A 72,089-nucleotide genomic window follows, 5' to 3' on the forward strand; every position below is an offset into this window, starting at 1 on the left:
CTCGTTCACTACTCCCTATCTAGGGAATTACTCTATAGAGGACTATATAGTGAGCTCATTGGTAAAATGAAAAACGTTTTCAGACACTAGTCCATCGCGCTGGTATTTACGTCATTACTGTCGCACAATTAAAACGTGCCAGATCAGTCAGCTGGTGGGTTTTCAAAATAATAAATACATGCATGTATTTGTGTGATAAATCCATATCATACTGAGCGCATTTCCCACATTAATCAATACAAAGTACCTGCATCTTTCAGTTCTTTTAAATCAAGGCTGAATCCTTTCTTCTTTGCCGCTGCCTTTTATTAAATCAAATTTCAGACTTTTAATTTGATTTCTTTCAGCGCAACCGCAATGCATGATGGGATATATTGCTTTGGTTAGTGACCATCGGTTGTACACTACTTTTCGTGATGCATTGTGGGATACTTTGAGTGCACTATATAGGGTGTAAATAATCCTCACTATCGTTTCGGATAGCACTACAAAATGGCGTCCCCACTATATAGTGAGTAGGGAGTGATTTCAGACACAGGGATGGCATAGCTAAAAGAACGCTTAAAGCAGTGGAAAAACAAAGAGAGGAGCTGCACACGCCTGACTGTTTTGTATGTAATGTCGCTTGACCCCGCATTTATATATCCACCAACATGGCCGACATCCGGGTTTCTATTTTGCTTTGACATCACTTGCAAGTCGAGGATATTCTCATGCCCTCGTTCTATGGAAGGAGTCTCCAGTACCAGTGAGTTTACGCTTCTTTGCAGTTTCGCTGTAGCTGCAGGTTTTTGCCTTATTCACTTCAAGAGAGAGAATGAAGAGCAGCTGGTGAGGGAATGAATGTTTACAGCTGCTATAACCGAAGTAAGAACAGGAACAGTAAATGTAACTATAAAAGGATAAAAAGTACGACAGGGTTTTGTGCTGGTGTAAGAAGAATAAAACATCAGAGTGTGCCGTTATTAGAAAATAGTCAACTTATGGGCTGGAACATTAACTCTGCTTTGTAAACCCTGTAATTTTTTTATGCTGTACCTCATTAACGCATTGATCTGTGAGTTTATCAAGAGATGCTGCAGCAAGAAAACTCTAAAACATCAAATCAAATTGTGATTAACACTTTAATCATCATCATCACCTCAGGTTCGATAACAATCAATCAAGACGTGTGCTGTTTTCCCCCTTTGTTCTTGACCACAGAACCACTGTGCCCCTGTTCCCATTTCCGAGTGTTCATATATCTTCAGGTTCCTCCAGAATTATTGGCACCCCTTCATGAAAAAGAGCAAAAATGACTACATTAAGAATAAAACATGCAACGATATCTTCAGCTCAAATATAAAGACAGTGACGTTGTTTAGTCGTAGTTAAACGTCATCTTTTCAAACACTTTGTAATTCATGATTAACCCTGTTTCTGGGCGTTCTTTCCGAAATGAAAGATCGACCACATTTTACTTCTTTTCTTTTCCAAATAAACGCATAAATTATAAAGAAATGCAAAATTATATCAACAGAACGAGACAAAATGAGTAAAAATGCTCTATGCGCTATCATTTTTTTTCTTTTCCAAACACAAAACATTTTAAATATTATTTTTCAAAAAAATCGAAGCACCATTACCATCAATATTTTGACCTTGGAGAGGAATTTCAAATATTCCTTAAGATTATCAATAATTTAATTTGAGCATCACCAAAAAAGTTAAAAAAAAAAAAAGATTATTGATTATTTTGAAAGTGATTATTGTGTGTAATTATTTCACACACTATACAATTTTCATTTATAATCATTTGTATTTGTTCATTTTTATGACCTGTAATTCTGGAGAGCAGTGTGTACCATCATACTTCTACTAAAGGTCAGGAGATGTGACACAAAGTCACGTGGCGTGTCGAGCAGTAGGACTGCGTGAAATCGGATAAGCAGAGATGTTTTGTGGAAATTGTATTTGATGAAACGTGAATAAAGTTTGCAATACTGCACTGTAAATCGAAGACGAATTCTGCTTTCGTTTCTTCTTCCTCTTCTTCTCCTTCTTCTTCCAAGGCATCAGAGCTGTGTGAGGAGAGACGGCGGCTTTTATTAAGCCCTCAGCTCACTGGAGCAGGACGACAGAAGCTTATCTGTTCTGCAGGAGTCAGCATTTTTTTCCAGGGCACAGCAAAGGTTTAAGAAGAGAAGGATTCACTGAGACAGCGCCTTCTAGTGCATGATGTAGAACTGAAATAGATCGAAATCAAAAGCATTCTAGCCTACAAAATGATTGAATGAATCAATAAATAAACAAAATCATGGCAGATAAAAGTTAGATAATCCATTCTCTTAAACAATATGTTTAAATATTAAATTTAATTATAAAAAGTATTTAAATTATCATTAATAATACCATTAAAATGAATGATTAATAAGCTGAATGGTTATCATACACTGTTTTTTAAACCTCGCCGCAGTGTTCAGTGTAAAGCCGGAAGTCTTTATAAACCTGGTGACCTCTGGGTTCAGGATTCTGATTGGTCAGAAGGTGTTGAGTGATTTTCCTGACAGTAGTTGGTGACATATTAAAGACAAACCCCGAGCGAGGTCACACAGACCCAACACTGTGGCACAATGACCCTGAACCCGCTTTAGTCTCAGTCACCAGGTAAACAGCAGATAACAGCCTGTGGAACAGCAGGACCCTGACCCGAACCCAAGGGCACTCCATAAAGTTCTGCTTCCACAAACAGTGTGTTTTCAGACACCCAGTGTGTACAGATCAGAGAGACAAAACCAGAAAATTAGAGAAAGCAGCAGAGAGAGTGAGTGAGACAGAACGAGAGATAGAGAGAAAAGGACAATGAAAGAGAAGGAAAGAGAGACAGAATGAGAGAGAGATGGAGAGAAAAAAAGAGATGGAGAGAATGAAAGAGTGAAACAGAAAGAGATAGAGAGAAGAGAGAAAGACAATGAGAGAGAGGGAGAGAAAAAGAAGAAAAAGAGAAACAATGAGAGAGTGAGACAGAGAGAAATGGAGAGAAAAAGAGAAACAGCTAGAGAGAAAGAGCGAGAGAGAAAAGAGATATCGAGAGAGAAAAGAGAAAGAGACAGAGAGAGAATGAAAGAGTGAAACAGTGAGAGAAAAGAGAGAGAGACAGAGAGAGTGAGTGAGACAGAACAAGAGATAGAGAGAAAAGGACAATGAAAGAGAAGGAAAGAGAGACAGAATGAGAGAGAGATGGAGAGAAAAAGAGAGAGAGAGAATGAAAAAGAGTGAAACAGAGAGATAGAAAGACAATGAGAGAGAGGGAGAGAAAAAGAAGAAAAAGAGAAACAATGAGAGAGTGAGACAGAGAGAGAGAGAAAAAGAGGAACAGAGCTAGAGAGAAAGAAAGAGTGAGAGAGAAAAGAGATATCGAGAGAGAAAAGAGAGACAGAGAGAGAATGAAAGAGTGAAACAGTGAGAGAAAAGAGATATCGAGAGAGAAAAGAGAGACAGAGAGAGAATGAAAGAGTGAAACAGTGAGAGAAAAGAGAGAGAGACAGAGAGAGTGAGTGAGACAGAACAAGAGATAGAGAGAAAAGGACAATGAAAGAGAAGGAAAGAGAGACAGAATGAGAGAGAGATGGAGAGAAAAAGAGAGATAGAGAGAATGAAAAAGAGTGAAACAGAAAGAGAGATAGAAAGACAATGAGAGAGAGGGAGAGAAAAAGAAGAAAAAGAGAAACAATGAGAGAGAGTGAGACAGAGAGAGAGAAAAAGAAGAACAGAGCTAGAGAGAAAGAAAGAGTGAGAGAGAAAAGAGATATCGAGAGAGAAAAGAGAGACAGAGAGAGAATGAAAGAGTGAAACAGTGAGAGAAAAGAGAGAGAGACAGAGAGAGTGAGTGAGACAGAACGAGAGATAGAGAGAAAAGGACAATGAAAGAGAAGGAAAGAGAGATAGAATGAGAGAGAGATGGAGAGAATGAAAGAGTGAAACAGAGAGATAGAAAGACAATGAGAGAGAGGGAGAGAAAAAGAAGAAAAAGAGAAACAATGAGAGAAAGAGTGAGACAGAGAGAGAGATAAATGGAGAGAAAAAGAGAAACAGAGAGAATGAAAGAGTGAAACAGAGCTAGAGAGAAAAAGAGCAAGAGAGAGAAAAGAGAGATATCGAGAGAGAGAAAAGAGAAAGAGACAGAGACAGAATGAAAGAGTGAAACAGAGTGTGAGAGAAAAGAGAGAGAGTGAGAAACGGGGAGAAAAAGAGAGACAGAGAATGAAAGAGTGACAGAGACAGATAAATAATAATAATAATAATAATAATAATAATAATAATAATAATATTTATTTATAAAGCACTAAAACTATGATACATATTCTAAAGCGCTGATACATTCACAAAACAATCAAAAGTAAATAAAAATGAATAAATACATAAAACAAGTTCTATATAAAAAATTATCCAAGTTACAACTGGTATGCAAGACGAAAGAAATGTGTTTTTAGGGCCTGCTTGAAGTCATTTAATCCCTTTATCCCTCGGATGAGGGGTGGTAAAGTGTTCCACAGTTCTGGGCCTGCATGAGCAAATGCCTTGTCGCCAAAGGTCTTACAGTTTGTCTTCGGAACAGCGAACACCATAGTTTTACTTGATCGTAGGTTGTTCGACGATTGACTATGAGAGAGCAAAGACTTCAAATAGACAAGAGAAAAAAGAAAAAGAGAAAAAGACAGAACGAGAGCAAGAGAAAAAAAGAGAGCGAGACAGAGAGAGAAAAGAGAAAGACAGGAAGAGAGTGAATGAATGAAAGTAAGACAGAGACAGAGTGAGAGAAAAAAGAGAGAATGAAAGTGAAAAAGAGAGATAGAGAAGAGAGAAAGACAGAGAAAAAAGAGAGAGAGAGAGACCATCAACTAGTCTTTATGAACACAACAACTTTAGGTGACACATAGTTTCAATTCATCTGACAAACAAACAAACAAACAAACAAACCAGCCACAGTTTGGTAAACTTCAAATTAACAGTATGTACACTACTGTTCAAAAGTTTGGGGTCACTTTGAAATGTGCTTATTTTTGAAAGAAAAGCACTGTTCTTTTCAATGAAGATCACTTTAAACTAATCAGAAATCCACTCTATACATTGCTAATGTGCTAAATGACTATTCTAGCTGCAAATGTGTGGTTTTTGGTGCAATATCTCCATAGGTGTATAGAGGCCCATTTCCAGCAACTCTCACTCCAGTGTTCTAATGGTACAGTGTGTTTGCTCATTGCCTCAGAAGGCTAATGGATGATTAGAAAACCCTTGTACAATCATGTTAGCACAGCTGAAAACAGTTGAGCTCTTTAGAGAAGCTATAAAACTGACCTTCCTTTGAGCAGATTGAGTTTCTGGAGCATCACGTTTGTGGGGTCGATTAAATGCTCAAAATGGCCAGAAAAATGTCTCGACTATATTTTCTATTCATTTTACAACTTATGGTGGGAAATAAAAGTGTGACTTTTCATGGAAAACACAAAATTATCTGGGTGACCCCAAACTTTTGAACGGTAGTGTGTATATAAACACACACACACACACACACACACACACACACACACACACACACACACACACACACACACACACATTCTTGCTCCACAGATGATCAAAGGAAACTACAAAAACAACCCATCCACCCACCTCAGTGGGTATGAAAGGTCTCAAACTCGCATGGAATATCAGAACCATGCTTGACACCAAAGATGGTGGTCTCCCAGAACAACGATCTGCTCTTATAGCACAAGAACTCTCTAGACTAAGCATTGACAGTGCTGCTCTTAGTGAAGTCTGCCTCCCAGAGGAAGGCAGCCTCACAGAACACAGAGCCAGATATACCTTGTACTGGTTGGGCAAGCAACAGAGAGACGCCTTGCAAGTGTCGGCTTCATGATCAGGGACTCCATCGCAGCCAAGCTTGAAACCCTATGTACAGGTCACTCAGACAGCATCATATCCATCCGTATTCCCCTCCTAAACGAGTAGTATGCCACGCTGGTCAGTGCATATGCTCTGACTCTTCAAGCAGAACCTGCTGAGAAGGACAAGTTCTACTCTGACATACGTAAGCTCATGGCGCACTGTAACTATACGGCTGGGGAAGAATTTTGTCGCAACCTTCATGCATATGGACTTTGTGAGGAGTAAACAAAGAAACAGCTGGGGACTTTAGCGCTTCATGACTAAAAAAAGGACTGTTAAATAAGGACACATAACAAGAAAAGTACTTGGAAAACACTAAGGACAGAGCCGAGAGGGAAATACAAACCTTTCACCAAGTGACCACTGCAAACTCGAGCACGCTTCGACTCGGCTCCCTTCGATTTCACTGAGAGGTTCAAAAGCCACCTTTCTCCACGTCTTTTTGTGAAATCCTGCGTTCGTTCACCCTTTTTTATTAGTTCACGGGGAACCCTGAAGAAACTTTTATCAGTTTCACGGTTTGAGCGATTCGAACAACCTAAAACAACGCAAGCGTAAGACATTTTTCATGCGAGCAATGAACCTTCTCCGTACAAACGCTTTGTCAACTATGCTTTGGTAGACCACCAGCTAAAGTTTTGAATAACTAATGAGGCGGATGTGACATCACGTGAAACCCAGCAATAGTCCCCAAAAATGTTTGTAGAATTCTGATGGGAAGCCATCAAAAGCGGAGGAGCGTCCATATAACACTGCCTTTGACATTTCCTCCATTGTAATGCAGATTTCAAGAGCAGCTGCTTGGTCTGACCTCAGTCTAGGTAGTCCTTCATGCAGCTCTTCTACTGAGGAAGGGTCACAAGTTCCAGCACTAAAGAGATCCTCATAAAAGTCTATGGCCAGTTTTCTCATTTCCACAGGGTCTTCTGTAATGTCCCCTATTGGGCCGCTTAAGGTGGAGCATGAAATTTTATTTTTACACTTTCTTTTCTAGTTTGAAGAAGAATGACGTCGGGGCATCCATGTCTTTGAGTGTGGAGATCTGTACCTTTACCAGGGCTCCTTTTGCTTTCTCCTGCAGAAAAGAGCCTAGAGATCTCCTCTTATCTTCTAGCTTTAAAGCACAACTTTATTCATCACACACTTGTGAAATTTCCTCTCTGCATTTAACCCATCTGAAGCAGTGAACACACACATGCGCACACACACACATACATACCCAGAGCAGTGGGCAGCCATGCTAACAGCGCCCGGGGAGCAGTTGGGAGTTAGGTACCTTGCTCAAGGGCACCTCAGCCCAAGGCCGTCCCATATTAACCTAACCTGCATGTCTTTGGACTGTGGGGGAAACCGGAGCACCCGGAGGAAACCCACGTGGACACGGGGAGAACATGCAAACTCCACACAGAAAGGCCCTCGCCGGCCACTGGGCTCGAACCCGGACCTTCTTGCTGTGAGGCGACAGCGCTAACCGCTACACCACCGTGCATAATAATTATTATATTATTATGGTCATTTCTGCCAATCATTTCCTCCTCAACCAGTTTAATTTCCTCTTTTTATTTTTCTATTGTGTTTCTCTCTGCAGTTGATGAATGTGTTAAGTCTTGTTGACCCTGATTTGTACTTTCCCCACCTCCCACCATGAAATTAAATCTTCAAATTTGTTCTTTTTTTGATCTCCAGTGTTCCCAAAAAGCTGAAAAGTACAACCCCGATTCCAAAAAAGTTGGGACAAAGAACAAATTGTAAATAAAAACTGAATGCAATAATTTACAAATCTCAAAAACTGATATTGTATTCACAATAGAACATAGACAACATATCAAATGTCGAAAGTGAGACATTGTGAAATTTCATGCCAAATATTGGCTCATTTGAAATTTCATGACAGCAACACATCTCAAAAAAGTTGGGACAGGGGCAATAAGAGGCTGGAAAAGTTAAAGGTACAAAAAAGGAACAGCTGGAGGACCAAATTGCAACTCATTAGGTCAATTGGCAATAGGTCATTAACATGACTGGGTATAAAAAGAGCATCTTGGAGTGGCAGCGGCTCTCAGAAGTAAAGATGGGAAGAGGATCACCAATCCCCCTAATTCTGTGCCGACAAATAGTGGAGCAATATCAGAAAGGAGTTCGACAGTGTAAAATTGCAAAGAGTTTGAACATATCATCATCTACAGTGCATAATATCATCAAAAGATTCAGAGAATCTGGAAGAATCTCTGTGCGTAAGGGTCAAGGCCGGAAAACCATACTGGGTGCCCGTGATCTTCGGGCCCTTAGACGGCACTGCATCACATACAGGCATGCTTCTGTATTGGAAATCACAAAATGGGCTCAGGAATATTTCCAGAGAACATTATCTGTGAACACAATTCACCGTGCCATCCGCCGTTGCCAGCTAAAACTCTATAGTTCAAAGAAGAAGCCGTATCTAAACATGATCCAGAAGCGCAGACGTCTTCTCTGTGCCAAGCCTCATTTAAAATGGACTGTGGCAAAGTGGAAAACTGTTCTGTGGTCAAACGAATCAAAATTTGAAGTTCTTTATGGAAATCAGGGATGCCGTGTCATTCGGACTAAAGAGGAGAAGGACGACCCAAGTTGTTATCAGCACTCAGTTCAGAAGCCTGCATCTCTGATGGTATGGGGTTGCATTAGTGCGTGTGGCATGGGCAGCTTACACATCTGGAAAGACACCATCAATGCTGAAAGGTATATCCAGGTTCTAGAGCAACATATGCTCCTATCCAGACGACGTCTCTTTCAGGGAAGACCTTGCATTTTCCAACATGACAATGCCAAACCACATACTGCATCAATTATAGCATCATGGCTGCGTAGAAGAAGGGTCCAGGTACTGAACTGGCCAGCCTGCAATCCAGATCTTTCACCCATAGAAAACATTTGGCGCATCATAAAACGGAAGATACGACAAAAAAGACCTAAGACAGTTGAGCAACTAGAATCCTACATTAGACAAGAATGGGTTAACATTCCTATCCCTAAACTTGAGCAACTTGTCTCCTCAGTCCCCAGACGTTTACAGACTGTTGTAAAGAGAAAAGGGGATGTCTCACAGTGGTAAACATGGCCTTGTCCCAACTTTTTTGAGATGTGTTGTTGTCATGAAATTTAAAATCACCTAATTTTTCTCTTTAAATGATACATTTTCTCAGTTTAAACATTTGATATGTCATCTATGTTCTATTCTGAATAAAATATGGAATTTTGGAACTTCCACATCCATTGCATTCCGTTTTTATTTACGATTTGTACTTTGTCCCAACTTTTTTGGAATTGGGGTTGTATTCACAGAAAGAATTGTCCTGGATTAGTCTAATATTGAACTGCCAGCACGGGCTTTGTGTTGGATAACCAGATAGTGATAGATCTACTGTTATCATCTGATGATCTGAGAAGCCAGTGGGTGATATTGTTGCTGTTTTTGTATGATTTTATAGCACTTGCTAAGATAAATCCTGTCCAGTCTGGCTGCACTTATTCGACCGTCTGCCTCTTTGACCCGTGTATATTGCCATCCTGTTGGGTGAAAATCTCTCCATACATCGGTCAACCCATGTTCCTTCAATAAAGCAGATAGCGATGAAGTTGACTGTAGGTGTGGTTCCTCTCCGTTTCTGTTTACTGTAAAGTGTGTTGTGCAATTCCAGTCCCCTCCTAGCACCATCACTGAGTTGCTGTTATACTGTTTGAGAGTATTGCTAATTGTTTGGAATAGGTTGACCCGGTTTACACCACCACTGAAAGCATAAACCACTCCAGTTCATCTTCCAGTCCACCTCATCATCACTAGAGCTGTGTGTTTCCTGCAGAAACAGAACATTCATGTTTTTTGTCCTGCTAGGCTCAGTGACCATAGCTCTCTTATTCTTATCTCTACCTCCATTTATATTTAAAGCTAGACGCCCTTTCAAGTTCATAAGATCAGTGAAATTTAGTTCCCTCTGAAATTTGGTCATTGTGATATGTTTATTTCTGTAATATCTTAAGAAAACTACGCCATTTTGTGGCTGGGAAGTTATTTAATTTGAGGGGATTAAAGCAAATAATGCGCATGAAATGACTCGCTTTGCCCATTCTGTCGCTAAACGAACAGCCGATCACACCGAGGTGCTTGCTGACTGGCGATATTTATTAGTTTGGTCCTGCGTTTCCTTTCCTTCATATATAACATAATGTCTTTTCTTCTCACTTTACGTTACTGTAGTCGCTCTTTCACGTTTCATTTGCACACTCACGTCCTCCAGTTTTCTCCCCTGTTTCAAATTTGTATCCCACAATGCCTTGCGCGAACAGGGAAAGCCCACCACGTCATGCATGACGTAGTATCTTGAATTAGGTCACAGTGAGGCAAGGAAAAAATGGTGGAGAATTTAGGACCATGGGGCTCTAAATTCATCTCATCTCATTATCTCTAGCCGCTTTATCCTGTTCTGCAGGGTCGCAGGCAAGCTGGAGCCTATCCCAGCTGACTACGGGCGAAAGGCGGGGTACACCCTGGACAAGTCGCCAGGTCATCACAGGGCTGACACATAGACACAGACAACCATTCACACTCGCATTCACACCTACGGTCAATTTAGAGTCACCAGTTAACCTAACCTGCATGTCTTTGGACTGTGGAGGAAACTGGAGCACCCGGAGGAAACCCACGCGGACACGGGGAGAACATGCAAACTCCACATAGAAAGGCCCTCGCAGGCCACGGGGCTCGAACCCGGACCTTCTTGCTGTGAGGCGACAGCGCTAACCACTACACCACCGTGCCGCCCTGGGCTCTAAATTAATTAATTAATTGTTCTATTTGGGGAAAAAAATGAATAAAATCGGAAGTCTGTAATTCGAATTCAGTAGCTTTCGGTCCACTAAAAAATAATGAAATATATAATTGGGTGTCAGGGAAAATTCTTTTTATAGCCTAAATTTGAGAAATCTGAAAGGTAGTCTACCTGTAAGGAGCTAATCCTTAAACTTCCCATGAGGAGAAGAGAAGAGAAAGAATGAAACACAGAGAGGCACACCAGTAGAAAAGAGGACACCCTCAGTGCTTTACCTGTTTTATTTCCGCCTAGAGAGAGAAGACTTTCCTCTTTTTTCCTTTCTCAGTTTAGTCAGTATCTTTTTTTAATCAAAACCTCTTTTGCCTGCTCAGTCGCTCTTCACTGGCTTCCTTTTTCATTTTTACAATCGACCTTATCAGCTTATCAGCATCAGTATTCACCTCCACAGTATGTTTTCCAAAAGTTTCATCCAAAAAATCGTTTAGTTCGTGCACTGTGTAAAGCTGCTGGTCATCCTGTGATACACAGTCAGAAAAATCAGAAAAGGAATCATCTAACATTTCTTCATCCTGATCCATCTCACCTTCTGAACCTGCTGCTTCTGTCTCCTTGACCTGCTCGGTTTGTTGGGGCGTTTACCCCTGACTGGGCTGGGGAGTGTTTGGGACAGTGTTTACCTCCCGCTGATCCTCTCTCTTGGCTTCATTCCCGGGCGTTTCTACCGCAGGTATCCCCTCAGTGCATGGCTGAGCCACGCCCCCTCCAGTGTCTCCGCCGCAGGTGTCCCCTCAGTGTACGGCTGAGCCACGCCTCCTGGTGTCTCCGCCGCAGCTGTCCCGTCAGTGTGAGCCTGAGACTCGGTCCCGGCCCGAGAGGAGTTGCCCTCCCCAGCCTCGGCGTCTAAACTCTAGTTTCTGTCCGCAGTTTCACTCTCTGCTTGTGCTTACGTCCAACATCTCCACACTCAAAACATTTCATATTTCCTGAACTAGCATAAACCATGGAATACCCTTCCTCATATTTCACCCTGAATGAGATCTCTAGTGATGGAGAGTTGAGAAACATGTACACCTGTCTCCACAGAGACTAGACATGCTGCAGCTTCAGGTCTTTGCATCTGAAATCCACTTGCGAGCTTCCCAAAGCGCTGCATTTCTCTCTCTCTTCCGCGCTTCATTTGGGATGAAAGGAGGCACTCCCTCCCGATACGGTTACTCTGGTGGACGGTACAGCTAACGGGGAAACAATCCTGCACACCACCAAACCCCGACCAGCTACTCCTCAGTCACTTTCTAATAATCAAAATTAAAGTAATATTTTCTTACCTTGTCCTGCAAGAAAGGGAAAAAAGAAAGCGAAGAAAAGCAACGAAATATTTCAAAAAGAACAAAAACTCATTCAGTGCTTTTGCTCACTCTTGCACACCCAAACTCCCAGCATGCAGCGCAGACAGAGAGACAGAAAACTAGAAAGGCAAAAACAGACAGAAGATTCGAGAAAGCAACAGAGAGAGTGAGACAGAACAAGAGAGAGAAAGGACAATGAAAGAGAAGGAGAGAAAAAGAGAAAGAGAAAAAAGTGAGAGAGATGGAGAGAAAAAGAGAAAGATAATGGTGAGAAACAAAGAGAGAAAAGAGACAGAGAGATGGAGAGAAGAAGAGAAAGCACGAGACAGAGAAAGAATGAAAGCGACAGAGAGAGAAAAAGAGACAGAGAGAGTGTTAACATTTTAAGTGACGTTTTGAAAAGAGCAGGACAATGTTAAATAGAAAAATGTCTTAAGTGGGATTTATCTAATTCTCTCTGAATGATTAATGATAATAAATTTAATTGAAATATTTCCGAAAACCTGTAGCTCAGGAGATGCTGAACGTGTTGAGCACAAGCCCATGGGGTAATTGCAGAGGCGGAGTCCAATAACGGCTCTCAGGCTGGATCACTGATGTTTTTATATTAATTCTTTATTCAGACAGCCACACCTAGTTTCTAACATCATCATCATCCACTTACAAAAACTGATTTACACTTTACATCATTCCAGGAATCATTGGTCTAAAACAGAAACACTGAAAAAACCTTAATTCACCTTTCATTCAGTACAGCGATTGAGTTAACCCAGACCCGTGCTTGGTGACGGAGCTCTGGGGTTAGTGTAGGAGATTTACAGAGAACGAGAGAGCAGAACTGGGCAGGGTTGTGTGTGTGAGAGAGAGAGAGAGAGAGAGAGAGAGAGAACAGAACTGGGCAGGGTTGTCTGAGTGAGTGAGTGTGTGAGTGAGTGAGTGAGAGAGAGAGAGAGGATTCTCAGGATGTTGGTCAAGGCAGAACACCAGCAGGTGCAGATAAAGAGGCCGTGAGGAATGCTGGGAATTCTGTGACGAACCTGAGCACTGATTTGGAATTGGTTTGGAACTGATTGGGACTGGGGCTGGGAACTGGTCAGTGATCATTTGGGAGATAGTTGGGAACTGGGGGAAATTTGTTGGTAACTGGTTGGGAAACAGGATTTGTTTGGGAATTGACAGATAGTCATTTGGGACCTCGCTGGAATTTGGTTGGAAATCAGATGGAAATCAGTTGGGAACTGGCTGGAGATCAGTCACGAACTGAGAACATCTGGGAACTGATGAGAATCAGTTGGGAGTCAGTTTGGGAATTGGATGAGAGTGGGATGGGAATTATTTGGGAACTAGTGTAAAATTCTTTGGGAATCAGAAGAGAACTGACAAAATGTAGTCAGGAATCAGTTAGAGCCTGGCTGGGAATCAAATGGGAATCGACTGAGAATTTGGCTGGGAATCGTGGTGTGGTCCTTGTTGACTGGGAGAAGGCAGAGGTTCACTTGCGGGGCTGGTGGATGTGCTGGTTGATGTGGTGGGACGGCGGCAGCTTCTGCACTGAGGGTACGGGCTTCGTGTGAGCCACCTGAGCCGCGGCCGGGGTGAAGTCCTTATCGCCCTGAGGAGCAGGAACACGAACACACACACACACACGAAGATTGGGTTAAAACTCAAGAGCAAGAACCAACACTTCATAGTTGAATCTTCATGGTCACTTCCTACTGAAGATTCTGATTTACAGCATCTCCAGCTTTCTACTGGCTGAAACTAAAACCATGATTTCTGTAGTTTTTTACTGACATCATTCTGTACGTCACATATATACACATATATAGAATACAGACTTAAAGGAAAAATATTTAGAAAGCAGATCTTTTTTTTTTTTATTCTGTCCAATTCCTCAACGCTGAATGAGGCGCAAAATGATTTCATTCAGTGGAAACTCAAACATTGTGCTGCTTCCGTGTGAAGGATTCATCAGGAACAACCGCGTACAAGACTCACTACAAACTCCTGGTTTTCCAGATCCTCCATCTAAACACTGCAGCCTCTAAATGTCGTACATGGTGGCAGGTAAAAAACAGCATCACGGCATGTTTCAGCTCCTCATCCCATCATCTACTCTACCGCCTGAGTGTGGAATCGGTTCTGAATAGCCGAGTCGAAGAACTAAACAAACAAACAAAGAGTGAGATGTGCTTTTGCTAATTCTTAGAATTACATGAAAGTGTTTAGTGTAATTGTAAATTTCCAGCCCCACCCCCTTCCTTTTTTTAAATTTCCTGTTTATTTAATGTTATGCAGAGTCAAACAGAATTGCACCAAACAGAAACTGAGAACAGCAGTCTGTAAACGAACAGCTGTTAAATGATTTTATGTCAGATAACGAAAGGGAAATCCCCAAACCACACGAATAATTCACTGACGTAGTGAAAGATACTGTACAGTCTCAAAAACGGGACTCGGATAGAAATAAAGACGATGCTGAAAAGAACCTGGATTCCAGCACAAACACGGTTTCAATACTAATGTAGTGCTTTGAGGGAATTCCACACAGGGGAGATCTCCGCTCTAGTCTGAGTCACTGCGGTAATAAATGATTAAGGCGGGCGAGGCTGGGGGGTTTCGAGGCGTTCTGTAATCAATCGTTCTGAGCAGAAGTCATGGGACTCTAGCTGAATAAAACAGGAAGTTCAAAACAGCGGCTACTTTGAAGAATCTAAAGTATGATTTAAAAAAAACAAAACAACACTTTTTCTTCATCACATAGTTCCGCTTGTGTTCCAGAGCTTTGGTGTCTTCAGTATTATTCTGCAGTGTAGAAAGCGGTCAAAATACAGAAAAAACGATGAACGAGTAGGGGTGTACAAACTTTTGACTGGCACGGTGTGCATACTACAAAATCACTGATACTGTATAAATCACTTAAGGATTTAATTTGCACTTTAAAAATCTACCTTTGTTCATTACACAGCTTGTATTCACCGTCTATGCACGACTGACCGTGTCGATTGTCTTTGTTTTTGTTTGTTATATTGTACAGCCTTCGTGTTGGTATAATAAATAAATAATAATAATTTAAAAAGGCAGCACGGTGGTGTAGTGGGTAGCGCTGTCGCCTCACAGCAAGAAGGTCCGGGTTTGAGCCCCGGGGCCGGCGAGGGCCTTTCTGTGCGGAGTTTGCATGTTCTCCCCGTGTCCGCGTGGGTTTCCTCCGGGTGCTCCGGTTTCCCCCACAGTCCAAAGACATGCAGGTTAGGTTAACTGGTGACTCTAAATTGAGCGTAGGTGTGAATGTGAGTGTGAATGGTTGTCTGTGTCTATGTGTCAGCCCTGTGATGACCTGGCGACTTGTCCAGGGTGTACCCCGCCTTTCGCCCGTAGTCAGCTGGGATAGGCTCCAGCTTGCCTGCGACCCTGTAGAACAGGATAAAGCGGCTAGAGATAATGAGATGAGATGAGAGATAATTAAAAAAAAAAAAGTGACAGGACAACTGTCATCGTTTATTTTTCCACTTAAACAGTCGACTAAAATTATTTTTGATGATTTTTTTTTTTACTGTTTATTTACCTCTCAAAGATACAGAAGGTAAAGAAACGGGCATGTAATGGTATATCGTGTGATGATAAACCGCGATGCAAATTTACAACAATTCAAATCGATGAAATTAAAAAAAAAAAGAACGGTGATTATTATCAGGCTGCGTAGTCTGGTAGTTCTTCCTCGCTTTAAGTGCGTTGGCGCAAAAACATACAATCGCGAGAATACACGTGACTTCACCAAAGGAAGAAGTAACACAGCTGTAATGTCGTGAACACACAAAAAACAGATCTAAAATGTGAAAGAGCTGCTGTGTGATTGTGTATAAATAGATTTATCAGGAAATCCGAGCTCTCTTTTTACAGACTGAGGAAAGATAAAGAAAAGAGACGCAAATGGAGGCAGAACAAATGTTCATAAAGTTTATTACGAAAAGGAATATTTGTTGTTAATCTCGAAGTAGAAACTTGAAATAAATTCAGTTTTTTTTCTTGATATTTTCAGTTCAGGTTTCAGTTACAGCTTTCCATTTGACATCGTATAATTAACAGTTATTCCATGAAATCGAGTTGTACGCGAGCTGATACCTGACGAGGCGTGTAGCACCGCGTAGGCTGTAAGCCGTGTACGATGAGATTGAGTGGAATAACTGTTTTATTCTATCCACATTGACTGGATTTTGAGAAACGGAGCATTTTTACTTTAGTTTTTTGCAAATTTGATAAATAAAAGCTTTAACGAAGCTTTTATTTAACAAATTTAAATAATAATAAACATTTAATATTTAAAATTACCTAATGGAAAAAATTTAACAAAATGCCCGACAAAATCATTTCCGCTTAGAATGTAAACAAACCAGCGAAATGACAGGAGCAATTTGTGAAAAATGCGATAATTCTTGGAAAAAAAAAAAAAACGTTCTTATCATCAAATACTTTTATTCCACATTTTGTTGCTTTTTTTTGTATTTTTTGGAATTTTGTTTTCGAGTTTTTATTTCGTCCTCGGTTAGTTCAGAACTGGAACTGGAACGTGCCGCCGTTTTGTTTTTCTCTACTCACGGCTGATATCCTAGTAGTAGAGTAGCCAATCAGAGCGCGCAATGGCTCATATCCAGTGAATGTGGATCAAATAATATATTACTGATGGGGAAAAAATTAAACGCGGCACTTTCTCGAGGTAAAATATTAATATTTATTACACGGCTTTGTTGAAGAATCGATTAATTCTGGTTGGTCAAATTACAGCATTCTACGGTCTTATTTCTGTACATCGGATTCCCGTTGCTATGGACACAGTTCTGAATACAGACTCTGGAGGACCAGCGTCCAATCAGATCAATCTGCAGAAAGAAGTCGGATAAATCGTGTCGCTTTAATAATCAAGTTAGCGTCAGCTGGTTCGCGAGACGCTGCGGGGGGAAAAGAAACGTTACGCCATCAGAAAACGCCATGGAAGGTTTTTATAATATTAATTTTAATCTTCGGTTTAATGTATTATAACGCTGAGAGGCTACAGAGGTTTATGTTGCCATGGACGCCGTTCCAACTGTACAACCTAATGGAGTAGTTTTTTTAGCGGAAGCAATAAAGTCATTTTTAAATCAAAATTTTGTGTCAAATTATTGATTTCTTTAGTAAGCAGGTGTGTAATAAGTGGCATAATGTACAGCTGTACATAATCCCTTATGTAAAGGGATGTGTGTGTGTGTGTGTGTGTGTGTGTGTGTGTGTGTGTGTGTGTGTGTGTGTGTGTGAGAGAGAGAGAGAGAGAGAGAGAGAGAGAGAGAGAGAGAGAGACACAATCCTGCATTACAGGTGGAGATTAAGGTCTTCACTGAGGTCTCTTTACAATCTTTCTGCTCTCACAGAAGTCAAGTTTCCTCTTCTCCAAGGATGAGTAAACGCTAATAAAGCGTCACAGTTTTACAGCACTTTTGTTGTAAATTGTAATTTTCCACAACAGTGAGTCTCTTCAGGAGGCAGCAGGAGGAGAAAAAGGAGAGGTTACAGGACACAAACTAGAGATCAGTGAAAATTTTAGAGAGGATGTGTTAAATAAAAGGCTCCTGAACTCCAAACAGTGCTTCCTGAAACCATCGTTCTTCTACATGTTCTGTGTTCTAACAGATAAAACAAGAGCGCTCTGAGAGCACAATATCCCTCGCTGGCAACTCGGCCATAACTCTGGTAAAATGTGACTGAATTGAATGGAGTTATAATGTGCGTATTACTGACATATGACAAAGAATCCTGCCAAGTTTGGTGAAATTCCTCCAAAAATTGTGAGAGGAGTTGATTTCAGAAGGTGAGCCCCCTTCCCGGGACAGACAGACATCGCCACGACGTAATCCCCGTTTGGGCCTTTCAGCCAGTGGAGGATAAAAATTGTGCGTGAAGTTGATTTCAGAAAGCAAGCACACCTTGATGAAGTTGCCAAAGTACAAGTTTGTTAATAATCAAGCGCATAACTCTGAGAAAATTAAACGAAATTTCAATCTGCGTATAACTGTCATATAACAAAACCTTTTGCCAAGTTTGGTGAAATTCCTCCACAAACTGTTGATTTCAGAAGAACATACACCCTCATGAAATTGTCAAAGTACAAGTGATTTAATCAAGGCTCAAAACTCTGGGAAAATTTTCACAAACGAAATTAAATCACAATCTGCGTATTACCGTCATATAACAAGGCCTTTTGCCAAGCTTTGACAAATTCATCCATAAATTGTGAGAGGAGTTGATTTCAGAAGGAAAACACACCTTCATGAAATTGTCAAAGTATAATGTTGTTAAACAAGGGCTGTAACTCTGGGGAAAATGCGACCCAATTAAACAAAATCACAATATGCGTATTACTGACACATAACAAAGAATCCTGCCAAGTTTCGTGAAATTCCTCCAAAAATTGTAAGAGGAGTTGATTTCAGAAGGTGAGCACCCTTCTTTTCAGCCAGCAGGGGGTAAAAAAAAAAAAAAAAAATTACGCGTAATGACATCACAAATCCCAGGTTTATATGAACTCGCTCATTATCACTGATACGTTATCGTTTCTATAGTAACAGCTCGATCCCAAATCAGCTCAGATTTGTGCGATTTATGGAAGGAGTCTCCAGTGTCAGAGATAAAGCTGTAACTTTAATCTTTCAGGGATCTCCGGGACAGAGGAGTTTACGCTCTTTGGCGTTTCTCAGGAACATCACAACTGATTTATTTTCGGAAAAATGCGAAGCCGGTGATGGAACAGTGATGTTTATAGCTGCTATAACGTAAAGGAGAACAAAAAGTGACTAACTAACGAATAACGTTTCATCAACATTAAAAGTAACTATGAAATCGCATGACATGTCATTCCTTACGAAATCAAACTTTGTATAATATATAATGAAACACTTCAGGGACGCGCTGTTCGAGGAAAACTTCATCTAAAGTGGAAATGTTTGAGGAACCACAGGATCAGCCCTCTGAGCGCTTCCTTTCACACCCAGGAAAAAGCAAGTGTGTTCAGCAGAAATGGAAAAACCCCTGAAAGAGAGCTGTAAGCTGTGGCTCTGAGTGTGTGTGTGTTTTTCTGGATCTTTCCATGAGCTTTTGTTTGAAGCTGCGGGAGAGGTGCAGCCGCTCGCTCTGTTCTTTCATGTCAGAATGTGGGCTCTCCAGAGAGTAGAGAAAAACCTTACTGACACACTGATTTACACACACACACACACACACACACACACACACACACGGGGACTCAAAGGACTTCAGACAGGATGTGAATTATACATTACGTGCAGTCAGCGAGCATCTGTCTGTGGATATTCTGATAAAAAGTGAAGCTGTGATACACCTCCACAAACCACAGCCTCTTGCGCACTCTTTATCAATATATATATATATATATATATATATATATATATATATATATATATATATATATATATGTGTGTGTGTGTGTGTGTAAGTAATACTGGCGTACCTTAGTCACCACTCCAGACACGATGACTGGCATCTTCGGTGGGCTGCAAAGAGAAAAAGCATCACATTAAAAAATTTTAAAAAGCAGTAAAACAACAGGCGGCACGGTGGTGTAGTGGTTAGCGCTGTCGCCTCACAGCAAGAAGGTCCTGGGTTCGAGCCCCGTGGCCGGCGAGGGCCTTTCTGTGCGGAGTTTGCATGTTCTCCCCGTGTCCGCGTGGGTTTCCTCCGGGTGCTCCGGTTTCCCCCACAGTCCAAAGACATGCAGGTTAGGTTAACTGGTGACTCTAAATTGAGCGTAGGTGTGAATGTGAGTGTGAATGGTTGTCTGTGTCTATGTGTCAGCCCTGTGATGACCTGGCGACTTGTCCAGGGTGTACCCCGCCTTTCGCCCGTAGTCAGCTGGGATAGGCTCCAGCTTGCCTGCGACCCTGTAGAACAGGATAAAGCGGCTAGAGATAATGAGATGAGATGAGATGAGTAAAACAACAACAACAACAACAACACAAGCTCACAGTCAGGTGTGTGTTATAACGATTCTTCCCAATTTAACATCGAGAAAAATCAGGGAAGCTAAAATAAACAATTTTTTTTTTTTTTTAAATCCAGAACCACAAAAAGATAACGTTTCTTCACGCACACAGTACGAGTAACTCCACTGAAGATGCACAACTGAGTTAAACAACTAACGTAACCTTTCCGAAACGTCCCGATGTTTGAAAACGTACAAGAATTTGGCAAAACACAGCACAAAAAAAAAAAAAGATTTATTTCAACAAAGTCGTGTTATTCACAGATCCTGAAGTAGAAATAAAACAGACCGTCTTGTGACGGAAATGAAATGATGAAACTGGATGAATTAATTAATACGTAAACATCTCCTCTCATTATCTCTAGCCGCTTTATCCTGTTCCACAGGGTCGCAGGCAAGCTGGAGCCTATCCCAGCTGACTACGGGCGAAAGGCGGGGTACACCCTGGACAAGTCGCCAGGTCATCACAGGGCTGACACATAGACACAGACAACCATTCACACTCACATTCACACCTACGCTCAATTTAGAGTCACCAGTTAACCTAACCTGCATGTCTTTGGACTGTGGGGGAAACCGGAGCACCCGGAGGAAACCCACGCGGACACGGGGAGAACATGCAAACTCCACACAGAAAGGCCCTCGCCAGCCACGGGGCTCGAACCCGGACCTTCTTGCTGTGAGGTGACAGCGCTAACCGCTACACCACCGTGCCACCCATACGTAAACATTTATTTTAAAAACAGACAAGTCATTTGATGCACAAATGGACTCGGTACTCAGTGTACTGTCCACTCATCTATTACTCAGTAAATAAATACAGCTGAATATCACGTGATACACAAACGTGTGGATGATACACGATTTGTTTACGAATAGGAAGGCATTAAAATTAATAAAATCACAGACCAAACCACCAGCACATCTCACACACACACACACACACACACACACACACACACACACACACACCTCTGTACTGTACATACCATCAATAAACTGAATAAGTATCAATATAATACTTATAAATATGCAGGCGTGTAGAATACGAATGTAAGAAATGAGATGTTGAGTGACTCGGCGCTTCATTTCCTCCACACCCCTGGCAGGGAGGCAGAGCTGAGGCTAATCACACAGACACACTCCTGATTAGCTGAAGGTCAACAAGCACAGCCGCTCCGTTAGCGTCTTCCATCCATCGTCCTCGGCTTGATGGACACAGCCGACTCTGAACCACGTCTAACGTCAGCGTTAATAAATACGCACAGGTCACATGACCATTACGGAGAAACGGATTAAAGGAACACTGATTTCTATTCACTTCATCAGTAGTGTGTGAGATTACATTTTCATGAATTGCTCAGCCAACTTTGTGTGTGTAGTCAGCTCCAGAATTATTGGCACCCCTGGTAACAACAAGGAAATAATTAAAAAAAAAGTTATGAAATGTGTACTTGAGCTTGTATTGAAAATCTAATCGTTATCTTTAGTTAATCTATAATAACCCAATAATAATATAACTTTATAATAATTAAACACCATGTTCAGGAATGCCTAAACATTAATCCGTGACTTCCGGCTTCACCAGGATAAAACTATGAAGCGACAAAACAGCCGAATTCTTTAGTCATTCATAAAATTGGGAAAATATCAGTGATTATTATACATACAGGACACTTTTTCCATGGAATAAAAGCATGTGTTCTATTCCTTTCTAGTGGGTTTATTGATGACGTGCAATACTGTTATCATATCGCTTATCCATCATGTATTATGCTGCTCTCCCCAAGGGAGAATGAGCATGCAATACTGTTATAATATTGTACGTTGTCAAGACAACATGACATCACACGTTAAGATCCAATGACAAAACTTTTCTGCTGCACATGCGCACAATCATTTCTTTGTCGGCCGAGAGAGAGAGAGAGAGAGAGGGAAGACGGGATTAATTCAGTACTCAGTTTAAGCACTAAATAAATAAACTGAAACTAAAGATGCGCTGAACACCCGAAAGGCTACCAAAACTTCATTATATATTCTTCATGCATATTTACAAGAGAAAAACAGACCAACGAACATAAAAAAAAACTGGAAAAGAGACACATCGGAGATGTAAAACTTCTGCGCTAGCGAGTGACTGTAACAGTTTGTTCACAAACATGTCCGTGAGATTTGCTTCATTAAAGGCGGAAGATTTAAAGAGAAAGACGCGCTGAACACCCGAAAGGCTACAAAACCTTCATTCTATATTCTTCACGCATATTTACAAGAGAAAAACAGACCAACGGACATCGAAAAACTGGAAAAGAGAACGATAATGGAAATATTTTCAAAGTTCTACTTGGAGGTGAGGAAAAGCGACGGAGACTTTTACAAGAGGACGTCACTCGTGAACTTCACTCAGCAAAGCTCTTTTGTTTTGAACAACTGCAATGGAACAATCAACTACGACCAAAAGTAACTGAAACTGAACCGTCTACCTGGATATCGCTTGTATACAAGTTGGGTTGTTGTTCAGGCTTTTGGGACTTGTACCATTTTTATTGTTAGAACTCTGACTTGGTACATTGGATTGACAGAACACTGAATTACATTCGATCAGAATCAGCATTCAGTATTGGTAAGTTACCCCCCTGTTCTTAACTTTTTGTAAACTCGATAATTGTTCCATCGAATGTGTATGTACTATAATAATAATAATAATAATAATAATAATAGGGCGGCACGGTGGTGTAGTGGTTAGCGCTGTCGCCTCACAGCAAGAAGGTCCTGGGTTCGAGCCCCGGGGCCGGCGAGGGCCTTTCTGTGTGGAGTTTGCATGTTCTCCCCGTGTCCGCGTGGGTTTCCTCCGGGTGCTCCGGTTTCCCCCACAGTCCAAAGACATGCAGGTTAGGTTAACTGGTGACTCTAAATTGAGCGTAGGTGTGAATGTGAGTGTGAATGGTTGTCTGTGTCTATGTGTCAGCCCTGTGATGACCTGGCGACTTGTCCAGGGTGTACCCCGCCTTTCGCCCGTAGTCAGCTGGGATAGGCTCCAGCTTGCCTGCGACCCTGTAGAAGGATAAAGCGGCTAGAGATAATGAGATGAGATGAGAAATAATAATAATAATAATAATAATACTGGCTGGTATTGAGTGGCATATCAAATATATTCCATTCAGCTACTCATCTTTGACTCATTCAATATCATGCTAGCTGAATGGAATATGAATGAATGAATGAATGAATGAATGAATGAATGAATGAACCCTTTATTATCACTGTACCAGCAAAGTTGACCATCAACCTGTTCTTACATACACACAATTGACAGAGGGGGAGTAGACAGGACAGGAAGACAGGGATAAAAGAAAAATACAGAGTAACATGAGGAGAGGGGAGGAGAAAAAAAGCAACCCCCACACTATGCTCCTGTGAGGAGTACAGTGTGGGAACATTAAAAAAAAACCTCAGCACATAAGCACAAAATAACACAAGTACACTTTATAATATGAAAACTCGGGACTTGAGGGGGGGCGATGAGGTAGAGGTAACCCAGCGTAAGCAAGCAGCCATCCGCTCCTGCAGCCATGATGGCGCTGGTCATGCACCCGCTTGTCACACTGGGGGTGAAAACAGTGACCGCGGGAAGAGGGGGGAGGAATACGAGAGAGTCTAACAGTAGTGACCTCTGGGGGGAATTGTTTCCCCAGCAACGTCCTTGGCTGGGACAGCCGAAACAGATAAGATTGTTCGGTCTTTGGGTCGAGCAGCCGCATTCCTTTACACGCTTACTCTGATACAAGTCCAAACTGGTCCCTCAAATCCATAACCTCTGCAAAGCCGAAAGCTTCTCCAAGACGTCCATATTGCGGTTCAAGTTCTGAATAGCCACATTCCAAGTGCCGACAGCTCTGCCCACCGCTTCAATCATGTCGGGCAGCTTTATGGGGCTTTGAACAGCTGTCACCGTTTCCTGATTTCCTCGATAAACCAGGGCAACGCCTAATCCAATCCACAAAAGCCCTGTAATCATGGTTCCGAATAGGTAGATGTCTTCAATGTCCTCCACAGGAAGAACCACCAGGCACACGACCCGCCACTTCTCCCACGCGTCCATCGTGTAGCCAGCTGCGAACGTAGGACGAAGGACAGGCTGGTTCCCCCGAACCCAGGCTTCTCGTCGAGAAGATTGTGTCAATTGCGTGAAGAGACCAGTTTATCAATTCCATGGTTTTTAGTTTGGAGAGCAGTGCGGAGAGTGTCTCTCAGAGTATAGACACTAGACAGACGAGACAGCAGAAGCAGGAAAGATAAGGGAAGGGAGAGACAGAGAATGCGGCCGCCTTCTGCGAGAGCACAGAGAGAATATATCTGATATACCACTCAAAGCCAGCCAATATTATTTAAATATACAAATAAAATGATGAAGGTAACATATTCAAGGATGCCAATAATTGTGACATGTACATTTCATTTATTTAATGAAATGTACATGTCACAATTATAAATTAACTTTAATTAAAAGGTTTGGTTCATAACTTTTAAAAACAATTCAACAAGGGCGCCAATACTTCGAGAACTGACAAAATATTTAGAATTACTTTTTATTTCGTGAAAATAATTTCAAATGATAAATTCTCTCACAATAAGCATTGTGTGTTTTGGTGACGTTGCTGTTTGCGCTTATGAGCGGTAAAGGTGGAGTGGGTGGAGCGAAGGGCCCTTGGGGGCGTGTCTATAACACAGCATATAAGAGAGACATAAACGTGATGGAGAAGCCCAGCAACTTTATTCCTATTTTATTTATAATAAGAAGAATAAATATTGACTAGTGCATCTTTACGTTTCCGTTGAATGTCGGAGTTGATCCTCTGCCCCTGTTATAAAGGAGTTTGGTGTGACTCTTTTTTTTCCTCCGTGCAGGCAAACGTGACAGAATTGTCGTCTCTGGTGATGATACATAAATGCCACGTAGAGTGGATGGAAATCACGCTGCAAAACGACAGAGTATTCCTTTAATCGGCAACATAAAAAAATAAAATAAAATAAGGTGTGTCTGATAAAAGCACGCTAGTACTGTGTGGAGGAACCGTGGCTCCGGGCCTCAGCCGCTGTCACTTTCTGAAACGACTCTCATTTGTTGTGGAACAGGGAGGAAGTCACGGCCTCACAGTAGCACACGTGAGAGGGTCAGGAGCCAGGATCGACCTTGATGTGAAAAATGATCCTCGTCTCAGGACTGAATGAAATTATTACGTCCATCAGACTGAGGAACGACCCCAAAACCCTCGTTCTCTCTCTGGGCTGCTGGTGGCTTTAACCAGAGGAACGTCCCGAGGGTGTGAAACATCACACTGCTTTTAAAGTCACCCAGGAAATTCGTCATCAAAGCAGAACCGAAAGTTCCAACGGTGTAAAACAAACGCTTAATTCTGATGCGGAGTTAATCATTTATTCTGAATTCAGCAGCTCAAAGTTCTTCGACATTTGCAAGCAAATTTGGTTTCTGGGTTTTAAAACAGGAAAGTTTTTTTTCCTTGGTTTGAAAATGAAATTGATATGACGGTGTATTACAGCCAGTAAACAGAATCCCTGAGAATCATACATTTATGAGGGGGAAAAAAAAAACCCAAAACTTTTTCTCTGAGATATCAGTATTTTTCCATCCTGCATTGCATTCTGGGAAATGTAGTTGAAAATCTCGAAGCTCTTTATTCTTTTACATTACACGATTGAGGAGGAAAGACTGCACTTCCCAGCACTGTCGGCTCAGCCGTGGTGTCTGTGTTGTGATGATGGCGATCCAACCTGCATGGTTCTTTATAAAAATGACTATTTTTCCGAATTTTTTTAAAATTCAAAATTGTGCCTTTTTAAGCTCGGGGAATAAAAAAAGGATTTTTTTTTTCTTGTAAATTTACGACTTTCAGTTTGGAAATTCTGAGGTTTTTTCTCTCAATATTGCCCTCTCTCTCTCTCTCTCTCTCTCTTTTTTTTCTCGTTACAATGGCCATAATATCACACCATTGTAGAATCAGGCTTTTTTTTTATCCAAAAGAAAAAAATAGCACAACTTTTAAACAGAATCTTATAGAAATTTGGTGCTTAAAAGTTTTCAGGAAGGGTGGCACGGTGGTGTAGCTGTTAGCACTGTCGCCTCACAGCAAGAAGGTCTGGGTTCGAGCCCCGTGGCCGGCGAGGGCCTTTCTGTGTGGAGTTTGCATGTTCTCCCCGTGTCCGCGTGGGTTTCCTCTGGGTGCTCCGGTTTCCCCCACAGTCCAAAGACATGCAGGTTAGGTTAACTGGTGACTCTAAATTGAGCGTAGGTGTGAATGTGAGTGTGAATGGTTGTCTGTGTCTATGTGTCAGCCCTGTGATGACCTGGCGACTTGTCCAGGGTGTACCCCGCCTTTCGCCCGTAGTCAGCTGGGATAGGCTCCAGCTTGCCTGCGACCCTGTAGAACAGGATAAAGCGGCTAGAGATAATGAGATGAGATGAAGTTTTCAGGACAGCACAGAATGACGGCAATTTACTTTTTTCTTTTTAAATTTCCCCAGCCAATTAGGTTGCAGCTTAGGGGTCAAGCGAGGTGAAAAAAAAAAGAGCAGAAAAAAAAAGAGCCATGAAAAAAAGTCTTGTTAAAACAGGGCTCGACATTAACGCTTGTCCGGGACAAGTGATACTTCATGTCGGACAAGTTCATCGTCTCAGTTACTTGTCCGATCGGACAAGTGCCAAAATACGCCGATATTCGGGTTACATATCAAATTTATCAGTTTATTCACGTGATTTCCGAAGCATCTCACTCGGCATATTGTTTTGATGACTCGCCAGATGTTTCTCTTCGGAAAGAGCGATGTGCGCATGCGCAATATTCCGCTTGCGAAACCGGCCAATACCGCTTCGTGTATTTGAGCTGAAAAGTAAACGGTCGTTTATCAGACCCTCCAGAATTTTGCAATGTTGCGATTTGCAACTTCAACGCAACTTCAACCAATCCCAGTGAATTCAGGGCGGTGTTGCAATTATATCCAATCACCGCAAATTTGACCAATCGTTGGCGTCGTCTTGAGGTGACGTCGACAAACTACCTTCCGCCTTACTTCCGTGTATACGTTCAAGAGAAGCAGCATGTGCGAGTCAGTGTTTATATAGGCTTAAATTCTGTTACTGAAAGTGTGTTATGTTTACAGTGAAGGACTGTGCGCACTTTACATTATTTTTTTTACTTAATCCAAGAAATTAATGGATGCCAACATTTTTGCCAAAAAGGTATTTTATTTTCCATTGTTTAGGCAGCTTCAGCATCATACTGTGAGATTCTGTTCAAATTGTTTTTTTTTTCTTCTATGAAGCCTGAGCCATTTATTTTATTAGTTTATAATTATTGTTTAATTTAGTCTTCAGGAGAGACTGCCTGCACACAGGACTAGTGTTAATAGTTTTTTTTCTTACATGAAAGCTGAGGCATTTATATTATATTTTAAGGTAACTTCATGTTGTGCTGTGAGGTTCTCTGCACTTTAACTTTTGAACCAACAGGTGCATTTGGATAAGTAAAGCCTATTTTTCTGCATTTTTGTAGTCCTGGTAATCTTTTATATTGGTAAAGTTGTTTATAGGACCATTTCTCAGTGTCTTTGTTTTTTTAATCAATAGTTTTTCAGTAATAACTTAATATTTAACATATCACTCAATTTTAATCACAAAAAGAGAAAATCGCAACAATTTCTCGCAACTTTCACTTCCTCCCGCAATGTAATTGCAACGAAAACCTAAAAAACACCGCAACTTTCATCGCAACCATTAAATACCATACAGGAGCCACACTGAATAATTAGACAACAACAATTAATCAGTGGAGGATATATATTCAAAGTTAATAATTTAAAAATGAAAATATATATAATTTTAATTTTCTGGTTTTCAATTTCTCATAAATAAATTAATGATTGATGGAGTCCAATTTTTTTCTGCAGTGAATAGATTTTTGTGTTAAAGTAATTCTGGTGAAATTAGTTTATTACAAAGAGTTTATTTGTGGGGTTTTTTTCTTAAATATTTCTTCGGACAGGGGCGGCACGGTGGTGTAGTGGTTAGCGCTGTCGCCTCACAGCAAGAAGGTCCTGGGTTCGAACCCCGGGGCCGGCGAGGGCCTTTCTGTGTGGAGTTTGCATGTTCTCCCCGTGTCCGCGTGGGTTTCCTCCGGGTGCTCCGGTTTCCCCCACAGTCCAAAGACATGCAGGTTAGGTTAACTGGTGACTCTAAATTGAGCGTAGGTGTGAATGTGAGTGTGAATGGTTGTCTGTGTCTATGTGTCAGCCCTGTGATGACCTGGCGACTTGTCCAGGGTGTACCCCGCCTTTCACCCGTAGTCAGCTGGGATAGGCTCCAGCTTGCCTGCGACCCTGTAGAAGGATAAAGCGGCTAGAGATAATGAGATGAGATGAGATGAAGTCAACTTCATTCACATTCGGACAAGTAAATTTCCTTTCAACTTGCCCGACAGGACAAGTGGTTTCAAAAGTTAACGTAGAGCCCTGTAAAATGAGGAGTGTAAGATTTGCTCAATATCAGTACTTTTATGACGCCATGTTACCTGAAATTATAAATAAATAAATAAATAAATAAATAAAGTACTAGTTTTTGAGATGTTTATTGGCATTTCCAAAACTAAAGCTCAGACAAGCAGCTTCCTCCTCCTCCTCACCACAATCACACTAAATGGTGAAAAATAAATCTAAGCTTCTCATTCTCATCTCATCTCATTATCTCTAGCCGCTTTATCCTGTTCTACAGGGTCGCAGGCGAGCTGGAGCCTATCCCAGCTGACTACGGGCGAAAGGCGGGGTACACCCTGGACAAGTCGCCAGGTCATCACAGGGCTGCACATAGACACAGACAACCATTCACACTCACATTCACACCTACGCTCAATTTAGAGTCACCAGTTAACCTAACCTGCATGTCTTTGGACTGTGGGGGAAACCGGAGCACCCGGAGGAAACCCACGCGGACACGGGGAGAACATGCAAACTCCGCACAGAAAGGCCCTCGCCGGCCCCGGGGCTCGAACCCGGACCTTCTTGCTGTGAGGCGACAGCGCTAACCACTACACCACCGTGCCGCCCAAATCTAAGCTTCATTATTATAATTATTACTACTATTATTATGATTTTAAAAATTAGTAATTATGTATTCTAGATAATAAAAAATTTTATTGAGTTAAATTGTATTTGTTTTCTATAATAATAATAATAACAACAGCAACAATAATAATAATAATAATAATAATAATAATAATAATAATAAATCTCGCTAGCTGGGACTCAACATTAGCATTGTTTTGGTTACACGGTGTGCTTCAGGTTTAAAAAAAAAAGAAAAGAAAAAAGCAAGTGTGAAAGCAGCTTTAATGAGTCAAATCTTCAAAGCGAAGTTTGCCTAGTTAATAACATCACACAATTTAACACCAATGTTACTGAATATTGGGCTAAAAATCAATGAGATACAATCAATAACTAACGAACTAACTCAATAAATAATATTCTCAAACAATTAATTCAACAAATTAGCTATAAAATAACTGCTGGATAAGTCATCTGTCTGACAGATGTCTGAATAATGGGATGTTCTCATTAAACTCCATCGATAAACATTTACATGCAGCACAGTGACGCAAATCTGTTCCTCTGGAGTCATTCCTCTGAAATGAACAGTTAAATTAACCCGACAGAAATGTAACGTGAATAAAAAAAATTAATTCCCTAAAACAGTACACTCTGATCTGTGAATTGTTACACATCAGTAATCAGTACACACATACATTTTATAAGACGTTTAAAGGTAGAGGAGAGCGGCCGGGTTATTCAGGACCCGATTTAGTTCACGGGACACAAGTGGTACCGCTTTGGGCCTGAGGGGGGCAGCAGCGTGTCAGCTGAGAAACATCCTGTCTACCCAAACACTAACACTCAGCAAGGGAGGAGGAGGAGGAGGAGGAGGAGAGGAAAAAGAACGCAGAAATAAAGCCAATGTCAAGGTTAATAACCAGGACAACTAGCTCTGGGCTACATGGGAGGGTTTTCTTTGTCTTTGGAGTGACGCACAGTGGTGAGCGGGAATTCTCACGGCTCTGAGAGACGGAGGGATGGAGCTGAACCTCCCTAAATAAAGCTAGCAAGAAAGAAAGAGTCCTGCATAAAGACGACACATTTGCATTTTAATACTCAGGCACCGGGTAAGTAAATGAGGGAAGGAGAAAAAAAAAGAGAGAAAGAGATAGACAAGTAGATAGACGGAGAGTGAGAGAGACAGTTGGAGAAAACAACAGACAAACACAAAGAGCTCAACAGACAGAAACAGATATGCAGGAAAATAGACAAACAGAGCAACAGACAAGCAGATATAAGGATAGACAGACAGACAGACAGACAGACAGGTGGACAAAACAACAGACAGACAGATAGACCATCAGGCAGATAGAGATCAGATATGGACAGATCACCTGACTGTCAGACTGAGAAGATAAAAAATACAGAAAGGGAGGATGGAAGGGGTGCACGGTCAGAGAGAGAGAGAGAGAGAGAGAGAGAGAGGCAGGGACAGAGAGAGAGAGAGAGAGAGAGAGAGAGAGAGAGAGCACGAGAGGCAGGGACAGAGAGAGAGAGAGCGAGAGAGGGAGGCAGGGACAGAGAGAGAGAGAGAGAGCGAGCAAGAGAGAGGCAGGGACAGAGAGAGAGAGAGAGAGAGAGAGGGAGGCAGGGACAGAGAGAGAGAGGGAGGCAGGGACAGAGAGAGAGAGAGAGAGAGAGAGGGAGGGAGGCAGGGACAGAGAGAGAGAGAGAGAGAGAGAGAGAGAGAGAGGGAGGGAGGCAGAGACAGAGAGAGAGCGCAAGAGAGCGAGAGCGAGGCAGGGACAGAGAGAGAGAGAGAGCGAGAGAGGGAGGCAGGGACAGAGAGAGAGAGAGGCAGGGACAGAGAGAGAGAGAGGCAGGGACAGAGAGAGAGAGAGAGAGGGAGGCAGGGACAGAGAGAGAGCGCAAGAGAGAGAGAGGGAGGCAGGGACAGAGAGCGAGCGAGAGAGAGAGGCAGGCAGGGACAGACAGAGAGAGAGGGGGGAGGCAGGGACAGAGCGCAAGAGAGAGAGAGGCAGGCAGGGACAGAGAGAGAGCGAGAGAGAGAGGCAGGCAGGGACAGACAGAGAGAGAGAGAGAGAGGGGGGAGGCAGGGACAGAGCGCAAGAGAGAGAGAGGCAGGCAGGGACAGAGAGAGAGCGAGAGAGAGAGGCAGGCAGGGACAGACAGAGAGAGAGAGAGAGAGAGAGAGAGGGGGGGGAGGCAGGGACAGAGCGCAAGAGAGAGAGAGGCAGGCAGGGACAGAGCGCAAGAGAGAGAGAGGCAGGGACACAGAGAGAGAGAGAGAGAGAGAGAGAGAGAGAGAGAGAGGAACAAGGACACAAAGAGAGAGACTGACTTTTAAAAACATCTTTAATTACTTCAATGCTCCATTTGTGTTCTTATCTACTGAAAGTAAAACTTAATAAAAATATCGAAGAAAAGGTGCATTTGTAAACATTCATTACTACAACTCATCAAATCCATTACACAAGGACCTTTCTTTATAAAAAGAAGAGTCATGCACACACAAACACCATATGTAATAAAAAATTAACATTTAAAAATTAGATTAAAAAAACAAAACCAAACAAAACTAAAAAAGTTAAAAATTAAGAGCCAGTGACCCGTCCCTTTCAAGTGAACATAAAACCTAATACCCCACAAATCTATAAAAGTGTCCAGGTTGTTGGTCAGTTTGTAAAAAGCATGTTCGACTCGGAGACGAGCTGTAACTGACCCTTTCAAGCTCTGCACCACATCAGTCCAACGGTTGGCAATTGAAAATTGGCAAAGGAAGACCAATATGGAAGACCAGGAAAAACCAGATGCACGGCTGAGGTTGGACTCCAACCTCAGCCGTGCATCTGGTTTTTCCTGGTCTTCCATATTGCCAATTTTGCACTTATAAGTGGAAAGTTAATTAAAACCAGAGTCGGTCTTTTTTTTGATTGTGTATTTTGGCTGAAAGATAAACAAAGGAACAGAAAATTTCTCCCCCAGCTTTTCCACCCACTTCTTCAGTACCCTAAACAGACCCACTAGACAAGGACAAAGAGACACTAAATGCTCTAATGTTTCTGGTTGGTTACAAAAGGGACATCCCTCCCCAGTGCTTGGATCCAGGTGAGCCTTGTGTCTGTTTGTAGCTATTGCTCCATGGATGATCCTCCACTGGAGGTCAGTCGTCTGTTTTTCAACAGGCAGCTTGTATAAAATCTGCCAGCAGCCTTTATGGGTCCACCTCGACTCCCTGACTTTGGCCAGAGAACGGAAGTTCAGTATTTTCACGCAGCTGTGGTAGAGCTTCTTCTTCCCATAAGAGCTGAAGTTGTCCAGCGCTGGTGTTTTCAGGGACAGAAGCAGCCCGCTCTCCTCTCGCCACTCCTCAACAGCAGGCCTGACGCTTAGTGCGGGAAAGATGTAGTCCTGAGCCTCATGCTATTGGTCAATTAGGGTACGGTTTTGGGCGTATACCCTCAATAGTAGAGTCAGGGACTCCCAGACCTCCTCCACCATCTTCCTCAGCACCCTGGAAGACCTGACGTTAGTGACTCTGCCAAGGCTTTCCGGAGATGTTCTTATAAGATGGCCAAGTTTAACAATGCCGGCCTCAACAAACTTGGCTCTTAACGATGTGGAGGAAAGCATAGTAGATGTAAAGAGGTCATTGTGGAACAGTGGCTCCTCAAAGATCCATGTTCCAGGTCTGGGGTCAGCGGTCCTTGTGAACTTGAACGTCCTCCATGCTTCAAGCACTGAGTTATAGAAAGGTGTTATTCCAGTCAGGTCAACTTCAGAGGATCTCAAGAGAAACAGCTGTTTGGCCAGTCCCAGCTGGCTGGCCTTCCTCAGAAGCAGCTGAGCAGAGGTCAGCCAGCAATAGCCAGGGCCGGATAGTAGCCTCCAGGCCGTCTGCAGTCTGAAAGCAGTGATTCTTGAGAGGATGTTCATAAGATCGTGTCCTCCCTCTGCTACAGGAAGGTAGAGAACCGGTGCCTTCAGCCAATGTTGACCCGACCAGAAGTAGTTCACCAAGAGCTGCTGTACGTCCTTCACAAGGCCTGGTGGTGGCACTAAGACGATCAGTCTATGCCAAAGAGAAGAGGCGACCAGGTTATTAGCTATCAGAACTCTTCCCCTGTAGGACAGCTGGGGGAGCAACCATTTCCACTTAGACAACTTGGCATCCACTTTCTCCAGCACTCCCTCCCAGTTCTGCTTTTGGAAGTCCTCGCACCCTAGGTACACTCCTAGAAATTCGGCGCCTCTTTTCCCCCACCGTAGGTTCCCAGGAAGATCAGGGATGTCTCTTACACGCCACTGACCTATCAAGCAGGCTTCACACTTGTCCCAGTTTACTTTGGCAGAGGAAGCTTTTTCATACACTGCCAAGCTTTTTTTGAGCTCTTGGGTATCTCTCTGATCTTGGATAAAAACACCAACGTTGTCTGCATAAGCTGATATGGCTACAGAGCGGCTCTGAGCCAGCTCTGGGAGACATAAACCCCTGTAACCTACTCCTCAGCCTACACAGGAGAGATTCAATAGCAATACTGTAGAGCTGGCCTGAGATGGGGCAGCCCTGTCTGATCCCTCACCGAACTGTTACAGGGCAGCTCAACCCTCCCACCACCTTCACTAAACAGCAAGCTTGATTGTAGAGCAGTCCCCCCCAGATAAAAAAAAAAACTCCCCCCAATTCCAAATGCCTGCAAGGTAGAAAAAAGAAAACTATGATCTACACGATCAAAAACCTTTTCCTGATCAATAGATCAACATTAACATTATATAACTTACAAACAGCAAAAACATTTCGCATTAAAAATTAATTGTCAAACATTGATCTATTTGGGTGGGCGGCACGGTGGTGTAGTGGTTAGCGCTGTCGCAACACAGCAAGAAGGTCCGGGTTCGAGCCCCGTGGCCGGCGAGGGCCTTTCTGTGCGGAGTTTGCATGTTCTCCCCGTGTCCGCGTGGGTTTCCTCCGGGTGCTCCGGTTTCCCCCACAGTCCAAAGACATGCAGGTTAGGTTAACTGGTGACTCTAAATTGAGCGTAGGTGTGAATGTGAGTGTGAATGGTTGTCTGTGTCTATGTGTCAGCCCTGTGATGACCTGGCGACTTGTCCAGGGTGTACCCCGCCTTTCGCCCGTAGTCAGCTGGGATAGGCTCCAGCTTGCCTGCGACCCTGTAGAACAGGATAAAGCGGCTAGAGATAATGAGATGAGATGATCTATCTGGGATACAAGAAGATAAGATTGATCTGCACCAATTAAACTCAATAAAATGTTTTAATCAATTTGATAAGACTTTTGAAAGGATTTTGTAGTCCGAGCATAAAAGTGCTACAGGTCTCCAGTTCTTTAGCAGGGCCAGTGAGAGAACGGCTCGCCAACAGGAAACTGGAAGTCTTCCTTTTTTAAAACACTCTTAAAAATGTCTAAAAGGTTCCGTCCCAGTATTGTCCAGAAGTGTTTATAAAAGTCTGAAGGAAGACCATCTAGTCCTGGAGCCTTGCCTGGTGCCATCTGAGACACCGCAGCAGTCAATTCATCCAAGGTGATATCTGTGTTCAGTTGATCTTGGTCCTCTGAGCTCAGTTGAGGAAGCTTCTGCAGAAGCAGCTGTCTGCTCTGAACAATTCTGTATAAAAAAGTCCACCGCGAGCTTCCTCGTCTCAGCTGGGTCCGTGGTGATGTTTCCATCAGGGAGACGGAGACAGACCATTTGTTTCTTCTGAACCACAGATTTCTCCAAGTTAAAAAAAGAAAGATGTTGGTACATCCCTATCTTGAAGTTTGGTAAAACGTGCTCGGACTAATGCTCCTTTAGCTCTGTCCAGCAGGAGAGAGCCGAGTTCCCGTCTTTTGAAGTTCAGTTCATCATTTTTTTGCTGACCAGTCTGTGAAACGGAGAGATTTTCCAAGTCCCTTATTTCTTTTTCTAGTTTCTGGACAGCTCTCTTGATTTTTGTTGAGGAATGAGATGAGTACTGCTGACAGAAAACTCTAATTCGAGCCTTTCCTACCTCCCACCACTGAGTAAGTGAAGGAAAGGTGTCTTTCTCAGATCTCTGGTAGGTCCAAAATAGTTTAAAATTTTCACAAAAATTTAAATCGTGTAATAATTTAACATTAAAAAGCCAAAAGGACTTTGGTTTTCCAGTGGGAGATAAAAAGAGCTCCATTAAAACTAAATGACGATCTGTAAAAGCAACAGGAGAGATTTAACAGTCAGTAGCTCTTGAGGTAAAAGTCGTAGAAATATAAAATCTGTCCAGTCTTGCAGCACTGACTCTGCCGTCAGATATCTTAACCCAAGTGTATCGTCGGACTGAAAGGTGCTTCATCCTCCACACATCAACCAGATCAGCTTTCTTTAAAACATTAGATAAAATGGAGGAGGACTGAATGTGCGTCTCTTCTCCAGTTCTGTCTAAAGTAAAATCTGTGCAACAGTTCCAGTCTCCCCCCATTAAAACACACTCCTCTGGATCATTATGATTTAATTTTCCCTTTAATAAGTTAAACACCCCGTCACGCTCAGAGCCCTGGTTTGGTGCATAAACATTAAAGGTCCCATGGCATGAAATTTTCACTTTCTGAGGTTTTTTAACGTTAAAATGAGTTCCTCTGACCTTCTTAAGTCACCCCAGTGGCTAGAAATTTCATAATGTGTAAACCAAACTATGCCCAACATTTGAGAATGGCGCGTCAAAACGGCGCGTTGATAAGCTCTTCCCTTTACTACGTCAGCAAGGGAGATGATCCCCACGCCCCCCCTCTGGATTCCCACCCACTGTATGGATTGCCCCGCCCAGTTGTAGTGAGGAGACCATAGAGGACACAACAACATGGCATCACCTAAGCGAGCGAAACATGGAAATTGCGCTGTACATGGATGTGACAACACAGAAAAGAGTCTGTTTTTACTGCCGACGGGAGAGCCCCTGAAGACGCAGTGGCTTAATTTTATTTACTCCAATAATACGCCGTCGAGTCTACCTAAGACGGTGTATGTTTGTCGGAAGCATTTTCCTGAGGAATGTTTCCACAACTTGGGACAGTACAGGGCAGGTTTTGCACATCAACTGTCACTGAAGCCTGGGTCCGTACCAAGCATCCCTGCCGCATCAGCAACAAACACCGAACAAGTAAGTGTATAACTGGTCGTTTTGCCGTGTTTTAAAATCGGTGCGTTAGCCTAGCAATGGCTACATTAGCTGTGCAGCTAACCGCTTCCTGCAGTTAGCCAGGTAATCTGCGCTACAAAACTAAAAAGCATGCAGCATGCTCTGTTAAACTGAGTTTAGTCTGGAAATTGACTGTAACTTATGAGCTTATGTTTGACTATTGCTCCGCAATGCATGTCTTCTGTTGGATAAGCGATATGTTGCTGTAGTTGCTGCTTCTATCCTCTTTGGTTATGGAGTGCGTGTTCAAGCCTAGGGTATTATACGTTCGTAAACTACCACTCCGAACACTCTTACTCTCTGTTCTCTGTGTCATGTTGAGTTTACGAAAGGAGTCCGAGGGAGAACGGGGTTTTGTCTTAGCAGCGTGGCTACAGGCGCTGATAGCAGCGAGTATGTGTGTGCGCAGCCTGGTCAAGCCCCTCCCCCTCCCCCCATGGCCCGCCCCCACCCTCTACCCTTCCCCGCCTCCTGCTTCTCATTAGCAAAACGACGCACTGGGAAAAGCGCTGAAATGGGGCTTTCTCCCAGGAGGCTATATTTACGTGCCGAGGGTTCATTTCGAGAAAGGCTGTGGATATAACATCCGGAAGCCTCCACGAGCCCGTTTAAAGCATCAACAAACCACCATGCCATGGGACCTTTAATAAACTAAAAGGTAAAATCCTGTATTTCAGCCTTCACCATGAGAACTCTGCCTTTCACTAACTCTGTACTGGACATAATGTTTATATCTAAAAAAGGAGAAAATAAAACAGCAACCCCTGCACTAAAATTTGTCCCGTGGCTAAGAACATACTGCCCTTCCGACCACAGACCCCAGTCCGCTTCATTTAAATCATCACTGTGCGTTTCCTATAGTAAAATAACGTATATCTTTTTTGCCTGATTACTTCAGTTAATAAAGCTCTTTTCTGTGCGTCTCTTCCCCCATTTATATTTAAAGACACTACTCTGAAACCCTGCTTGTCGGAAGATGAGACAGAGCAGTAAAGAACCAGACAGAAAGAACCAGCAGAGATGAAACACCCGGTGTTGTGCAGTCACTGAAAGCTTTTTATTTCATGCGCTTCATTTTCTTAACCATTCTGCTTTTGGATTCTTTTAGACCTTTCCTCAGACCAGTGACATGCTTCTTTAGACGATAACGCTTCTTTCCATCCAGGAAGTCTGTGTCAACAGCTCTTTGAGGAGTAGTAACTGATTTAATAAACTTTTCAACATCGGCAAAATAATCTTCAACATTCACTTTTTTACCAAACGTCTCATCCAGAAAACTATTAATTTCCTCAAGCGAGTACATTTCTTCGCTTTGAGAAATACTTCCTGCTACAGAGGCGCTGTCAGGAGTTATACGCCATGTCAGTCACACTGTTACCATAACAACCATCCGACTTCATCACCTCCTCTGCCTCACTGTCGGGTCTAACGTTCAATAACTCAGCCTCGTGTAAAACTGGACACCCTGCATCCTGCGGAGATCTCCCCATACCGACCTCCCCCCGCTCTGTCCTACTCTGTTCAGCCTCCATCAACTACGCTGAAATACTACTTCTGGCATCTGCAGCTCAGGCACGGAGCTTCCGGACTCAACTTGAGCGGGCGGCGCAGATTCAGATGACGTTAGCCAACTGCTGTTCGCCTCCCCACCGTCAGTCACCGCAGCCACACCGCTATCAATCACACTGCTTCCCCTTTCCTCACTAACAGTTCCAGCGGCAGCAGCCGGCTCTGCTACACGCTGTCTGTGAGGACAAGCGACCCGCATCCCCACATTCAAAGCATTTCATGCTCACCGAACTCGCATACACCATGTAAAAACCTTCCTCGTGTTTAACCCGGAAGGAAACATCCAGTGTTTGAGTCAGGAAATCCAAAAACAAACACTTGTCTCCGTAGAGACTGAACATGCTTCAGTTCAGGGCTTTGAACCAGAATTTTTTTCCTATTGGTTCGTTCCGAACAGAAACGGAATTTTAACGTTTCCGGTTTTGGGTTCCACCATTAAATAGACGTTCCCGAACCGGTTAGAACAAAAAAATTTCGTTCCCGGAACGGTTAATTACGTTCCCTGTCAGCGGTTTAACAAATGGCTATAAAATTATGTCTCTGTCTCATCCAGCTTAAGCCAAATGTAGGCTAATTCTATTACAACCTTCATTAAATAAGACAAGAAATAATTCAAAACAATTATTATTTCAAATGTTGGCGATTTGGATTCTCAGTATGTCTTCCCATCTACACAAACAGAAAAAGTGCCAAAAATGAAAGATAATTCGTTTAGTGTGTTACCAAAGGCTAGTCAGGCCCTATGCACTGATAGGCTAACAGAGGTTAACGTCATTTAATGTTCGCGAGCCTCTCATTAACGTGGACAAATATATTGATATCGTGTTTGAAATTGACGTTTTCGAATAATGATAGACTGCAATATTTACCTCTTATTTAAGATGTGGAGACGTGATAGTAGCCCACCCTCCCGCTCTCTCCATTCAGTCAGCGAACGTCACACAGGAAGTGAACCCCAGCGGGTCATAGAAACTTGCACAGGAGAAGAATGACTTTTTTATTTGTAGGATACGGAAACTTTGAGGAACGAAATAAAAACCGGTATTAACCGGTTACCATTATTTTTAATAAGCGTTTCTGTTCCGGAACATAAAAAATAATAAAGTTTCTGGTTTCGTTTCTGTTCCATGTGAAATAGAAAAAGTTCCCGGTTTTCGTTTTCGTTCCTTGAACCGGTTCAAAGCCCTGCTTCAGTTTATCATTTTTACAGCCCAAACGTACCGTCTGGAATCCACTCGCAAACTTCCCAAAGCACTTCAGTTCTCGCTCCAGCGCTTCGTTGGGAATAAACGGCGGGGGAGTCCGGACACGGTGACCCGGACAGAAGGCACCGCCAGCAGGGAAACTTGTACAAACTCATTATATATATATATATATATATATATATATATATATATATATATATATATATATATATTGCTCTCTAGGGCTGGGTATCACAGTCAATTTCCTAGATCGATTCGATTCTTAGGGTTTTAAATTGATTAATCACGATTTGATTCGATTCAATCTGAATCAATTCAATCTGCTCTTAAATAATGAAAATATCTCCATACAATACGTTACAAAATACACGTCTTTATTTTGTAAATTTGACAGTTCACACGTAACTGTAAACAAAACTGTCTTATCTTCCTGTAATTAAAAAAGTGCAAATAAAAGTGCAAATGTAAATGCGGTGTGGCTCGTGAGAACCTCGGTGGTCCGTAGTACAACCCCGATTCCAAAAAAGTTGGGACAAAGTACAAATTGTAAATAAAAACGGAATGCAATTATTTACAAATCTCAAAAACTGATATTATATTCACAATAGAACATAGACAACATATCAAATGTCGAAAGTGAGACAATTTGAAATTTCATGCCAAATATTGGCTCATTTGAAATTTCATGACAGCAACGCATCTCAAAAAAGTTGGGACAGGGGCAATAAGAGGCTGGAAAAGTTAAAGGTACAAAAAAGGAACAGCTGGAGGACCAAATTGCAACTCATTAGGTCAATTGGCAATAGGTCATTAACATGACTGGGTATAAAAAGAGCATCTTGGAGTGGCAGCGGCTCTCAGAAGTAAAGATGGGAAGAGGATCACCAATCCCCCTAATTCTGTGCCGACAAATAGTGGAGCAATATCAGAAAGGAGTTCGACAGTGTAAAATTGCAAAGGGTTTGAACATATCATCATCTACAGTGCATAATATCATCAAAAGATTCAGAGAATCTGGAAGAATCTCTGTGCGTAAGGGTCAAGGCCGGAAAACCATACTGGGTGCCCGTGATCTTCGGGCCCTTAGACGGCACTGCATCACATACAGGCATGCTTCTGTATTGGAAATCACAAAATGGGCTCAGGAATATTTCCAGAGAACATTATCTGTGAACACAATTCACCGTGCCATCCGCCGTTGCCAGCTAAAACTCTATAGTTCAAAGAAGAAGCCGTATCTAAACATGATCCAGAAGTGCAGACGTCTTCTCTGGGCCAAAGCTCATTTAAAATGGACTGTGGCAAAGTGGAAAACTGTTCTGTGGTCAGACGAATCAAAATTTGAAGTTCTTTATGGAAATCAGGGACGCCGTGTCATTCGGACTAAAGAGGAGAAGGACGACCCAAGTTGTTATCAGCGCTCAGTTCAGAAGCCTGCATCTCTGATGGTATGGGGTTGCATTAGTGCGTGTGGCATGGGCAGCTTACACATCTGGAAAGACACCATCAATGCTGAAAGGTATATCCAGGTTCTAGAGCAGCATATGCTCCCATCCAGACGACGTCTCTTTCAGGGAAGACCTTGCATTTTCCAACATGACAATGCCAAACCACATACTGCATCAATTACAGCATCATGGCTGCGTAGAAGAAGGGTCCGGGTACTGAACTGGCCAGCCTGCAGTCCAGATCTTTCACCCATAGAAAACATTTAGCGCATCATAAAACGGAAGATACGACAAAAAAGACCTAAGACAGTTGAGCAACTAGAATCCTACATTAGACAAGAATGGGTTAACATTCCTATCCCTGAACTTGAGCAACTTGTCTCCTCAGTCCCCAGACGTTTACAGACTGTTGTAAAGAGAAAAGGAGATGTCTCACAGTGGTAAACATGGCCTTGTCCCAACTTTTTTGAGATGTGTTGTTGTCATGAAATTTAAAATCATCTAATTTTTCTCTTTAAATGATACATTTTCTCAGTTTAAACATTTGATATGTCATCTATGTTCTATTCTGAATAAAATATGGAATTTTGAAACTTCCACATCATTGCATTCCGTTTTTATTTACAATTTGTACTTTGTCCCAACTTTTTTTGGAATCGGGGTTGTACATGAGACATGAGGCACCACTCTGTGTCAATGTAGTGAGATGTCACCGTTAAGTAGGACTGCGTTGACAGCGATGTCCAGGTGTCACACGTGATAGCGACTCTGTTTGCTGACTGCATTTTCATTCGTATCTCGTCTTTCACAGATGTATACATCATGGGTATCACAGTTTCAGTCAGATGTTTACGCTGCACCATAACGTAGTGTGGTTCGAGTACCTGAATGAGCTGCCTGAATCCTTCATTTTCCACTACCGAGTATGGGCGTAAATCTCTGCAAACAAAAGTTGCGATGGCCTCTGTTATCTTTATGGCCCGCGGAGACTCTGATGGTAACGCTAGCAGGTCCTTCAGTTTCTTTTGTTTAGCTGTCGGAAGCTAAGGTTAGCGTAGTGTGGTACCTTGTCAGGTGGTTTCTGAGGTTTGTAGTATTCCTACAATAACTGAGCTCTGCTTGGCATATCTTGCAAACTACCTTGGTTTTATCAAGCTCTTTGTCCTTTGTCGTTTTAAATTTGAAATGATTCCACACGTCAGATTTCATTTGAGACGGCTTGCCGAGCGGTGTTTTCCCTGCCTCAGCCATGGCTCTGGCCTCAGCCATTTTGTGTGCGTGCTTGAACGTCACGACGTACGACTGCGCAGCTGCGTCATCACGCATGAGACGGCTGAGGGAGGAAAATCACACAACACACGAGATTGTGTTGTGGAAAAAAAAAAAAAAACCTCGATATCATGCCCTGTGAATCAATAGTGTGAAATTTAAATGAAATCGATCCAAAATCGATTAAATCGATTTTTTTACCCAGCCCTATTGCTCTCTATGAGCTGATTGACAAGCTCCTGATGTTTCATAAACACCACCACCGCTTTATTCATGTGGGAGGCGCACACGATGTTTCCATAACCCACTTGTTCTCCAACCGCGAGCAACTCCTGCTCCACCAGAACCGTAGGTTGTGGCACCACCCTTACCCCATGTTTCAAGGACGGGGCGGTGTCCTGGAGGATGCCATCCCCGCCAAACAGCCAACACACACACACAAAACCACACTACCAACAGCTGCAAAATAATCAGACAATAAATATCACAAGAAAAAAACAATAGGAAAAAGTTTCGAAAAGAAAGTTGTAAACTCTCAGCCAAAACTCACCACACCCTCCACCACCAATCTCCCAGCATGCAGTGCAGAGAGAGAGAGAGAGAGAGAGAGAGAGAGAGAGATATTCTGTGTTCATTTTTGGAAAGTGACATCATCGCCAAGTCAAAGCTACTGCTGACCGTAGCAACCCAGCTTCACTATAGCAACCGTTTCTTTGCTTCCCCTGTGTCTCAATGAAGTGATGATGTGATGTGAGGGAAATCCTCTTTGAGCTGACAACATAAAACTGGACAGAACATTTCAGCATCTCCTTCCTCTGAACCCACAAGCAAAAAATGAGAGCACAGCTGCTCGGCATGCTGGGAAACGCTCTCCCTCCTCACATCGGGTCTGATTCAAACCTTTACACTGCACAGTCTAAACTACACACTAAGCATGCACCGATACCGATACTGGCATCGGCCCCGATACTCCACTAATATATTCATACTCGTACTTGTCAAACAGTTGCCGATACCATGAACCGATACCAGTGCCGATCCCATGCGCCGATACCAATGTTCCCCGCAGCGCTTTTTGTTCCATTCGAGAGAGGAAAAAAAACTGAAGCATTGTTGAGCTCAGGCTTGAGCATAATATGATAGGCTATACCATGCGCCGATAGTGTTCCGTGAAGCGCCTTTTGCCAGCGTCCGTTCGAGGAAAAAAAGCCTCTCCCAGGAAAAAAATTGTAAATCTCAAGCATTGAGCGTAGGCTAATTTTGTCAGAAGACAAAAAAAAATTGTTCGACAACAACCCATTTTTCCATGACGAAGATGTGTTTGCGTAGTCATGAAACAGTGCCGTCACAACATCTTTCCCCAACACTGTCATTTTAAACATCTCTCCACACTCCACTCCCTTTCGCTGCCATACGCAGATAGGCCTACGCTAAGATCCCCAACGTTGTCCTTTTTTAATGTTGGCTATTCGCCTAGGTAAGGGTTTTGTAGGACAGGCTACTCACTAACAAACAAATGAAAATCGGATTTTTGTATAGGTGAATCCAACCGGCAGAGTTTTTAAGTACGAGTCCAACCGGGAGAGTTTAAGAGTGAAGAGTGAGAGAGAGAGCTTGTTTCATTTGAGGGCAACGCTAAGACCAAGGAAATTGACGTCCCATCTACAGGTATGGAGCTCCACGAGCACGGGACGCGATGTTGCGAATGGACAGCAACAGCGTCTGCCTAACAAGTTCTGCGACTGAACAAGAGCGTGCTCGAGGCATTCAACTCTCCTGCAGCACACAGCAGGATGTGCGCACATGCACATGAGAGGAGGGGGGGGCATATTTTAGTCTGCATTACTGGCGATGGAAATTAAATAATACATCGTCGCCGGCCGCCACTGTTATCTTGTGCGCTCTCTGTGATGTTGCCATGGTCACTGCTCCTCCCTTTCACGCCCTTGTCTTGTTGCTAAATGTAATTGGAGTAGTTTAAGCGCACCACCAGAACAACCCTTAAGTCAACCAAGACCGCAATGTTGCGGAAGGCCGATGATAGAGGGGGTAAGTGACCAGCGGAGTGAAATGATCACGCTGCATGTGGTAACTCACTGCTCTCTCCTCCCTTCATCAACAATCGGTCTTACATGTTGCAAGAGTGCAAGTCTTTCTTGACTTCGAAAGTTGGACATTGTAATCTAATCCAAATAAATAGCAGCCTTTTTCAGAAATTGCAGCAGCTAAATATTTAATTCTTTGTGTAGGCTATTTGCAATGAGTGTAGTTTTCTGGGAGTGAATGTTGCGCGACAATCGAGAGAGATTGCACACGGAAGCGCAGATAGCCTTGTAGTCCACGTTACACTGCCAGCAGACAGCGCCTCTTCATTTCACGGTAGCGCTTCTTTTGCAACATTGTTATGTAGGCCTAGCGCAGCAGCGCTTAGGTTTTGCAACATTATTGTAACAATGTTGCAAAAGATAAGCGCTACCGTGAAGAGGCGCTGTCTGGCTGTGTGACGTGGACTCAAGGCTACTCTGCGCTTCTGGAGCAGCGGAGATTGTCAATGTGAACCCGTGTGCATGATCACTCCAGTTAGAAAACAACATTCACGGGAAATAGATAAAGTAGGCCTATTAAATATTCAAATGCTGCAATTTTTGAAAAATTATATTTTAATAACATCAACAGTATCGGTATCGGTAGTACTCGGTATCGGCAAGTACTGAAATGATAGTACTCATACTCGTATCGGTTTTCACAAATGTGGTATCGGTGCATCTCTACTACACACACAATATTATACACTACACACTATTCATTGCACACTGCATACACACACACACACACACAGACTACACACTATACACTGCAAACTGTACACTACGCCCTGTAAACCACACACTCCTGCTGCAGTAACGGGAAAGACATTCGTATCGTTCCACTGCAAACCATCAAGAGAACTGAAACACGATTACTCGGGCACGCTCCTCTCCCCAGGAGGAAACTAGCATGAAAATAACGATCATCAACCTGTCAGCATATGCTCCTCTCCTCTGAGCCTCATCACACTCACACTTCAGTGTTTAATTCACACACAGAGCAGGACATGCTCCAACGGTTCATTTAATAAAAATCAACATCACGCCTTTGACTGCTGCAATTAGCGAGACGGTGTGTTCAAGTTTATCACAGTTTCAGCATCGAGACATGAAGACACACAGAGAGAGAGAGACAGACACTGATGGAGAGACAGATAAACAGACAAGCATATAGACAGGGAGGCCGAGAGAGAGAGAGAGAGAGACGCACATGTAAAATCAAGATAAAACGGGGGCGTCGTGGCTCAGGTGGCTAAGGCGCCATACCATAAATCCGGGGACCCGGGTTCGATTCCGACCCGAGGTCATTTCCCGATCCCTCCCCGTCTCTCTCTCCCACTCATTTCCTGTCCTGTCTCTACACTGTCCTATCCAATAAAGGTGAAAAAAATCTTTCAAAAAAAAAAAATCAAGATAAAACAATGAATGAAAGTCATTATTTGGGGTAAAAATAAATAAATAACAGATTCGGAAAAGATACGGCCTTGGAATCTTTATTTAATCGATTATTTTAGTTTCGGTTCTTGTATTACGTGTTCATTTTTCAGCAGAGATATTTATTTATTTCCTTATTAAACCAGCACTTAAGGACACGTCTATTTTATTCAAGCATAATCTGGGGCAACAGAAACAAACCGAAACTTGGCCTCAAGCTTCGGCGTCAGTCCACGAGCATAAAGATCCGAAGTCGTCCTTCCTTCTGATCCGAAACCCAGGACCAAAAGCGAGGAGGAATGGTCTGCCGTACTTCACAGTGACGTCTGGAGAGAAGTCAGTGACCCCTGAAACCCAGTTCAATCCGTCTGGCTGTTTCAGCTCAGCACGAAGCCTTGAACAAATCACTCTCGGTTAAACGGTTGTTCCTCTGGAGTCTGACCCGCAGGAGCGTCTCAGGTAGCGGTGGAGAAGGCGGTTCCTGCTCAGCGGGCGTGTGGCACATCACATCAGCGCTTTAGAGCGATTGAGCTTCGCCCTGCTGTCTGTCTGAAGAAGCCAGATTGCATGCGGCAGGTTCTCCCCAGGCCATTTCCCTCCACAAACGTGCAATTTTTCCACCTGCTCGCTGTCCTCACACCGGCTACGAGATCTTTCACAGGCAGGAGGCGCTCTGTGTGCGCACGCACAGGTGGTCTAGTATATAATGTGTACACTGGCATGTTGACTGGGAGTAAAACAAAAATGTTACAAGACTAGCATCCCCCCCACACTATGTAACAGCATCCAATCTGACAAGTCTGACGTTTTCATTCTTACTTGACACGTTTTCAAGCAGAGGCGCCGCCCAATCCTACCTTGCCCCACCCACCACTATCAAATCACTCATAAGTAAACACTTACTTGTTTTAGTCATTTGCAATAAGCACAAGAAGACAAAATCACTCACCACGTCAAACACTATTCCAGATCCAGAAATTAATTGTACTTATGGGCACGATATCTTAAAAATGAAGATTAAACCTGCTATACTTTTATAATTTTATGGCCTAACTCAGTAGCAGGAAGTAAGGCTGGGTGATCCGATAAAAATGTCATCACATCACAGTACTTGAAAACGTTTGTACGATCCGTGACAGGTATCAAGATCCAATTATCCACTGGCAGCAAAACAGCATCAATTTAATGCCTTCAAACACTGAATCTGTGAAATAATTTGTAAAAAATCTATGCTATTTATGGCCCTTTTCCACTACCCTTTTTCAGCTCACTTCAGCTCACTTCAGCCCGACACGGCTCGCGTTTCGACTACCAAAGAACAGCACGACTCAGCTCGTTTCAGCCCTGCTTAGCCCCTAAAACTCGCACCGTTTTGGAGTGGGGCTGAAGCGAGCCAAACCGTGCCGAGTGAGGCTGGGGGCGTGAGCAGACACTCCCCTGTGCACTGATTGGTGAGGAGGAGTGTCCTCACATGCCCACACACGCCCCGCGAGCACGCTGGGATCTGTAAACACCGTAAACCCGGAAGAAGAATAATTACGAATTACGAGAATTATGAAGCCTTATGCGCCTCGCCTCATCTATACGCTCTTGCCAGTATCTGTTGGCGTTGTCGGTGACAACAAGCCACAGAACCAAGACCAGCAACACTAACGACTCCATGTCCTCCATGTTTATTGTTTACTATTCAGGTTGTGAGACTACTGCTTAAAAGCTCACTGATGTCACTGTTTGCGCTGCTTAACGACATCACGTGACGTCCACCCACTTTCGCTAACTCCACCCAATGTGTCCACCCACTTCCAGCCAGCACGGTTCAGCGCGGTTGTAGTCGAAATGCAACTCCAACAGCCCCGCTCAGCTCGACTCGGCACGGCATGGCTCAGCCCAACTCAGCCGCATTTGTAGTGGAAAAGCGGCGTTAGTTTGCATTTATTAACAAGAGAGCGCTCTGAGAGCACAATATCCCCCGCTGGCGACTCGGCCATAACTCTGGTAAAATGCGACTGAATGGAACAAAATTACAATATGCGTATTACTGACATAACAAAGAATCCTGTCAAGTTTCATAAACTTCGTCCAAAAATTGTGAGAGCAGTTGATTTCAGAAAGCAAGTGCACCTTGATGAAGTTGCCAAAGTACAAGTTTGTTAATAATCAAGGGCATAACTCTGAGAAAATTTGCCCAAATTGAACGAAATTTCAATCTGTGTATAACTGTCATATAACAAAGCCTTTTGCCAAGTTTGGTGAAATTCCTCCACAAACTGTGAGAGGAGTTGATTTCAGAAGAACCTACACCCTCATGAAATTGTCAAAGAATGAGTTGTTTAATCAAGGGTCAAAACTCTGGGAAAATTTTCACAAACGAAATTAAATCGCAATCTGCGTATTACCGTCATATAACAAGGCCTTTTGCCAAGCTTCAAGAAATTCATCCAAAAATTGTGAGAGGTGTTGATGTCAGAAGGCAAGCACACCTTCACGAAATTGTCAAAGTATAATTTTGTTAATCAAGGGCTGTAACTCTGGGAAAATGTGACCAAGTTTAATATGTGCATTACTGACATATAACAAAGAATCCTGCCAAGTTTCATGAAATTCCTCCAATAATTGCGAGAGCAGTTGATTTGAGAAGGTGAGCACCCTTCTTGGGACAGACGGACGGACATCGCCACGAAATAATCCCCCTTCAGGCCTTTCGGCCAGGGGGGATAAAAAAAATGTTAAGTCATGGAGTAATTTATCATGATATCGATATCGCACTGTTGTATCGCTCAGCCCTCGTAGGATGTCAGAGTCACGACTGATGAGAACGACGGGGAACGTGAACAACTCCGTTAAAACATGCCTTTTATTTGTTTGTTTTATCCAAATCACCAAACACTCACGAACTCACAATAAGCCAACAGCGTTCACGAAGTATTTATTATTATTTATTTTCTATACTCTTATTTCAAAGTAGAGTATTTCAGGTTGAGGAGAGCCCCGAGTAAGAATTCCGAGTCATGGAGGGAGCGTTTCATTGGTTTTATCCTCAACGGAGATCAGAAATCAAACACACGGATCCAGATCATCACACTCTTGCCTCGCCGTACAGAACTCCAGACACGAGTTGGCTGTTTTGAAGCTTTAAAGCCAAGGCGCTAATACTTAAACCCGAGACAGCGCCAACAAGTCGAGTCCTTCTTGGTCTGAACGTGGATGCCTGACGTATGTTAAATAAACTTCAGACAAGGACGAAGATGTTGAAGAAAAACTCTTTCAGGCGTCTGACCTTGCTATGACCTCGACCCTGTTTGGATCGTTTCTGGAACAGAATCAGATCACCTGCTGGTTATGATGATCGTTCCATTTATCTGACGAACATTCAACAATTTGTTCTCGCGATATCGTGCTGACGATGAGAAACAAACAGACGGAGAACTCGCAAGCGAAAAGAAAGAAGGAGAAAATGATGGAAAGTTAAAAAATTGCTCCTCTGTCCACCTGAGAGTCTCATTAGTGCGATATTTCATGAGCGAGTGGTTGAACGTTTGTAGGATGTACATGGAGCGATCACTGGAAGGAGCAGAGCTGATTAGATTTAGGAATTCGTCCAACAAGGTCAAGGTCGGACCTTGAAGTTGTTCTTCATATGCAGTGTTAAGAGCATCTGGCGCGTACACGTGAGGAAAACGAGGACTTGTTGGTGACTGAGGGCTGTTGGCGTCGAGTCTGACTGTTGCTTTTTTTTTTCATGGACTTGAGCATTTCCAGGTTTCCATGGCAACCATGGACTGCTATTTTTGAATAGATCTTTTTTATTTTGCTGTATCACTGTACTCCAGGGTTCAGAAATGTTTCTATTTTCTTTATCAACAACAATAATCATGTGTATCAACAATAATTATCATTCAAAATGCAATTAAAACTTTGAATTATGGAAATTAAAGATTCATACTATTTCTTTTTCTTGTGAAAATACATATTTTATCAAATTTAGGACATTGTCTTTTGCAGCTGCTACACTGTGGTATATTTTATATATATATATATATATATATATATATATATATATATATATATATATATATATATATATATATATATGAGTGATTCCACACTTATGGGTACTGAAATGGGGGCATGAACTTATTTTTAAAAATTCACCTAAAACCATTTCTTTTTTTACCATCAGGTCACAAAACATGTAATCTTTAATGAATGATATGTTAAAAGATAACTTTAATTTTCTGAGATGTAATAAAAACATATTTATATGCCAAAGTCAAGCCTATGAGTTCCAAAATGATGTCTGTTACATTACTTCTGTTACGATTGTCCATCTCGCGTCTGTTACAAATTAATTACAGTCTAGCTCTATACCATGTTAATCTTATTGAAAGAATGTGTATGTTTATTCTACTACACATGTTTATTAATTATATTTGCTAAAACATCACCTTCCTATGTTTCAAAAAGTAATTCTACATTGTTAAAATTGAGAATATATATGTCCACAACACTTCTGTTACGTTCTGACTTTGGCATATAAATATGTTTTTATTACATCTCAGAAAATTAAAGTTATCTTTTAACATATCATTCATTAAAGATTACATGTTTTGTGACCTGATGGTAAAAAAAGAAATGGTTTTAGGTGAATTTTTAAAAATAAGTTCATGCCCCCATTTCAGTACCCATAAGCGTGGAATCACTCATATATATATATATATATATATATATATATATATATATAAATATGTTTGCGGGTGGCGCCATTTTGTACAGACCTATAACGCATGCATCAAATCACAGCATTGCATCTTATTTTACCAACAGATGGCGTTCGCGTTGCTATAAACATTGAATACCGATGGTTGATCATTGCTATGATTTTTCTTTGAAAACGCGTATGTGTACAGAAACTTTAGATATAACCTACAATAAGGGCATTTTATTTGTTTAAGACCAATTTTCCAGGACTCAATATGAATTTCAAGCACTTTTCCAGGCCTTTAGGGCATATTTTGAAATTCCAGGTTTTTCCAGGCCGTACGAACCCTGGTACTCATTTGGTGCATGTTGGACAGACACACCTTATACACACCAAACTATGATTACACACCCAAACACATAAAGGCCTACATTGGGGGGTGGGGGGGGGGAAGTAAACAAACCATTGCAAAGGAAATCCGTACTCCGCTTGCCAGTAATCCAAGACGATGCCAAAACCAACAATAATGGCGGTTTTGCTGTAACGTTTTTGGCACTTTTTTCATTTCGAACCTCGTTCTGGAGGAATCTCCATTCCCGGGGAAAATGCAGTAAAGAGCAGGTAAAGGCCATGCCAGTATCTTCTCGGTGTGATAGAGTAATCAGGGCTCTCTGGCAGGCTGAGAGGGCAGCTAGCTTTGGCGAACTGATAAGACCTGACCTGAAAGCGCCGCTCCACGGGAGATGAAGATCAGCAATCAGGCGCCGGGGCGAAGGGCAAACAGTGCAGGAAGGCGAGCTAACACAACACTCAATGCTGTGCTAAAGGGAAAGTGGCACACACACACACACAGCTGGTAAACGATGTCGATGATGACGTGACTAAGAGGGATCTAAATAGCACAATGTGACTCACTGCCTTCTCAGAGCACAAAAATGAACTTAACAAAGTAAAAAGGGAAGAAGGGAAGGGTCACATGGGCAGTCGGATCACCAGAGAGAGGGAGAGAGAGAACACCCAAAGCTGAGCCATGTGAGCGTTGCACTTTCTGTCACCAATAGAATCCGTCTCCGTTACACCGACTGAAATGTCTATGGAGCTGCTGAGGTGAGAAATGTTCACGACGTGGACGTGTGGGAATCTTATCTTATCTGTCCTGCAGCTTAGCGAGCCAAATAACAAATAAGAGCAGGTGGTGTTTTTTTTTTTTTCCTTCCCTGGGTGGAAAAACCCAACTAGCTTGCATCCCACACTTTCTCCAGCTTGCTGAGAACGGCTCACCTGTGGCCGAGCACCTAACGCGTCACGGAAAGGATTTTTATTGGCTCAGAAATGAGATCATGATTCTCTAACCAGCGTGTGTTAATCCTATACCAGTGCTGAATTCTGGAATCTGATTGGTCAGAACACGTTGATTAATTTCCTTTGTAAATCAGTTTCTTCTTTGTTCCTGCTTGGCTTTTGATTAAATAAAAATACGAGCTTTAGAATAAAGCTTCTTAAATCTGTCATTTTTTTTCTGTTTAAAAAGAAAAAAAAAAAAAAAAAAGACACGACATCTGAAGATCGTTCTGGTCAGAAGGTGCTGATTAAGTTTCCATAACAGCAGCTCTGACAGTAGCGCAGGTTTATATTCATGCACTTGTTCTGATACGTTACTGTTTCCATAGTAACAGCTCGTTCACAGGGACGTGTACGGCGGACGCGCCACGTAAACGGATTTTTGAAAATGGTTGATACGGTGAAGTTTTCTGGAAGGAGACGTTCGTTTAACGTTTATGGACGGCGTCTCCAGAGTGTCAGAGCTGTAGTTTTCAGCATCTTCAGGAGATCAATATACGGTTTCTTGGTAACGTCAAAAACTTTGCATTTTTTTTTTTTAATTGTCTTGTTCACTTCAAGGGGTGGCACGGTGGTGTAGTGGTTAGCGCTGTCGCCTCACAGCAAGAGGGTCCGGGTTCGAGCCCCGTGGTCGGCGAGGGCCTTTCTATGTGGAGTTTGCATGTTCTCCCCGTGTCCGTGTGGGTTTCCTCCGGGTGCTCCGGTTTCCCCCACAGTCCAAAGACATGCAGGTTAGGTTAACTGGTGACTCTAAATTGACCGTAGGTGTGAATGTGAGTGTGAATGGTTGTCTGTGTCTATGTGTCAGCCCTGTGATGACCTGGCGACTTGTCCAGGGTGTACCCCGCCTTTCGCCCGTAGTCAGCTGGGATAGGCTCCAGCTCGCCTGCGACCCTGTAGAACAGGATAAAGCAGCTAGAGATAATGAGATGAGATGTTCACTTCAAGCTTCGAGAGAAAAGACTTGTTTCAGCGACTTTCCATAATATTAAAAGGGCCCTGAAATCAAAATGGGTGCTTCAGAGCTGTGTGTACGTGTCCTTTAGCATCCACAGACTCCAATGCAATATAATATCTGTGGAGAACAAATACTTCTGGAGATATTCTTGCATTCTTAATTTTATCATTCCTGACTTACAATAAAAATTTCTTACGATGAATATTTGCGCAAATCTTCATATTCGTCCAACTAAATGCTCTCAAAACATATACATAGTGCGAGAGTAGCAGCAGCGGTGGTTTGTTCACTTGTTAAAAAAACGTTTTCCGTGTTCTCTATAATCAGCGAGTTCACGAAACTAGTGTCAAGTGCTGTTTAGATTAGTGAAGGGGCGTGGCACGGTATATCTCGAATGCTACTGGCTGTTGCGGAAATCAGTCAAACGTTTCCCCACGGTGGCATACTGACTTCCTGTTTCAAAAGGAAATACAGCAAACATACAGAGCCAAACCACGGACCTCGGGTCATTTCAGTCGGCAGATTGTTGTGGTGCAAGAGGAATAAAACGCTTTGTGGTGCTCTATTTTCATGTGACGCGTAAAACCGGTTCTAACAAACAGAAATCGCAGACGAACGCTGGGAACCAAGTTGTATTTTTATCATCATTTTAAGAAGTTCAAATACTGTCCGATACCCAAGACTGACATCCTCTTAGCTACCATCCTGACTTTGAGACATGAGGCGGCTGTGCCACGCTTACCCATAATCCCTCTCTCGGATACGCTTCAACGCCGAAGTATAAACCAGCTTTCTCTCTATATCACACACCGGATCAGAAAATACGCCAAATCTGATCTAAAAGCAATCTAGCGTTAGTGCTTCAGGTCCGTGATGAAGGTGAAAGCAGACTGTGCATGCCGGGGAGAGAACAGACGAAGGGCAGGGAAGGGATTCATGTAAGGAAGGAAAACTTTCAGCTCACCTGCAGCTCTCAAACTCTTTGCTGTCCTTGTCTTCCTTCCTGTCCGACGTGGAGTCAGCAGATTGGTGTTTCTGGACTATCCTCATCCCGCCTGCTTTCACTGAGCCCAAATGACATAATAAAGTCAGTTATAATCAATCGCCATCTCTCCGTCTAACACTACCATGTTTCATACAGTTTAATACTCAAATTTTGACAGCTGGATTGTATTTCGCATAAAGACGAATCACGGAGTCATGCAGGGAATTCACAAAGCACGCTGACTTTTAAGATAAATAAATACACAAACACACTTTATATCAGCTGCTTCTGCTTTTCATTTAATAAACCTGATATTTTATCACTGCTCAAAACAGAAACGTACAAATATGAAGTGATTATCTTTAAAATGACGCAGTTGAGGGAGGATCATTTCCAGAAAAAAAAAAAAAACAGGTCACGGGACTGAGCGTTGAAAATCTTCCAGATGAAAAGGTTTATTCAGGTACAAGTCTGTGAGCTTGAAACAATCAACATTCTGAGTCAAATACTGACTCAGCATTCACAGAGTTAAACACTGACTTAATCACTGTGTGTCAAACACTGATTCGTTAACTCAGGATTCACAGACTCGAACACTGACCCCATGACTCAGGATTCACTGGTTTAAATCCTGCCGCAGGACTCAGCGGGTTAAGTGCAGACTCGGGACTCAGCGGGTTAAACTCTGACTCGGGACTCACTGGGTTAAGCACTGACTCGGGACTCATCTCATTATCTCTAGCCGCTTTATCCTGTCCTACAGGGTCGCAGGCAAGCTGGAGCCTATCTCAGCTGACTACGGGCGAAAGGCGGGGTACACCCTGGACAAGTCGCCAGGTCATCACAGGGCTGACACATAGACACAGACAACCATTCACACTCACATTCACACCTACGCTCAATTTAGAGTCACCAGTTAACCTAACCTGCATGTCTTTGGACTGTGGGGGAAACCGGAGCACCCGGAGGAAACCCACGCGGACACGGGGAGAACATGCAAACTCCGCACAGAAAGGCCCTCGCCGGCCACGGGGCTCGAACCTGGACCTTCTTGCTGTGAGGCGACAGCGCTAACCACTACACCACCGTGCCGCCTGACTCGGGACTCAGCAGGTTAAACTCTGACTTGGGACTCAGCGGGTTAAACTCTGACTCGGGACTCAGCGGATGAGTCTTTATAATCATTAAAACCTTACAAGCTGATTCTGTGACTCAGGGACTCACCGGGTTAAGCACCGGCTCGGGGACTCACCGGGTTAAGCACCGGCTCGGGGACTCACCGGGTTAAGCACCGGCTCGGGGACTCACAGGGTTAAGCTCTGACCCGGGGGCTCACAGGGTTAAGCTCTGACCCGGGGGCTCACAGGGTTAAGCTCTGACTCGGGGGGCTCACAGGGTTAAGCTCTGACTCGGGGGCTCACAGGGTTAAGCTCTGACTCGGGGGCTCACAGGGTTAAGCTCTGACTCAGGGGGCTCACAGGGTTAAGCTCTGACTCGGGGGCTCACAGGGTTAAGCTCTGACTCGGGGGCTCACAGGGTTAAGCTCTGACCCGGGGGCTCACAGGGTTAAGCTCTGACCCGGGGGCTCACAGGGTTAAGCTCTGACCCGGGGGCTCACAGGGTTAAACTCTGACCCGGGGGCTCACAGGGTTAAGCTCTGACCCGGGGGCTCACAGGGTTAAGCTCTGACCCGGGGGCTCACAGGGTTAAGCTCTGACCCGGGGGCTCACAGGGTTAAGCTCTGACCCGGGGGCTCACAGGGTTAAGCTCTGACCCGGGGGCTCACAGGGTTAAGCTCTGACCCGGGGGCTCACAGGGTTAAGCTCTGACCCGGGGGCTCACAGGGTTAAGCTCTGACCCGGGGGCTCACAGGGTTAAGCTCTGACCCGGGGGCTCACAGGGTTAAGCTCTGACCCGGGGGCTCACAGGGTTAAGCTCTGACCCGGGGGCTCACAGGGTTAAGCTCTGACCCGGGGGCTCACAGGGTTAAGCTCTGACCCGGGGGCTCACAGGGTTAAGCTCTGACCCGGGGGCTCACAGGGTTAAGCTCTGACCCGGGGGCTCACAGGGTTAAGCTCTGACCCGGGGGCTCACAGGGTTAAGCTCTGACCCGGGGGCTCACAGGGTTAAGCTCTGACCCGGGGGCTCACAGGGTTAAGCTCTGACCCGGGGGCTCACAGGGTTAAGCTCTGACCCGGGGGCTCACAGGGTTAAGCTCTGACCCGGGGGCTCACAGGGTTAAGCTCTGACCGGGGGGCTCACAGGGTTAAGCTCTGACCCGGGGGCTCACAGGGTTAAGCTCTGACTCGGGGGGCTCACAGGGTTAAGCTCTGACTCGGGGGCTCACAGGGTTAAGCTCTGACTCGGGGGCTCACAGGGTTAAGCTCTGACTCGGGGGCTCACAGGGTTAAGCTCTGACTCGGGGGCTCACAGGGTTAAGCTCTGACTCGGGGGCTCACAGGGTTAAGCTCTGACTCGGGGGCTCACAGGGTTAAGCTCTGACTCGGGGGCTCACAGGGTTAAGCTCTGACTCGGGGGCTCACAGGGTTAAGCTCTGACTCGGGGGCTCACAGGGTTAAGCTCTGACTCGGGGGCTCACAGGGTTAAGCTCTGACTCGGGGGCTCACAGGGTTAAGCTCTGACTCGGGGGCTCACAGGGTTAAGCTCTGACTCGGGGGCTCACAGGGTTAAGCTCTGACTCGGGGGCTCACAGGGTTAAGCTCTGACTCGGGGGCTCACAGGGTTAAGCTCTGACTCGGGGGCTCACAGGGTTAAGCTCTGACTCGGGGGCTCACAGGGTTAAGCTCTGACTCGGGGGCTCACAGGGTTAAGCTCTGACTCGGGGGCTCACAGGGTTAAGCTCTGACTCGGGGGCTCACAGGGTTAAGCTCTGACTCGGGGGCTCACAGGGTTAAGCTCTGACTCGGGGGCTCACAGGGTTAAGCTCTGACTCGGGGGCTCACAGGGTTAAGCTCTGACTCGGGGGCTCACAGGGTTAAGCTCTGACTCGGGGGCTCACAGGGTTAAGCTCTGACTCGGGGGCTCACAGGGTTAAGCTCTGACTCGGGGGCTCACAGGGTTAAGCTCTGACTCGGGGGCTCACAGGGTTAAGCTCTGACTCGGGGGCTCACAGGGTTAAGCTCTGACTCGGGGGCTCACAGGGTTAAGCTCTGACTCGGGGGCTCACAGGGTTAAGCTCTGACTCGGGGGCTCACAGGGTTAAGCTCTGACTCGGGGGCTCACAGGGTTAAGCTCTGACTCGGGGGCTCACAGGGTTAAGCTCTGACTCGGGGGCTCACAGGGTTAAGCTCTGACTCGGGGGCTCACAGGGTTAAGCTCTGACTCGGGGGCTCACAGGGTTAAGCTCTGACTCGGGGGCTCACAGGGTTAAGCTCTGACTCGGGGGCTCACAGGGTTAAGCTCTGACTCGGGGGCTCACAGGGTTAAGCTCTGACTCGGGGGCTCACAGGGTTAAGCTCTGACTCGGGGGCTCACAGGGTTAAGCTCTGACTCGGGGGCTCACAGGGTTAAGCTCTGACTCGGGGGCTCACAGGGTTAAGCTCTGACTCGGGGGCTCACAGGGTTAAGCTCTGACTCGGGGGCTCACAGGGTTAAGCTCTGACTCGGGGGCTCACAGGGTTAAGCTCTGACTCGGGGGCTCACAGGGTTAAGCTCTGACTCGGGGGCTCACAGGGTTAAGCTCTGACTCGGGGACTCACAGGGTTAAACTCTGACTCGGGGACTCGAACAGAACTGATTAATAATCTCAGAACTGGCTTGTAAGGTTTTAATGATTATAAAGTCAGATTTGGAAATGTCATTTTTTTATTTATAAAAAATTATAATGTCAAATTTAAAATGTCACATTATGATTTTTTTTAATCTTTCCACTCAGGCCTTCTGTCAGCTGCTGTTCTGTTTACTTTTTACTCAAGAAGTTCACACAGTGCACTGCCATTTTCAGCTTTAACAAAAATAAAAAAACAGCATGCACAGACCGGATACAACACAAGAACTTTGTCAGTGTTAATTTCCTGCATCCTCCCTTTAGAGTTCTGTAATAAAAGTCCCTGAAGCAGGACACTGGGCTGCACTGGCCTAATGCACGACTCCACCATTTGCATCAGAAAAAGAGCAGAGGGTTTAATACCAGCAGGGGGATGTCCAGCTCTCGTTTCGCTTTTCTCTTTCGGCGGCGATGACATGACCAATCAAAACAAACAAATGTCAAAATAAAAATAAAAAACAACCTTCGTGTTTGGAGAAAAACCTTCTCACAACGACAAAACCCCTAAGACTTCAGTCTGGCTCGTCAACGTGGCTTTTTTCCTGCCCATTGTTTGGCAACGCTACGTGGTGACGTTCTCACGAGTTCTAGCCAATCGGATTGCGCCTCTGGCCGACGTGTTGACGTATGTGCGTGGGGACGTCTGTAAACAGAAGTCAGAGCAACACATACGGGTACTTTGATTTCTTTTCAAACATGACAGCGGACGTGTTGCCAGGTCCTCACTTTTAACCCGATTACAGAGTTTATGTTTTTTAATATTCTCCCCTCTCACATAGCCCACAATCCACTGCGCGGTTGGGAACTTCCGGTGGCCAGGCCAAAAACCAATATTGGGCTGTATAATCAGTTTCGATGTTCAAATATCGGCTGTTCAAATATTATTACAGGTTTACATGCTCTCACAGATTTTTTTCAAGATGAATCCTGCTCGAAATGAGGGCACATTTACAATTTGTCATCAGTGTAAATGTACACTGTTAATGTTGTTGGCCAGAGTTATAGTGCTGAGTTGTTGGAACATGGATTTCGTGTCAACAGTGCAGAGTGTGAATGCGAAAGGGCTGTATGAACGATAATATAAGGATGACCGATTAAAAGCTTCTGCGCTGATGAAAAATACCATGGAACCAGTAACTAGACATCCGTCCATCCATTATCTGTAGACGCTTATCCTGTACAGGGTCGCAGGCAAGCTGGAGCCTATCCCAGCTGACTACGGGCGAAGGGCGGGGTACACCCTGGACAAATCGCCAGGTTATCGCAGGGCTGACACATAGACACAGACAACCATTCACACTCACATTCACACCTACGGTCAATTTAGAGTCACCAGTTAACCTAACCTGCATGTCTTTGGACTATGGGGGAAACCGGAGCACCCGGAGGAAACCCACGAGGACATGGGGAGAACATGCAACCTCCGCACAGAAAGGCCCTCGCTGGCTGCTGGGCTCAAACCCAGACCTTCTTGCTGTGAGGCAACAGTGCTAATCACTACAGTAACTAGACAAATATAAGCAATCTACTAGCATCATATTTCAGCTTGCAGCCGATATTTGAACATCAAAACTGATGACAAATTTACATTGATGACAAATTGTAAATGTGCCATCATTTCGAGCTGTATTAATCTTGAAAAAATCTGTGAGACCACGTAAACCTGTAATAATATTTGAACATCTGATATTTGAACATCGAAACTGATTATACAGCCCAATATTGGTTTTTGTACTGGTTTTTGGCCTGGCCACCGGAAGTTCCCAACCGCGCAGTGGATAGTGGGCTATGTGAAAGGGGTGAATAGCTTCTTTGACAAAATAATAATTGTGTGACGCTACTTTAAAGATTTATTGTACATTTTACAATTAGAGTGATGATTTTAGACTTTAAAAGTGGTGTTGAAGTAATATTTCGAGACTTATTTATTTATTTATTGCACACAAACCTGGCATCCCTGGATGACTTTCTTTCTTTCTTTCTTTCTTTCTTTCTTTCAACAAGCTATTAAGTTAAATAAACTATTTTTGCAGTGATTCCATTGTTACAAACAAACAGCAACCATATAAAACATTTATTCTGGAATTTATTTCATAACTGAATTCAATTTTATTCAGTTATTATTTCCTGCCAAAAACTAGGGAAAGTAATTTTATTTATTTATTTTAAAAATTCCAATTACCTTTTTACTTTTGTTGTTCAATTTCCAGAAAAAAGGGACAAATTTCCAAGAACACTAAGGAATCATTAAAATATTAGGCATGCTAAGAAAATACATAATGTCCCATTTATTTGATGCATTAGAGATTTTTGTTCCAGAAATTCTCATCCAGGGAACAACTCGCTATTCTGTGATACAAACTTAATGCCATTAAAAGCATCTTTGCAGAAAAAAAATTAATTTCTGAGTTGTAAATTAGGAGTAAAGTGTAGATAAAGAAGTCGATAAACAGAATGTACGGTAAGATGGGAAATACAGTGATCAATATGTACAGTGTAAATGTGAAAAGATTAAAAGGTGAAATATAGATGGCTAATTATATTTGTACAGTTACATACAGTGAACTGCATCAGAAGAAATGTTCACAATTAAAGAGTATTTGAAATCGATGTTCCAGTTCATCCCAAAGGTGTTCAGTGGGGTTGAGATCAAGGCTCTGTGCAGACTCGAGTTCCTCCACACCAAACTCTCAAGCCATATCTTTCTGGAGCGCATACAGTGTGCACAGGGCCATGATCATGCTGGAAAAGGAAAGATTCTTCCTCAAACTGCTGCCACAAAGTTGGAAGCGAACAATTGTGTGAAATAGCTTTACATGCAGCAGCATTATCATTAACACGAACATTAAAGGGGCCAGCTCACCTTTCCCAGAATCCAATGTTGTTTTTGCTTAAATATGCAAGTTGACGGTTAGTGATCCCTCTGAAACCCATCTTGAACTTTTTTCCTCCATGTGTTGTAAGTGGAAGTACTGAACACAATGTACCTGATATTATCTTTCTTTTGTTACTGTATGTGAGACAGCCAAGGCCAGTTCTAGTCCATTACAATGGAATAACCATCAAAATGAAAACAAAGGTTTTGTCGAAAGAATTGAAAATCAAACTACTCTGGTGAAATATCTTCAATTTCACTTTACAGTTTATGACTTAGGATGTCGACCGCATTGCTACGGATTGTTTACGTGTTGTAGAGCGGTGGCTACAATCATCGACACCTTAACGATCTTTTGGCCGTTGCAAAAGTAGAAAAGACTTTCAATACCTAAATTGTGCATGAATAGTGACTCAAACTTCCACTGGAAAAAAACGAGTTGATTCCCGATTACTTAGCGTATCAGATCACGTGACACCGTTCCACAATTCTCGACATTCAGATGATTATGTATTAAAAATGAATCGGTATGTGGTATTAAGTTAACAAAACATTGTTTTTATTTAAAATTTGTTTCCATAGACTTATATTTAGTACAAAATATCTTTTATATGAATATATCGATGTCGGTGTTTACGTAAATGAGGAAGTAATTCTAATGTTTGTAAACAAATGAACTGATAATGTTTAACCTCATCTCCTCTCATTATCTCTAGCTGCTTTATCCTGTTCTACAGGGTCGCAGGCAAGCTGGAGCCTATCCCAGCTGACTACGGGCGAAAGGCGGGGTACACCCTGGACAAGTCGCCAGGTCATCACAGGGCTGACACATAGACACAGACAACCATTCACACTCACATTCACACCTACGGTCAATTTAGAGCCACCAGTTAACCTAACCTGCATATCTTTGGGGGAAACCGGAGCACCCGGAGGAAACCCACGCGGACACGGGGAGAACATGCAAACTCCGCACAGAAAGGCCCTCGCCGGCCACGGGGCTCGAACCCGGACCTTCTTGCTGTGAGGCGACAGTGCTAACCACTACACCACCGTGCCGCCCAATGTTTAACCTGCGTCAGAAAATCTTTCTGTTCCACTTTCTCAGTATTTTCGTAGATCACATTTTATTAATCATTCATTGTTGTTTGTATTAATTTCTAGTTGTGTAGTTTACCAATAAACGTCAACAAGCAATTGAGATTGTAACCGCATGAAAATCCAGGTCAAAGGTCACATTTCATTCCTCAAACCAAAATATAAAATGTCTCCTGATATTGTAATATGTGGGAGATATTTACAACACACTGCAAAAAAAAAAAATCTGAATGGAATATAAAAATCTGAATATTTCAAGCGTGTAATTTTTTATATGCTCGGAATTTAATTCTGGTTGAATTCTATTTATTGCAATCGGATTCCAAATACTCTATAAACATTCCATTCTGTTATGAATCAGAAAAAAATATATAAATAACAGCACTTTTTTTTTTTTTTAAAGTGCTTCATCGACTTCAACAATGTTCCACAAAGATGGATCCATAACAGTTGTAAATGTCCCTTAATTCCACAGGGTGTCGATAATGGTGGACACCGGTGAAAGTGATCACTATTATCGACACCTCACGTGACTTCTCAAACGTGCATTTAGATACAAAATGGTGACTGTCAAATGAAAGAGTAAGAAGCAAAGTACAGTAGGTTTCGACAAGGAGATCAGGAAATATAGGTGAATTTGATCAGTAAAAACATGTCCATGATCTTTCCACCATGCTTACCTGTGATGAGAACGTCCGGGTTCTCCGAAAAATTGCTGATTGTGCTAAAAAAAAAAAATTCCATCTCTGGTAACGAGCTGTGTCCTCAGACGACAAGATCAAAGGGTGAGGCGGGTCTTCCGGTTGATGAATTAACCAATAATAACTGTTGGAACTGAAACTAACCTTTGTAAAATAGTTTTTTATTGGTAAATCTGAAAAGGTGTCGATAATTGTAGGCGCTGCTCGAGTGGAATATTGATGACATTGAAAATGGCGATTCTGTACTTCGCACAGAAGTTTCCAGGAAGGGTGAGCAGGAACACCACTCCAGTCCAAGCTTGGGCACAGGTCTTGTGTTGTTGCTTCTCGAGGCAGTTTGGGACTCTAGAGTCACTGATGCACCAGAGATGTGACACACTTCAGTGCTCGGCAGCCCGCTCTGAGTTCACGTGGCCTACCACTTTGCAGCTAAGCTGCTGTCGTGGCTAAAAAGTGGTATGAAGCTGAAATAGGTGCCATGTTTCAAGTCACTGAGCATTTCTTCAGTACTTCAGTACGACCCATTCTACTGCTAATGTTTGTGTTTGGAGATTGCCTGGCTATGTTCTTGATTTTATGCACCTGTTAGCAATGGGTGTGGCTGAAACACGTGAACTCCATCATGAGGAGGGACATACAGTGTATGTTCTCGAAGAAACTCTGGGTTCTTCTAAAAATAACTTTTAATGTTCATATATGTTCATTTTTATTTCACTTTCTTTCACTTGCAGTTCATGCATTAAAGTTTTAGTGTGTATGTGTGTGTTCCAAGTGAGAAGGTGATTCAAATCGAATCGACTCACCTGCAGGTAATGAATTGAACATGCCGTGTATGTTTTAAAGCGAGACGGCCTTTTGATTTCATAAAATCGGTGAAATTTAGTTCTGTCTGAAATGTGATCATTGTGATATACAACCCCGATTCCAAAAAAGTTGGGACAAAGTACAAATTGTAAATAAAAACGGAATGCAATGATGTGGAAGTTTCAAAATTCCATATTTTATTCAAAATAGAACATAGATGACATATAAAATGTTTAAACTGAGAAAATGTATCATTTAAAGAGAAAAATTAGGTGATTTTAAATTTCATGACAACAACACCTCTCAAAAAAGTTGGGACAAGGCCATGTTTACCACTGTGAGACATCCCCTTTTCTCTTTACAACAGTCTGTAAACGTCTGGGGACTGAGGAGACAAGTTGCTCAAGTTTAGGGATAGGAATGTTAACCCATTCTTGTCTAATGTAGGATTCTAGTTGCTCAACTGTCTTAGGTCTTTTTTGTCGTATCTTCCGTTTTATGATGCGCCAAATGTTTTCTATGGGTGAAAGATCTGGACTGCAGGCTGGCCAGTTCAGTACCCGGACCCTTCTTCTACGCAGCCATGATGCTGTAATTGATGCAGTATGTGGTTTGGCATTGTCATGTTGGAAAATACAAGGTCTTCCCTGAAAGAGACGTCGTCTGGATGGGAGCATATGTTGCTCTAGAACCTGGATATACCTTTCAGCATTGATGGTGTCTTTCCAGATGTGTAAGCTGCCCATGCCACACGCACTAATGCAACCCCATACCATCAGAGATGCAGGCTTCTGAACTGAGCACTGATAACAACTTGGGTCGTCCTTCTCCTCTTTAGTCCGAATGACACGGCGTCCCTGATTTCCATAAAGAACTTCAAATTTTGATTCGTCTGACCACAGAACAGTTTTCCACTTTGCCACAGTCCATTTTAAATGAGCCTTGGCCCAGAGAAGACGTCTGCACTTCTGGATCGTGTTTAGATACGGCTTCTTCTTTGAACTATAGAGTTTTAGCTGGCAACGGCGGATGGCACGGTGAATTGTGTTCACAGATAATGTTCTCTGGAAATATTCCTGAGCCCATTTTGTGATTTCCAATACAGAAGCATGCCTGTATGTGATGCAGTGCCGTCTAAGGGCCCGAAGATCACGGGCACCCAGTATGGTTTTCCGGCCTTGACCCTTACGCACAGAGATTCTTCCAGATTCTCTGAATCTTTTGATGATATTATGCACTGTAGATGATGATATGTTCAAACTCTTTGCAATTTTACACTGTCAAACTCCTTTCTGATATTGCTCCACTATTTGTGGCGCAGAATTAGGGGGATTGGTGATCCTCTTCCCATCTTTACTTCTGAGAGCCGCTGCCACTCCAAGATGCTCTTTTTATACACAGTCATGTTAATGACCTATTGCCAATTGACCTAATGAGTTGCAATTTGGTCCTCCAGCTGTTCCGTTTTTGCACCTTTAACTTTTCCAGCCTCTTATTGCCCCTGTCCCAACTTTTTTGAGATGTGTTGCTGTCATGAAATTTCAAATGAGCCAATATTTGGCATGAAATTTCAAAATGTCTCACTTTCGACATTTGATATGTTGTCTATGTTCTATTGTGAATACAATATCAGTTTTTGAGATTTGTAAATTATTGCATTCCATTTTTATTTACAATTTGTACTTTGTCCCAACTTTTTTGGAATCGGGGTTGTATGTTTATTTCTGTAATATCTGAAAATATCAGGCCATTCTGTGGCTGGGAAGTTATTTAATTTGAGGGGATTAAAGCAAATAATGTGCATGAAATCGTTCACTTCGCGCAGTCAAGCAGACAGAGGAAGTCCGTGTGTGTGTGTGCGCATGCGCAGGTTTACCTTTGAGCATGCACTGACAGTTCCATCATTCTGTCGCTAAATGAACAACTGATCACACCGAGGTGCTCGCTGAGCGCCCATATTTATTAGTTTGGTCCTGCGTTTCCTTTCCTTCGTATAGAACATAACGTCTTTTCTTCTCGCTTTCCGTTACTGCAGTCGGTCTTTCACGTTTCATTCGCACACTCACGTCCTCTGTTTTTCTCTCCAGTTTCAAATTTGTATCCCACAATGCCTTGGACAAACAGGGAAAGCCCACCACGTGATGCATGACGTAGTATCTTGAATTGCATTACGGTGAAGCAAGAAATAATAGCGGAGAATTTAGGGCCACGTGGCCTTAAATTCATTAATTGTTCTAACTAATAAAATTGGAAGTCTGCGATTCGAATATAGTAGCTTTTGGTCCACTAAACAAAAATAATTGTGTGTCGGGGAAAATTATTTTTATGACCTACACTTGAAAAACCTGAAAGGCAGTCTAGCTTTAAATGAAAATTCTTACAAATTCTTCCACACAGCACCTTTAATCAAAAGAGAAATTCCACCCCAGCTCTTTCTATCCATCCTGAGCTTTATCCGATCGAAAGACTTTAATCACAGTGTATTTCAGTGTCTCCAAGTGTTGAGAGCTAAACAGTGATGAAACTCCATTCCCACGTCCCCACAAAGTTATAAATCCAGGTGGAATTTCAGGATCCAGCATTCGTTCTTCATGTCTATATTGTGTGGAATACAGGATGTTTTTTCTCTCCATTACAAGACACGAAGCTAATTATTCATCGTTAGTGCTGTTTTGGTTGCAGATTTAAATCTGACCTGATGGAACATGCTGCTCTGAGCTCAAACTTTGGATCTTCTAATTATAAAAATCCAGACTGACAAACACAATCATAAGTTTCATCCTTCCACAAGTTTCTGTGAAGAGGAAGTACATTTAAAAAAACAGAAAATGTATCATACAAAGGCTTATCAGTTGTAATATCACAAATTAATGACTAATGCAGTGGTGCTTGAAAGTTTGTGAACCCCTTAGAATTTTCTATGTTTCTGCATAAATATGACCTAAAACATCATCAGATTTTCACACAAGTCCTAAAAGTAGATAAAGAGAACCCAGTTAAACAAATGAGACAAAAATATTATACTTGGTCATTTATTTATTGAGGAAAATGATCCAATATTACATATCTGTGAGTGGCAAAAGTATGTGAACCTTTGCTTTCAGTATCTGGTGTGACCCGCTTGTGCAGCAATAACTGCAACTAAACGTTTGCGGTAACTGTTGATCAGTCCTGCACACCGGCTTGGAGGAATTTTAGCCCATTCCTCCGTACAGAACAGCTTCAACTCTGGGATGTTGGTGGGTTTCCTCACATGAGCTGCTCGCTTCAGGTCCTTCCACAACATTTCCATTGGATTAAGGTCAGGACTTTGACTTGGCCATTCCAAAACATTAACTTTATTCTTCTTGAACCATTCTTTGGTAGAACGACTTGTGTGCTTAGGGTCGTTGTCTTGCTGCATGACCCACCTTCTCTTGACATTCAGTTCATGGACAGATGTCCTGACATTTTCCTTTAGAATTCGCTGGTATAATTCAGAATTCATTTTTCCATCAATGATGGCAAGCTGTCCTGGCCCAGATGCAGCAAAACAGGCCCAAACCATGATACTACCACCACCATGTTTCACAGATGGGATAAGGTTCTTATGCTGGAATGCAGTGTTTTCCTTTCTCCAAACATAACGCTTCTCATTTAAACCAAAAAGTTCTATTTTGGTCTCATCTGTCCACAAAACATTTTTCCAATAGCCTTCTGGCTTGTCCACATGATCTTTAGCAAACTGCAGACAAGCAGCAATGTTCTTTTTGGAGAGCAGTTGCTTTCTCTTTGCAACCCTGCCATGCACACCATTGTTGTTCAGTGTTCTCCCAATGGTGGTCTCATGAACATTAACATTAGCCAATGTGAGAGAGGCCTTCGGTTGCTTAGAAGTTACCCTGGGGTTCTTTGTGACCTCGCCGACTATTACACGCCATGCTCTTGGAGTGATCTTTGTTGGTTGACCACTCCTGGGGAGGGTAACAATGGTCTTGAATTTCCTCCATTTGTACACAATCTGTCTGACTGTGGATTGGTGGAGTCCAAACTCTTTAGAGATGGTTTTGTAACCTTTTCCAGCCTGATGAGCATCAACAACGCTTTTTCTGAGGTCCTCAGAAATCTCCTTTGTTCGTTCCATGATACACTTCCACAAACATGTGTTGTGAAGATCAGACTTTGATAGATCCCTGTTCTTTAAATAAAACAGGGTGCCCACTCACACCTGATTGTCATCCCATTGATTGAAAACACCTGACTCGGGGCGTCGTGACTCGGGTGGCTGAGGCCCTGTGCCGTGGGTCCGGGGACCCGGGTTCGGTTCCGACCCGAGGTCATTTCCCGGTCCCTCCCCGTCTCTCTCTCCCGCTCATTTCCTGTCCTGTCTCTGCACTGTCCTGTCCAATAGGGGTGAAAAAAGCCCCCCCCCAAAAAAAATATATAAAAAAAAAGAAAACACCTGACTCTAATTTCACCTTCAAATTAACTGCTAATCTTAGAGGTTCACATACTTTTGCCACTCACAGATATGTAATATTGGATCATTTTCCTCAATAAATAAATGAGCAAGTATAACATTTTTGTCTCATTTGTTTAACTGGGTTCTCTTTATCTACTTTTAGGACTTGTGTGAAAATCTGATGATATTTTAGGTCATATTTATGCAGAAATATAGAAAATTCTAAAGGGTTCACAAACTTTCAAGCACCACTGTATTTTCATAAGACTGAAGAGAAGAAGGCAGCTTTATTTGTCAAATATACTGTCCATTACAGCGAAGTTCTTTTCTTCACATACCCCAGATTGTTAGGAAGTTGGTGTCAGAGCACCGGCTCAGCGGTGATATGGTGCCCCTGGAGCAGAAAGGGTTAAAGGTCTTGGTCAAGTGGCAGATTTGCAGTGCTGGGGCTTGAACCCCTGACCTTCTGATCTGTAACCCAGAGCCTTCACTGTTGGTTCATGTACCTGTTACAAGGAAAACTTTCTGGATGCAAAACTTCTGCTGTGCCGATTTTTCATTTCCACTTAGAAGTTAGAAAAGGATGACTATCCGTGATGCTGAAAGAGGAAAAAAAGTGAAGCCAATTATCATAAAAGTCTGACGAACAGGAAATGAGCAGCTGGAGCATTTCAAAAGGACTGAATCGAAAGACTCTGAAAAACTAAATCCCCCAAAATCCTTCCCCACAAGGATAAAAAGTGCCACTTGGGATTATTTGTCAAGACTGTTCCGCTCTTTTGGAAGTATCTCGAGTTCCCCTGTGAAAGCCCTGGATCCTGGGAGTACTCTGACTAATCGGTTTCTTCTTTGTTCCTGCTTGACCATCAAGTAATTAAAAAAACCCCCAAAACCCTGAGTACTATCATAAAATTGTCATGTTGCCTCTGAAATCTGTCATTTTCTTCTGTTTATAAAGAAAAAAAACATCGACACTCCAACTGAAGATCATTCTGGTCCAAGATCTTCCAGACTGGTCAGAAGGTGTACGTCAGATGCTACATGTAAACGAATTTTAAGAAATTATTGCTATGGTGAAGTTTTCTGTAAGATGTTTATTGAATAGGGGTGTAACCAGAGGTGGACAAAGTACCCAACTTCATTACTTAAGTTAAAGTACAGATCCCACTGGTCAAATGTGACTCCGATACAAGTGAAAGTCGTACAGTCAAATTTTTACTTAAGTTAAAGTACTGAAGTATTTACTTTTAAAAATACTTAAGTGTTAAAAGTAAATTTTCCGTCAGCGCATTCTTGTATTATTGCCACAACGCTTACAAAACCTAACACCTCTGAAGCAACTGACTGGATTCACTGACTAGCTTGTAGAACCTGTAGAATAAACACCTTTAAACACAAACACATTTCTACATTCTGTTTATTTGACAAGATTATGCAAAAACTTATTTCTGAAAGGACTTCAGATAAGTTAACATTATTCATGTTAGCATAACTCCATTTTTACATGCTAACTAACAGTGTCCACATTAACTAGCTATGTGTTAATGTTTGCCATAGACAAGGCTACGGCAACATGGCGGGCAAATCCATAGAAAGTCATTCGACTAACCAGACTGCATAGCTATTGCAACATTATCGCTAGCTCTAAAAACACAAACAACTTCATTACAAGCTTTCTCTTGGAATAAAACGTTTACATCCCTCAATATGCTTCCACAGGTCGGACGGCGAGTTTATGTAGGCCGTGATGTGATTCGTTTTCGGCAAACAAAGCAAAGAATTAAAACAAAACGAATCTTTAATCCGAACAGAAAACTGAAACATGGGTTCATGGGCCATGGGTGTGTGCGTTCCTCAGAAGAACCGCCTCCTTGCATTCTGCCATCATCTGATCGTGTTCAAATAACGATGCGGAGAAATCACTGAACTTGATTTTATACAGTTTATGGACGTGACGTGACCCTAGTGATTATTGATAGACTGTCTCAGTGTCACCTACGAAAAAAACAATCATGTTTCTCAGCAGCATTATTGAACACGATCAGTTGATGGCAGAATGGAAGGAGGCGGTTCTTCTGGAGAACGCACGCACTCAGGGCCATACCTAGAACCCATGTTTCAGTTTTTTGAAAGGATTAAAGATTCGTTTCGTTTTAAATGTTTGCTTTGTTTGCCGAAAACGAACCACATCACGGCCTACAGAAACTCGCCGTCCGACCTGCGGAAGCATATTGAGGGATGTAAGCGTTTTATTCCAAGAGGAAGTTTGTAATGAAGTTGTCTGTGCTTTTAGAGCTAGCGATAACATTGCAATAGCTATGCAGTCTGATTCGTCAAATGACTTTCTATGGATTTGCCCGCCATGTTGCCGTAGCCTTGTCCACGGCTAACCTTAACACATAGCTAGTTAACTTGGACACTGTTAGTTAGCATGTAAAAACTGAGTTACGCTAATATGAATAACGTTAACTTATCTGAAGTTCTTTCAGAAATATGTTTTAGCATAATCTTGCCAAATAAACAGAATGTAGAAATCTTTCTTTTCTACAGTAGTTGCGTTAGCTACCCAGTATGATTTCGAGTTTGAAAAGAGTTTGCTAGCATGTCAAGTGGAGCTTCACTGACTAGCTAGCTTAACGTTAAACCACCATGATGCACAGCATGCGTTCATTTTGTGAATTCACATTTCTGTCTTTGGTAATGGCATTAGGTTTTGTAAGCGTTGTGGCAATAATACAACGATGCGTTGACAGAAAATGTACTTTTAATACTTAAGTATTTTTAAAAGCAAGTACTTCAGCACTTTAACTTCAGTAAAAATTTGACTGGACAACTTTCACTTGTATCGGAGTAACATTTGACCAGTGGGATCTGTACTTTGACTTAAGTAATGAAGTTGGGTACTTTGTCCGCCTCTGTATGTCAGCCCTATGATGATCTGGTGACTTGTACCCTGCCTCTCACCCATAGTCAGCTGGGATAGGCTCCAGCTTGCCTGCGACTCTGCACAGGATAAGCGGTTCCGGATAATGGATGGATGGATAAAAGGAATACAATGCACGAGGATGTGCTGTTATACTCCCTGTCATTGACTATGTTTAGCTCCGCCCACATGTCCCTGTCCAGCTCATGTGGTCCTCGGTAATGGAAATAAAACAAGATCCTACAGAAAATCAATGCAGATGAAAACTTTTTTCTTTATGGCAGATGAAGCTGAAGATTTGTTGTGTCGTGTGATGATAAAAATCAAACAGTGCGAAAGATTGCAAACAGTAATTTTATTGTCCTGGCACCAGAACATCATCAAAATCCAGCCTGATTATCTATGGAGCTCGGAAACAACAACAACTGAGACTGGGGATCAACATTATTATCATTATTATTATCATCATTATCATTATTGTTATTATTATTTTTCTTCTCCTTTCTTTTTCTCTGTTGGAATTAGAACATTTAGGTGAACAGAATTTTTTAATACAAGTCTTTTCTTGCCATTTTGTTGCTTTTTCGTGACACCAATATCTGCACATAAAAATGATATAGATTTATATTTATACGTATATTTATATAATCGTCATCATTCTCTATGAACATCTCAGTCTAGTAGATTTTTTTTTTTTTCACGGTGCTTTGCCAGTAGAAGTCGTCGGACGGTAGAAGCCACCTCGCCTGTCATCATCTCAAACATAGACGACACACAGCACACACTCGGCTAACACAGAGAGACAGATTTTGTACATCTTTGGAGGAAATTAAGCTCGTAGAGATCTCGCTCTCTGGCTTGTTACTCCAGTGTTGCCTAGATGAGTAGCTTAATTCCAGAAAAAAAAAACAACAGCAAAAAAAAAAAAAAAACACATTCATGAACCAAAAAATGGTGGAAAGTAAATCATTAGCGATATCACATTTGGGTTAAAACATTTCCAGTGGTGACTTACGTTTGGCACAATGTCAGTCATCTCGTCAGTCAGGTTAGGTATGGATGACAAACAGTTGCATTAGTATCTTTTTTTTTTATGTTTTAACACTCTTGCCCCAAAACAAAAATGTGAAGATAAAAAACAGAGCCAAAATAAAAATGTTTAAATCTGTACACGTCTTTTGTTAGGCAGTGAGAAAGCACTTCATCAGTACGGTGAGTGGAATGATGTTCTCGTAACTGCATTCAAAATGTTGCTCTAGACATACAAACACACGTTCTCAAAATGAATAATACTCGTCCTCTGTAAACATACCCTGTTCTGAAAATGAGACAATGATATAATAGCTAAGACATTACTCCAAAATAAAAGTGGTCAAGGTTTTTTTTTTTATCGTCTGTGCTGTAAAAGAATATCCAAAGTCACCTCCGAGTGGCAGCAGTGTAATGTACACCAATCAAGTACAAATCAAACCAAGAGGAATAACAGAAATAGATAAAAAGGCTGGAAAAATCTCAAACAGATCTCAAACATTCAACAAAACAACATAACTCACAATGAAGTGGTGAAAATACAGATTAAAAAAAAAAAGACGTGAAAAGCTGTTCCCAAAATTCCACGTAAACATTTTTTTCCCCATCTGTCCACGTATCCTTGCATCCAGGCTATTTAATTTCCCTACTTTATAAATCCCTTTAAGTCTTTTCAAGGTCAAAACTTTCTCATCTTTCAAAAATCCTTTCTATTTGTGCTTCCATCCTGGTATTCCTGCTTCAATGGAACGAGCCTTCTGATGAACGAAATGCGCTGACGAAAATGTGGTATGCATGCACATGCACAGTTTTCCAGCCTCTCTTTGCAAGCACCCGGAATTCCTCGGGTCGTAATCACTGGGAATGGGGAGGGGGTTGTTTCATCCATGGGGTCATCATTTATATTTATCGAGTCCTACACCCATGAGTCGGGTGAGGCGGGGTAGTGACTCGTCTCGTAGTTGAGTTCGCTGTAGGGGCGGGCGGCTGAGTAGAAGTCCACATAGTTACCGGTGGACTTGAGTCCCA

General features: G+C 42.7%; 2 protein-coding genes across 5 annotated transcripts in view; both read right to left on the reverse strand.

Moving 5' to 3' along the window:
- Positions 1-12,685: 12,685 nt before the first annotated feature.
- Positions 12,686-57,758, reverse strand: dap (death-associated protein). Its single transcript, XM_060899736.1, has 4 exons — positions 57,553-57,758; positions 53,382-53,481; positions 19,584-19,626; positions 12,686-13,700 (listed from the first exon to the last, which is right to left on the reverse strand). Exons 1-4 carry the CDS (start codon positions 57,605-57,607, stop codon positions 13,581-13,583), a joined length of 318 nt encoding a protein of 105 aa, XP_060755719.1. The 5' UTR covers positions 57,608-57,758; the 3' UTR covers positions 12,686-13,580.
- Positions 57,759-70,371: 12,613 nt separating this feature from the next.
- The window catches only part of ctnnd2a (catenin (cadherin-associated protein), delta 2a), a 789,966-nt gene continuing 788,248 nt past the window's right edge, over positions 70,372-72,089 (reverse strand). For all 4 annotated transcript variants that reach the window (XM_060899742.1, XM_060899744.1, XM_060899741.1 and 1 more), the window contains one exon: positions 70,372-72,089. This exon is cut by the window's right edge and continues 148 nt beyond it. In XM_060899742.1, the coding sequence (XP_060755725.1) occupies positions 71,977-72,089 (113 nt within the window). In that variant the 3' untranslated portion in view covers positions 70,372-71,976.

This window comes from Neoarius graeffei, chromosome 19 (genome assembly GCF_027579695.1).
Source record: "Neoarius graeffei isolate fNeoGra1 chromosome 19, fNeoGra1.pri, whole genome shotgun sequence".
Taxonomy (NCBI): Eukaryota; Metazoa; Chordata; class Actinopteri; order Siluriformes; family Ariidae; genus Neoarius; species Neoarius graeffei.

Bases quoted from the DNA above. Each gene is read 5' to 3' on its own strand.
- dap (XM_060899736.1), bottom strand. From the start codon at position 57,607: ATGTCATCGCCGCCGAAAGAGAAAAGCGAAACGAGAGCTGGACATCCC. The intron at 53,482-57,552 runs GTATTAAACCCT...ATTTGGGCTCAG, and splicing joins AGCTGGACATCCCCCTGCTG to TGAAAGCAGGCGGGATGAGG. The intron at 13,701-19,583 runs GTACGCCAGTAT...CCTGCTCCTCAG, and splicing joins TGTCTGGAGTGGTGACTAAG to GGCGATAAGGACTTCACCCC.